Source organism: Numida meleagris, chromosome 2 (genome assembly GCF_002078875.1).
Source record: "Numida meleagris isolate 19003 breed g44 Domestic line chromosome 2, NumMel1.0, whole genome shotgun sequence".
Lineage (NCBI taxonomy): Eukaryota > Metazoa > Chordata > Aves > Galliformes > Numididae > Numida > Numida meleagris.
In genome coordinates this window covers 133980980-134053068 of record NC_034410.1, presented here as the reverse complement: position 1 = coordinate 134053068, position 72089 = coordinate 133980980, and the positions used below count along the sequence as shown (strand labels likewise).

General features: G+C 41.1%; 1 protein-coding gene across 1 annotated transcript; it reads right to left on the bottom strand.

The window, feature by feature from the left end:
* SLC30A8 (solute carrier family 30 member 8) lies at positions 34065–55928 on the bottom strand. The gene is made up of 9 exons (XM_021386415.1): positions 55762–55928; positions 46499–46699; positions 42803–42806; positions 42462–42600; positions 40306–40459; positions 39623–39812; positions 39120–39225; positions 36531–36665; positions 34065–35533 (listed from the first exon to the last, which is right to left on the bottom strand). Exons 1-9 carry the CDS (start codon positions 55839–55841, stop codon positions 35391–35393), a joined length of 1152 nt encoding a protein of 383 aa, XP_021242090.1. The 5' UTR covers positions 55842–55928; the 3' UTR covers positions 34065–35390.

Here is a 72089-nt window from a genome sequence, read left to right as displayed (position 1 = left end):
ACTTAAATAAGAAGGTGAAAGCGTAAAAAAAAAAATTCTATACCATGATTGGTATAGAACTGCAATCCTGCATCTTGTTAGTGTTTTACTGTACACTGAATAGTCCTGTGAGGATGCAAATGTAAATATTTAGAGTGTGCTGGCTACAGAATACAGAAAGAGCTGATGCTCTGAGAAATGAACATCCCGGAGAGAGTTTTTCTCTAATGCCAACTACCTTGTGTATAAGTCCATTTGGTAAAAAAAAAAGACCATTTTCACCACAAACCCATTTCAGCTTTGCCAGATACAAGAGCAGATGAATGATTTGTATGATATAGTTAGAATACTCTACAATAGAAATGAGGTCTTGATTCAAGGAGATTTTAATTTAGATTAGTTCACTTAAAACAAGTCATAAATTGAAATGAACTTTACAGAGCTCATGTTAAGAATGAATTATCATGCCACTTCATTGAAATAATAGGTAAGGAATAATTCTAGTTATGGTACTAGTCCAAATCACCAGTTTTAAATAAGAACTGTGCAAATTATTTGAACAAGAGAATGACAGATAGAATATCTCTGAAAATGAACTCTGTGAAAAGGGAAGGCAAATGAAGAAATAAATGTTTTTGTAAAATAAATCAGGAGTAAAAGCATAAGTAATTTCTGTACTATGCTTTATTATTAACAAATCTCCTGTTGTCAAATGACATATGAATATTTGGCAATATCCTTCATATTGCTACTAATACTAAATCTTATTCATTTCCAAAAATTCTCCCCTTTCCCCCGTGTTTTTCTAGGTAGGATTTCCAATGAATTATTCCTATAAGAATTCTTTTACAATAGCTGGTTGTTCTGTTTTGTTTCCTAAGATGTCTTGTGCTGATTTAACCTGTCTTGATTTACATATTGTCTATCCATGCATGTTTACAATATGCACACTCGCCACTCACACTGAGACTGTTGATACATATATAGGCATACATACACACACTTCATCATATGATTTCCTCTTGATTCATTTCAAAAGCCTCCAGTTCCTTCCTTATTCCTTTTACTATATTTCAGTTTAAGATTTATTTTCTTCACTCTGTACATTTCTCTGTGTATCATTTATTTTCAAAATGTGTTAGATTGGAAATGCAAGTTCTACCATAGATAACAGAACTGAGCAAAAAGGGGGTTACATTCTTTTTTTAATTTTTCTACAATAACAGCTGGGTGTTTAATCTCCACTTTATTTCTTTCCTGGGACTTATGGATTTTTTTTGTTGGCATTTTTTAATAATAATAATTTTGTGTTAAAACTGAGGGCAGTTGTTCAAGACCTAGCTTACTACACATGCCAGGGATCCATTTAGACATCTAAACTCAGACTTTTTACACTTTTTTCCAGTGACTATGAGGTGTCTGGAAAAGATTATTCACTTACCATGAGTAGGTGCTCTTGGTTTATGACAGAATAAAATATCCTTTGAAAGGCAGTACACACAGTCAACATTTGAAAAGAAAGCTTCCAGATGTTTGTCTCTTAAGTCCTACAGAATATCTCGCATAACAAGTAGGATCTTTGATTGTCTCATAGCTAAACTATAATCTACATTAAAGCCTAGCTTTCCTATTCAGATATGTGTAGTCAGAATCAATATACATATTCCACTGTCCATACCATGGCTACTTAGAACTTTAAGAAATCTTTATTACTTTTCATTTTGTTCTTGCTCCTACTGTCTTCATTCTCAAATTGTATGAGTGAGCTAGCATAGCTTTCTAACAAAGGAGAGAGTATATCATGACTAAGAAAAATAATCTTTATGAGTCAACACCATTTTGTAGCTGGAGGAAAAGAAGTTCTATAAAGATCAAGGAGTAATACACAACCTTCACTTCAGATTTTGATAGTGATGGAGTTACCTCCATCACTAGTACTCACTAGTATCAGTCTAGTATTAGTAGAAAAGCAGATAAGTATTGAGTCCTCATTAGAATTATAATTTTAAGCTTTGATGACAGTATCTATTCATACATGCACAGTTTCCATCAGTGGAAGTTTTCTGGAATACCCAGCTGGATAAATCCCTAATTTGGCCTCTGAGCTGACCCTATTTCAAGCATGGAGCTGGACTAGAGACCTCTTGAGGTTTCTTTCAGAATTAATTTTCCCATGGTTCTTACTCTTACCTTTTCCATGATAAATATTAAGACAGAACTGAACTTTGTTATGGAAGCTGAGGCAATCTGTGATCAAATACTTTCTAAATCAATGAAGAGTGATGTTAAGCACATAAAAGAAGAGATGCATCCTGCAGTCATCTTGGTTTAATAAGATTATAAAAATAAATCTGTAGCTAAGCAGAATCTTAGTGGTCACTATGCACACACATATGTATTACATAGAGCGTCTTTATGTACTAAATGTACCATAGCAACATAGCAAGCATAAGGTGCGGAAAAATGAATCTGGATGATTTCTGGCTAACAGAATTAGACCAGGCTCTAGAACAAACTCTGAAGGAAAGAGTCATTAAATACCTAGGAGAACGTGCAACCTGATTTTACCAAATGTACATTCTATTAATATAATTTAATAAGGTTCTAGGATTTTATATATCTTGTAAGTAATTTTCAAACCAAATTAAAACCAGCAGATTTCAGCTGCCTAAACTTTACTCATACTTTTGGCATGATACCACAAAATAAATTATTAAGACAGAAAGTCTGCAGATTAGTATTGGTACAGTACAGTGACAAAGGGAAGATTTCAGTAAACTGAAAATGTCGTAAAGGTGACTAACAGTTTGCAGAAAGATGCTCTTTGTGTCCATTGAGGACTAGCAGGATACTTACAAGAAGGATATTGTCAATACAAAGAAGGATGTCATCCAAAGGTGGGGATATTGTACTTTAAAGCACAGGAGAGTATTGAATTTAGAAGTGACAGCAGTGGAATTAAACTCCAGAGAATATACAGCAATATTATATACCTGAACACTAAGAAACTTCACTATCTAGTAAGAACTCGATAGATGGTAACAGCAGAGGAGGTAGTTCTTGCTGTGCTGAGAAGCTCATGCATCAGTGTTGTATGCACTGCCCTTAAAATTAGATTTCCATACAGGTTGGTGCTTTATGCAAACCTCTTTCATTGCCTTGTGCTGTGAACAGGTGGACAGAACGGAGGCTGTTCTTTGAAAGGCTTTGTTGGGGTTGTATTTTGAAGGGCTGTTACAAAGATGAAGGAGCCAACATCTGCTGAGCTGGAACAGACAACTGCATAGGAAGCAATGATCTCCAGAGGTCCATTCCAACCAGTTTTTTCCATGTTTGAATACTATGCTCAGAAAATAGCAGTTCTGAGGCCTCCTTTCCTCTGCACTTACTGAGATCAATAAAAGAGAGAGCTGTAACACCACAGCAACAGCATAGTGAAGTTAAATGAAAGACTTTGGAGGATGACAAGAGGATCTATTATAAAACAAAGGCAGTGTCATTCCTTCATGGTCACAATTTTATACCCACATACTCACAAGCACTAGGATGTGCACTCAGATAATCTGTCCAGCATCCAAGATGCCTGAATCCATCTGATCTGTCCAGGATTCCTGGTGGAGGATAAAAACACCAGCTCTCCAGTCCTCACTTTGCCTCCTGGTTTGGGAACAGAGTGTTGATTTCTGCATGTGGGCCCTTGAGGCCTGATGGTGGTTAGTCTCTCCACCCAAATCCCACCTCTATGAGTGGTCAGTGGGGTTTACTCACTGTCCTTTCTCGCAGACCCTTCTGTCCTTAGAAGCTGCACTTAGCTGTGTGCAAGGATTGTGATGAGCTGCTAATCAATAAGTGCCTTCAGAACGTTGTCAGACATTTCCATTCATCGCCCATTTACACCAATCTTAACATTCCTTTTACTTTCCTCTACATGTTCTACAAAAGTTTTTTATGCACTCAACACTCCCAGTGGTGTTCAGATCTAAAATATATCAGCGTGCCCTTCTTCCTCCAGAGCAGAAATGGTACTAGCAAATTGTAGAAGCTTTCATTTAAGAAAAGATACATTACCAGAAGGAGAGATAAAGGAAAAAAGTAAATTTTCTCCATGTCAAAAAATAAATTCAGGTCTAGACTTAGAATTTATTGCATTTGACAAGAGAAAAATACATGTCTTTGCTGTTTCATTCAAAGGGTATTGACTGGCAGTGTAGTAAAACAGCAGCTTTGAAAAGAAAAACATTTGGAAAAAAATACAGGCACTCACATTCAACAATACTTAAATTTGGGATCTAATACAACTCAGTCCTTTCTGCCACATTCATGTGTCTGTTTGTAGCTTCTCTGATGAGTAAGAAGATTTTAAATTTCCTTATTACTATCAATCAAATTTACCCTTCAAGTTATGCTAGAGAGAACCATATTTCCCTGTAGAGTTTGTGGCCAAACAGGTAAATTAAATGTGTCCAGGACTGGCTTCCAAGGCTGAGGTCAACTACTATGCCATAGCCTGCACCCATTTGTTCCAAAACAGATTAGTGTGTTATGGTTGGCAATGGAAATGAGAGCTCACTCATGACAAATTTGAACCTTGCTGGTGAAATATTTAGGAAGAAACTAATTGACTTGGTGCAAAATAATGCCATAATTTGTTCTAAGAGTTTAACAATGTAAATGACTGAGGTATCATTCCCAGGACCATTGACGCTGCTTAATTTAGCAGTATAGACACAGCCAGTGAGGACTAGGTTGACTGAAAGAATGCAACTTCTCTCAGCATTTATGGCCAGAGAAGAATAAAGACACTGTACTGTGTCCAGATGTATTGTATCAGGATGTTTTTTCTTTATTTCCTCCATGTCTACTTCAATTATACTATTTCCAGAGTGAATATAATAGCATTAGTTGTACTTCTAACTTTCTTCCAGACAGCTATACAGATATTATTTAGAAAATAATTAGATTTTCTGTAATAATATATAATAGCCAATATTAGTAGATACAACTTTGAGTTTAATAAGAAAATACTTCCATTTCTTAGAACTAGCAGATTAGTAGAAAGGGTCATAAAGTCAATACTTTTGAGTCTCTTCCTTACATTTGATTAACGCTAATTGCAGGAAAGCCATTTGCTCCTGATAGCTAAGAGGATATTTAACCTTGCATGCTTCCTACAACATTAAGATTTTCTTATTTTGTTGCTGCTTCTTTTCTTTCTAGCATGGCTCTTAGATACAAGCAGTTAATCTCCATTCTATTACCTCCATCATTTAATGGAGAAATAGATGGGTCTGAGGTTTATCAAACATGTAGTTGACAAGTAATTCTTTCTCCCGGTGATGTCCTGAAAAGGGCTTTGAGGGTGATTTGCAGAAAAAGGCGATGGTTCACATAGGACTTGGGAAAGATAATCTTTCCTGATCTCTTCTTTCTTTTATTCTTTCTCTTATTCCTTAGCTCTTTTAAACCTCCTCTCCTTTTCATTCACAAACTGGGACAGGACTGGACTTTCTCATCCAGTACCTCAAACTGTTCATTGGTGTCCATCTTAAAGGACACCAGTTCATTTTTAAAGGAACAAATCTCTGCATTGTGGTAGTTTTCCTGCAAAATTCACATCATCAGCAACAAGGAATGTGTGAAGTCCCTGCAATTGCCATCAGTGGTGGGAGCAATCAGCTCCAAGAGTACAGCAATTAGAATAGCCCTAGGAAATGAGATTTGTTACAGAAAGGAAGATCTGTTCAGCCTCTTAACATGCAGTCAGTGTGAGCTGCCAACTACAAAATGCAGTTGCCAAGTTACCAGGGTCAGGTCGTGATTCATACAGAAGACAACCATATTAGTATATACCTCTAAAATAACTAAAATTTGGAGGACAATTTTGTCTGTACTTCAATAACAAAACGTCTGGTGTGCTTATGATTTATCCTGAATGATTACCTAAAATCTTTCAGCTTTTTGTCAGAATAAATTATAAGATTATAGATATAGTCAGTTCACAAAAGCCATCAGTGAATGGAAGACTGGCATCCCACAAATGGACACTGGTGTCCGCATAAATCTAGTGGAAGTCAGCAGCCTGCTATTGATTCTCCAACATATGGTAACGTTCTTTTTCATGCAAAGTCAAATGCCTGCTCTGCTGAATTTAGGGATTCGTGAGCTTTTGGATTGGCTTCTTACGGGGACTGCTCCAAAAATAATGCCTCCTATTTTATTATGCTGTCCCATGATGTCAGAGGTGAATATTGGTGGGATGGCAGCAGAAGTTGAACCTTCCCAACAATATTCTGGTGCATTTTGTTGCTGTGCAACACATGGCAGCAGAGGGGCACTCTGACAAAATGGCATCTGACATGGAAGTGTGTATGAAACAATTCCTCCATGTGGAAAAAATGGCACCCATTGGCATTCATCAATGCTTGCTGAATGTTTATGGAGATCAAACAGTGGATGTGAGCACAATGAGGTGGTGGGTGGTATATTTCAGTAGTGGCAACAGCAACAATGGGTCATCTTGCTGGTGCAGACTGTTATGAGTGTGGCATACAGGTTGCTGTACATCACTGGTGAAAATACATAGCTGATGGTGGTGACTAAGCTGAAAAACAGTGTTTGGCAGCTGAGAATTTGCTCTATCAAATAGTGTTACCGTGCTCTTTGTTTCTGTTGTGGTTTTCATGGAATAAATAGGAAGCATTACCTTTGGAGTGACCAATATATATTGGTCTGCTGCAGGATTGGCAATGGTTCTGGTGAGCATCAGGCAGGTAGTGCTGTGCCAGGGCTTGGAGTACCTCTGGGTTTTGAGCTGTCTTGCCTTTCTACAAGCAGCTCCTCAGGAGAGTGGAAACCGGTGAGAAGCTGCCTGGCACAGCCTAACATCATCATGGCTGATGGCACAAGTTAAAAGTTACGCATTTAGGCTTAACCTAGGGAGACTGAGATGTGTCATATCTCTGTTGTCAGAGGTGAGGAACAAAGCATTGCTTCTGGAGACACGGCATATGAATAAGTGGTCTATCTGCCTCTCCCTGTTTTCATATTTTCGTTTATTTATCAGTTATCTTTGGACTTCTACTCTTTCCATCAGTTTTATATGGCACTGAAGTGACTAGCTTTGACTATATGCCTTGATATTACACAAAATAAAAGCGTAGGAAACCTTCCTTAAATTATTAACATTTCCACCTTGGGAGAGATAAACATTTAAAAGACGTATTTTTTGTATCCCACAAGTAAATCTATAATATTACTGAGACTCAGCAAGTGTTTAAAGATTCACTGTGGCCTTAATAACTAAAATGATGCTGAACCATTTGGGCAATTATGATAACAAAACTGTGCATGAATTGAATGTTTTTCACCATACTATAACATAAGCTACAATATGCTTTCAGTGTAAACCTGCACATACTTTGAGCTTAGCCTTTCTCATCTCTCATATTTGTAATGAACTCAGTCAGGGATTTTTCTATTTGCTTGAACTGCCTTTGGTTTGAACACTAGTTAAGATAGCTTTACGCAAATTCAAGGCAGATGTACAGAATACGATTTTTCAGTTATTAATAACTTTGTCCAATCCTTTTCTTCCCAGAAAGTGCTCCTACAAAAGAGCTATTTCCTTTTTTACATACTACTTTTCCTTTCCTAACTCTCCAGGTGCATTTCAAGAGAGTGAAAGGATTTGCTTATAGCTAGGGAAATAAGTCCTTATTCCCTACCCTTCAAAGGCATCTGAAATGGTGGTCTTCCTATGTACTTTAAAGCCGGGTGCCCTGTAATGGAATGAGGGGCTCAAGATTTCATCCAGAACAGGGGAAACTGCTGCAAACTGATCGTCAGTGACCTCTGCTGCTTCTGTGGTTACAGGTGTGATACTGCACTATAAAAAGAAACGTCCTTTTCCATTTAGAGGTAGAAAAACTGTTAGAGACTCAAATCTCATTCCTGATGTATTAATCAAGGAGAGTAGGTCAGAAATTCCTTCAGATGATTGGTTTAAGGCAGACAGTCTTCAAGGATTTATATGCAGTTCATACTTACACTTCTTAGTAGAAATTTTCAATCAATGGGAATTAATTCTCAACTATTGTTATTAATTGAACACTCTCATTCTTTAGCCATTTTTTAAATCAATTCCCATATGTCTGGGTAATGAAATGTCGTTCTGCCAACCAAAGCAGTTGTTATACTGCAGTGCGGTGGAGGAAAAATACAATGTGCTGGGGTAAGGAAAAACGGTCTCCCTTCGTCTTCTTCTTCAAGCAAATTTTGAAAAAATTGCACAACAGTTCTAAGGAAACTCAGAGTTATAATGAAGATATAAATCCTCAGGGGTGTTTTCATTCAGGTTACAAACATCAGGGTTACAAAAATTAATATGGGAGCCTTTAAAGGTCCCTTCCAACTCAAATGATTCTATGATTCTGTGATATACATACGTGAAGTAATAGGGAATGTCAGAAAAAGAAGAACAATTGAACATGGATGTGAACTTACTTTTCTTCTACTGGATGTCTCCTGTAAGCAACCTTGTATGTTTTCATCAAGCTTTTCCCTTGTACGCTACAAAAATACACTTCTACTGGACAATCTTCTTCTCGCTCCATTTTTCACAAGGATCCTGAGAAGATTCTTTCTGATGTTTCTCCTTTTATAACAAAAACAGCTTTCTAGTACAACAGAAACATTCATGGAAAACATCTGCTTCCCCTCAAAGCCTGTTTTTTGTCAGGAAATGAAATCGATGCTCAGAAACCTTTAATCCAGAAATTCAAAGTTCATCTGATTTATGCTGGCATGTATTTACACAAAGCTCATATACATAGGTTTAAGAAATTGCATAAGTACTCAGTACTAATATGTTCCATGGAATTACCAGCCTTATTCCTGTTTATTCGTGATACATGGGGATGGGGCATCTCCATTTCTGCAGCTTCTGTCATTGTAAACCCAGACCGCTGCTTTCTGCCATATCTTCTTGTTATTTTCTTGCTGTCATCCGTAGTCAACAGTCTATCCATCACCATTGCTTTGATGATTGCCAGAGCCACTGCAGCAGGACCACACTGTCAGCTTGACATCCTGCATGTGGAATGATGTGTCAGGGTTCACCTTCCCTCTGCAGCAGGGATTTCAGGCAGCTCAGTGCTGCGGCATCATGCTATTGTTGGGAGCATGCAGATGAAAAATGTTCTTTCTGCAGGTTTAACTATTTTTTTTTAATTATTATTGTCCCTTTTGATTTGTAATTCTGTTTGCTCTGATTACTCCTGTGCTCATGTTGCTGCTTTGAGTGAATCTCTTACTAAGGAATGAAAGGATCGAACTGGATTTTATTTACTCCTGTTAACAGGAACACTTTGTGCCATCTTCATTAGTTCTGATTTCTCAGTAAATATCTGCAAAGCGGTGTTGTAAATTGTAACTCCCCTGAGCTTTCATTAGTTTGCATCAAAGCAGTTTCACATAGTATATTTTAAACTAGAAAACAGTGTGTTTGCTTTCATCTTCTCCCATGTGTGCAAAAACCCCGCTGCAAACTTACCTATATGTATAAAATTATCCGGATATATGTATAAAGAGAGATAAGCAGGGCAGACTCAAGGCATGAGCTGACACAGAGGTAACCATGCCATATCCCACTGGCATAGTTCAGTGTTTGAAGTGTGTCCTTGTGTGGCTCAGAGTCCCTCAGTGAAGGAACGTCTTGAACACTGCCTCTGTTATGTCTGCAACTTGTAAGGATGCTCCAAGGGCTTCCATTTTAATCAGTCATAGTCAATTAGTACACTAATGTCTTTTATTATGTTCTTTGATTTAATAAAAGAAAAAGGATAAATATTTAAAGTTATATTTTGGTACTAAATGTGCCCTTTTTCTTTTCCCCAGTGCATACTTATTCTCTCAAGAGTGTTGATTTGAGCAGCTTTCTCTTGTACTCAGAGCCTTGTACTATTAAACTGCCTAATTGGTCCCACAGCTTGGGAATAAACCATCCCAGAACACAGGATCCTGAAAAATATTTGTTTCAAGAGCATCTTCCTTTGTCATTCCCTTGTCACATGTTTTTTGCATTTCCCATTGATGTAGCCCAGGGTTGTTAAGGCAATGAAAAGTTCTTGTTTTGAAGTTTGGGGAATGATGTTGCCATGAAGGACTTGCATGCTCCCCACTGTCATGGTGTTTTTTCCGATGTAGTCAGCACAATGCATGCATGGCTAGGAGACTTTCTGATTTGCTTTCTTGAGGGGAATCAAATAACACATGACAAAAGTGACAAAGCTTAAACATAGAATCATAGAACCATAGAATGGCCTGGGTTGAAAAGGACCTCAAAGATCATCTAGTTTCAACCCCCATGCTGTGTGCAGGGTTGCCAACCACTAGACCAGGCTGCCCAGAGACACATCCAGCCTGGCCTTGAATGCCTCCAGGGATGGGGCATCCACAACCTCCTTGGGCAACCTGTTCCAGTGCCTCACCATTCTCTGTGTGAAAAACTTCCTCCTAACATCTAACCTAAACCTCCCCTGTCTTAGTTTAAAACCATTCCCCCTTGTCCTATTGCTATCCACCCATGTAAGCACTCGTTCCCCATCCTGTTCATACACTCCCTTGGGGGGCCTTGGGGCCCACTTCTCCAGCCTGTCCAGGTCCCTCTGGATGGCACCCCTTCTCCCTTCTCCCTACTTTATCGACTGCACCACTCAGCTTGGTGTCATTTGCAAACTTGCTGAGGGTGCACTCAATTCCATCCTCTATGTCATTGATAAAGATGCTGAAGAGCACCGGTCCCAAGACTGAGCCCTGGGGGACACCACTCGTGACTGGCCTCCACCCTGACATAGAACCATTAGTCACAAAATCATTAATCACATCTGCTCAGAAATTATAAAAATAGAAGTGATATTTAGCAACCTGCTGTAGGGAGCCTGTTTTGGCAGAGGTGGTGGACTTGATGACTCCCCAGAAGTCCCATCCAACCCCTACGATTCTGTAATTCTGTGATTTTGTTAAGGCTTTGCTTTCTACTTTCTGTTAACAAATAAATTTTCAGTGGAAATTTTATCAGTGGGAATCAGGAGGCAGCCACTACCCTCATTGTTGAAAATAATGGACAGCACCACCACCCGTAATCAAATATTTGATCACTTTATAGCTTTCCAGGTACAACTGCAAATAAAAAGATGAAGTCTTCCAAGTGACAGAAAATGTTAAATAAACTAATGAGCATAGGGAGGGAAATGTCTCCAGAATTGGAGATAAAGTTTTTTGGAAAGGAGCTTCAATCCAAATATCAAAAGACATTGAATTATACAAAATGCTAATGAATACAATTTGATGTAACTCTCAGAAAGGAAAATCACATTTAATGTCTCTATGGCTGAAACCGAATCTGAAAATAAAGGAAAAACTGCACTTCATTACTGGAAAAATGACCAGCTATCATTTCCTGAAGGCAATCAATTCCTGAACTGCCAGTAAGTGGTCTGCCCGTGTCCGTGGTGTCCACACATGTCAGGAATTCATCAGTTTCTCTTACAAAGTTTATGACTAACTCTGACAGCACTCGGTCAGATAAATTTCTGTTTTGGTAAATATGTGTCATTCAAACATATGAAATTGACAAAAAAAATTATAATAATTTAAGTTTAAGCATGAATACAAAAAATCATAGCTGTCATTTTTCAGCAAAGATAAAGTCAGACTCTCCCAATCCAAATAAATACTTGTGTGTCCAATATTAGCTAAATCATCTGCTGTCTTACGAGGAAAGTTGCCAGAGTATCTTAGATATATTTTTAGAGGCATACAAAATGAAATCAGAAGAAGGAAAATGGTCCTTTCTTGTGCAATTGCCAGGAAATTTCTGATTCTTTTTAGTATAATTGTTGTATTAAATGCTTCATGGGCCAAGGATAGGCTGCCAGCTTGGATGAGAAATCACCCTCTGGAGAACCAAAAGGACAGAAGGGTACAACCTTCTATCAAAGAAGAAAAGAAGACTTTATTATGGCCCATCCCCAAGCATTCAAAGGTCATGCTCCAGCTCCAAATAATATGAGACTGGTGTGGAACTCACAAGATTGAATGAAAGGTAAGATTTATTGTATTTACTACCTGATCCTTAAGCCTGGTAGGAAGGAGGCATTTGTATTACATTTCCAAATTTCCCAGTGACTGTTAGGGTTGGACCTTGTGACTGCCTTCTATTCTTTAGAAATAAAAGGAGCTGCAGGAGCTGAGATTGGCACCGCATCACTTATTTTCAGAGGTAAATTTCCAGAGGTAAACCATAAACTATTGCAAGAATGAATGAAATACTGACAGTTGCCAGCGCCACATATACTAAAAAGTGTGAGGAATCTGACTTTGGTTTTACAGAAATAAATAATACAAAGTACACTTTCAAAGCAAGTAGGACTGGGGGCATGAAAAGCTTCTGTTATATTCATTCTTATTTCCATATGAATCTTGCCCACTGCCCATATGGTTACCTTTCCAAATGTCTCTCTGAAACTTTTTACTGGTTACAGAATGTTGAGGGTAGATTGAAGAAGAATATTCTCCTTTATCAGCAAGTTTTCTTCCCTGTGTGCCTTTTGGTGAAGAATTTTAACAATCTACAAGTTTATCTGTGTCTATGAAATTACTGTGTTCAGGTTTGGGCTCCTCACTACAAGAAAGACATCAAAGCCCTGGAGCATGTCCAGAGAAGGGCAGAGAAGCTGTGAAGGGTCTGGAGCACAAGTCTTATGGGGAGTGGCTGAGGGAGCTGAGTTTGTTCAGTCTGGAGAAGAGGAGGCTCAGGGGAGACCTCATCACTCTCTACAACTGCTGGAAAGGAGGCTGTGGTGAGGTGGGGGTCGGCCTCTTCTCCCAGTTAGCAGTGATAGGACGAGATGTAATGGCCTCAAGTTGTGCCAGGGGAGGTTCAGGTTGGATACAGGAAAAATTTCTTCTCCAGAAGAGTGGTCAGATGCTGGAATGGGCTGCCCAGGGAGGTGGTTGAGTCACCATCCCTTGAGGTGTTCAGGAAATATGTAGATGTGGCTCTGAGAGACGTGGTCTGGTGGGCAGGGTGGGGATGGGTTGATTATTGGACTAGATTACCTTAGCGGTCTTTCCAACCTTAATGATTCTGTGATTCTATGATTCTATTTGTCAGAAATGGGCCAATACCTATTTTCAGTAGTGGCTTAACCTCAAATTAGTTTTGTAGAAGTGAAAGGCAGTGATGCACTGAGGTAAAAGAATACAATTCAAGACAATTCAACTTACTTGATAAATAGTTATTTTTACCTCTCTGTTTTTTGTTTTTTTTTTTTTTGTTTTTTGGTTTGGTTTGGTTTTGCTTTTTTGGAGAACTTATTCATGCTGTGCCTGTCAGGGTGACTGTGTCCTTCATGGAGCCCTCCTGATGCACTGCAGTGGGAATTTTTCTGGAAGTGCACAATTTCAGAGCCCAAAAAAACACTGAGGTCCATCTGCTTGCCAGCAGCAGAGCTGAGTCCCCTCTGCCTGACCACCACAGAAAGGGTCAGGCAGAGGACAGGGCTAAGATAAAAGGTTTATTAAAGTTTAAACAACCTAACTGCTTTGAGGAAATTTTTATTTGTGCTGACATCTTCACTGCCAGAAGAAATGACAAAGTACTCATCACTCACTTGCTTTCTCTAGGACTGAGGGAGATGGAAGTCATCAAGGACTGTGCTGGGGCATTTTGTCAAGATGAGACATGGGATTTGATGGTGTTACAGCAGTTGTTAAAGAACTGGTAGGGCAAGGGTTGGCAGGAGGAACCTTGAAGGACACCAAAACACCTTGCATCTTTATTCATTACTGATGTCCCCAAGGAGCCCTTGCAAGGGAAACTTTGCAGAACGTGATGAGGAACTCCGAGTAGGGAGAGGGTCAAGAAAGCCAAGGCCCACTTTGAACTAAACTTGGCAAGTTATGCCAAGAAGAACAAGAAAGTCTTCTACAGGTACCACAACTAGAAAAAGAAATTCCAGGAGGGCATATCCCTGAGTGACATAGACAAGCTGGTAACAACAGATAAGGAGAAGGCTGAAGTACTTTGCAACTGCCTTGGTCTTCTATAACTGCTCATTACACAGCCCTCAAATGCTTGGTTTGGTAGGAGGGGACTGGGAAAACAATGTCCCTCCTACTGTAAGCGAAGATCAGGTTTGTGACCACCTGAGGAACATGAACATCCACAAGACTGTGGGTCCTGATGAGATGCATTCTAGAGTCCTGAGGGAACTGGCTGATGTAGCTGCCAAACCACTCTCAATGATATTTGAAAAGTCGTGGCAATTGGGTGAAGTCCCTGGTGACTGGAAAAAAGGCAACATCACAATCCATTTTTAACAAGGGTAAAAAGGATGACCCCAGGAACTACCGACCTGTCAGTCTCACTTCTGTGCCAGGGAAGATCATGGAACAGATCCTCTGGGAAGCTATGCTAAGGCACATGGGAGACAGGGAGGTGATATGGTAGAACCAGCATGGCTTCACCAAGGGCAAATTCTGCTTGACCAACTGTCATGGTTTTATGATTTTTGGTTATTGGTATTCCACATCATAACATCATGTAGTGCACTGGGAGTTAAAAGAGTTAATGCTCCAGTTCCGTGGACCGTGGATAGTTCTGGGTACCTGGTTCTCAAAAGAGAAGAAGAACTACATTTCCCAGAGGACTTTGTGCTGTTCTGTTACCATTTTCCATTCAGAGGGAAAGATAAAACTGTTCACATATCATGAGACATTCCCTTTTCGCTCTTGCTCCCCTCCTGCTCGTCCCGGCAGCTTCTCTCTCCCTAGCCGTTTCACCGCCAGCATTAGAGTAAGGCCTTTTCGGTTTTCGGACACTCTCTCTCGTTTTATTTGATTTATTATCTTCAATTCTAATTGTATTGTACTATACTGTGTTATTTTGCATTCCAATGTCATATTTAGTAAATTAGTTTGTTTCTCCTCAGATAGTTGCTGCTGTTTTGTTTTTAGGCCCATCTCCCTACCCTTTTTTCCCTTTTCCCTTTCCCGGGACGTGGGTCTGTGTGTCCCCTGCCCCATTAGTCACAGAGTCGCGCTGAATCTGCCCATAAACCATTGACACCAACCTAATGGCCTCTTATGATGGTGTAACTGCATCAACAGACAAGGGAAGAGCCACTGATGTCATCTATTTGGATTTCAGTGAGACCTTTGATATGGTACCCCACAACATCCTTCTTTCCAAATTGGAAAGTTATGGATTTGATGGGTGGGCTGTTCAATGGAGGAAGAACTGCCTGCAGGATCGAGTCCAGAGCATGGTGGTTAATGGTCAATATCTGGATGGAGATCAGTGATGAATGCTGTCCCCCAGGGGGCGGTACTGGGGCTGATACTCTTTAATATCTTAATTAGGGACACTGACACCCTCAGCAAGTTTGCTGATGACACCAAGCTGTGGAGTATGGTCAACACACCAGAGGGATGGGATGCCTGTGCTGGTGAGGCCTCACCTGGAGTACTGCGTCCAGATGTGGAGTCCTTAGTACAGAAGAGACATAGACCTGTTGAGTACGTCCAGAGGAGGGCCACAAAAATGATCCAAGGGATGGAGTACCTCTCCTTCAAGGACAGGCTGAGAGAGCTGGGGCTGTTCAGCCTGGAGTAGAGAAGGCTCCGAGGTGACCTGATAGTGGCCTTCCAGTATCTAAAGGGGAGCTACAGCAAATAAGGGGACAGACTCTTTAGTATTGTCTGTGGTGAAAGAACAAGAAGAAATGTTTTCAAGTTTAAAGAGGGTGGCTTTAGGCTAGATATAAGGAAAACTTCTTTCATAGTGAGGGTGGTGAGGCACTGAAACAGGTTGCCTAGAGATGTGGTCATCCCTGTAGACTTTCAAGGCAAGGCTGGATAAGGCCCTGAGCAACCTGATCCAGCTGTTGATGTCTCTGTTCACTGAAGGAGAGTTGAACTAGATGACCTTTAAAGGTCCCTTCCAGCTCTAATGATTTTATGATTCCATGATTCTAAGTGCAGAATCCATTTTGGATCTGCTGGAAGAGAGGGAGCTCTTCAAAAGGCATCCAGGTCCCTAATTCTCACTGCACCCTGTGGCTCTGAAGATAGTTGCCCAAATTTCCAGCACTAGCTCTTGTGAAACAGTGACAGTGTAAAACAACATCAGTGTTTCATGTCCTCTTTCATCTTTCCCAAATTTGTTGTTACCTCACTCTCACCACTTCCTCATCGAGAGGTTTCCTGAGGTTCTCAAACACATTCTGAGGTAGAAATATAAAACTGAGTGTCACCAGGACACCCTCTAGGCCATGTCTCTTCTGAATTAAATTGAGCATTTGTAAAAGAGAAATTAATCTGCCTTTCTTTGAAGGCTTAGGGTCTGAAGAGCAATTATCCTGTTTTACCCTCAGGCTTTGTCTCTTCAAGACTCTGCAAGTCAGTAAGTACCACACTGCTCCTAGCTCCAAAGTTTTGATAGGTCAAGGCTAGGATATCTAAGGACTAGTGGGAGGTTCCTTATCTCTAGCAAGAGAGGCTTCTCCCTCTCAGTCACACAAAGCAGCTGGCAAAAACATGTAGCTTCAGCAGTTGGCCATGCAGATGCAGACATCACTGTGAGGCAGAGATTTTAGTTATAGGCTGCTTTTCTCTTGTTTCTCTCTCAGCCCCAGGAGTCAAACTACAGCCTTAAATCAATCAGTATTTTGCCATTACCCTGAGGAAAGTAAAGATTTCACCTGCAGATTTTTCCTCTCTGCTAATGTTGAGAGAGTGCAAGGCTTGGCTTCACAGTGAACAAAAGAGAAGAGAGACTTTCCATTTAAAAAATATAGCTTTGTTTTAAAAGCTGATTTTAACCTCCTTTTGATACCCTGTCCAGGAAAAGGACAAAGCAGTGACTCTGTCTGTTTAATATTGCTAGTTTAGAAATGAAATATCTTTTGCTAGAAGTAGGTGAATTCAGGCAAGGATTTTTATAGTGATAGCAGATAATATGTTTGTTATTTGGGATGATGCAGATTGGAAAAAAAATGATAATTTTGGAACTGGATCTTAGTCTGTAATGCTTTTTTTCTTTACTCTGCTCATACAATAGCTAATATTTTGTATTTTATTGCAGTTACTGTATGAGTATTGTAAATGACCTTTTGTTTCTCTTCATTGAAACACTGTTCATATTTGACTGTAACATACTGAGATCAATAAATGCTTGATGTGTTAACTTTACAGACAAATTTTATGTGACATTTTGCTGAGCCAGCAAAAGGAATGGAGGACAGATTGGGATGTGCAATTGTATTTGAGAGGTATTTATATACAATAAACATGGAATTGTAGCACATTTGCCAGGTTTATTAAATCATTTTCACATCAGAAAGTCCTCTACCTACCTGTTCATATAATAAAGACAGGATCATCTTGCAGTTCAAATACAGAATTTATTTTTTAAAGACCCGGATTTAGTTCCCATCTATGCCATAGATAGGATTTGATTGTGACCTTGACAAAATCATATACTCACTGCCTCTCACTCCTCTGTAAACTGAAGTAGGTAGAATAACTTCTTAGCTGTGAGAATGAGCATGTTAGCATTCATATGGCACTCACACAGAGGGTTCTTCACCTGTCCAGTTGTTCTAAGACAGAGATAATGGGAAGAAGACAGGGATGCTGTCTGGATGTGCAGAGCTGGGATCAGGAAAGCCAAGGCTCACGTGGAACTCCACTTGGTGAGGAATGTGAAAAATAACAATTAGGGATTCTACAGATACATTGATCAGAAGAGACAGGCTAAGGAGAGTGTACTCCATCTGATAAATGAAAAGGGAGAGCTAGCATGGAGAAGACTGAGGTACTCAGTGAGTTCTTTGCCTCAGTTTTCGCTGGCTGTCAGGCTTCCCATATCTCTTGCATCCTTGAATCTCTATGCGGGAGTAGGGGGAGCAAAATCCTTCCCACTGTATGAGAAGAGCAAGTCTGAAACCTCCTCATGAGACTGAACATGTACAAGTCTACGTGGCCAGATGATATGCATCTCAGTCTCTTGAAGGTACTGGCTGATCTGGTTGCCAAGTCACTCTCCATCATATTTGAAAAGTCGCGGCTGTCAGGCAAAGTCCCTGGTGAATGGAGAAAGGGAAGCATCACTCCCATTTTTGAGAAAGGGAGAAAGGAAGAACTGGGGAACTACAGGCTGGTGAGCCTCTCTTCTGTGTCTGGGAAGATCATGGAACAGACCCTGCTGGAAGACATGTTAAGGCATACGCGAGATGTGGAGGTGATCCAAGACAGTCAGCATGGTCTCAAAGAAGGGAAGGTGGTGGTGGCCAATCCAGTGGCTTTCTGTGATGGAGTGATGGACAAGGAAGGGCAACTGATGTCATCTAACTGGAATTCTTCAAGGCCATTTACATGGCCTCATATCATATCCTTATCTCTAATTTGGATAAATATGGATTTGAAGGATGGACTATTCAGTGGATAAAGAAATGGTTGAATGGTAACAGCCAGAGAGTTGCAGTCAATGATTCTGTGTCCAGGAGGAGGCCAGTCATGAGCGGTGTCCCCCAGGGGTCACCCTGAGATTGTTTCCAAAAAGATCATTCTATAGGTCTGAAGACCTTTGAAGACCTGGTGCAGAGTCCCTTCCCCTTTCCAAAATATGAGGTCAAATTTTACCTTCATTCAGCTCATTGCAGAAGCTGAAAGCTTTCTGGGTACCCAGCATTGTCATATAGGCAGTAGTAGGATTTCATTTCATGAGAGTATCAAGGCACAGTTGGAAAGGAAGAAAACTCTGCATAATTAATTTGTTGGTTTTTATTCAATATAAATTGAAAATGATTTGCATAATTTAGCATGCTAGGGGACATGAGTATCTGCCTAGCTGCACAGCAGTTATTTAAAATAGCCAGCAAACACATAAATTGGTTATATTTTGATCACAATAAAGATTTAATAGTTTTCCAGAATATTCTAGGAGCCCAAAAGTTTGCCACTGAAAAGATTATCAAGGAGATTTTGTATAATTATGGTGTGTTACACGTAATCACTGGGTGCATTCAATGCTGTTTTGTGGTTCTTTGCAATTTACAGCTGTTGTGCACTCATCTCTTTCCCTTTACACAAAGTGGACTTCATGACCTTGTGCATCTGCCACAAGACTTGTTCAGAGTCAGTATGTCAGAGGGTACGGAAGGGACACTAGAAAGGTGATATGCCTTTCTCTCCCTTTCCTTATAGCTGACAAATGGCACAAAAATATTTTTTCCTTCCTCAATGAACATGTTCCAGGAGTTCTTTGGGCAGAAGAAGCAAAACTAGTCCATGGTGCTAGGGTCCCAAACTTCCTCCACATGATAGCTCCATGGTATGAGCCACAGCAAAGCCCTGCTTTTGTCGTGAGCCATTGCCTATCAGTGATGGTTAGATGCAGTGATAAAGCAAATGAGATTATGTTACTTGTTATGCATTTAGAATCCCAGCAGTAGGAAACAAGCTACTCTGATCCTGTGAACAAAGTAATTGCCATCTCCTCTCCATCACTAATACCAAACCACTCTGATTACCCACTGGGTAAGCAGTCATGCTACCTGAGGTTCTAGCAATTCACATCACCACCCTCTGAAGTGAAGTTGTCTTCCTCTTAGAGCCAGGAGAGAAAACAAAAAGAAAAGAAAAGAAAACAGAAAAGCAGGAGTCATGGTGAATCCTTGAACTAGTCTCTGAATAAAAGTATACAGAAAATTCCCAAGAGGTAGGGGTCAGAGCACAGAGCAGCACTGGGAATACTGCATATAGCTGACAAACTACAAAAAAAAAACCTGAAAATAGTAGCCAATTTTCTCTGTTATTACGGATGAAACTGTCTTTTCTATTGGATAAATGATCTATCTTAACACAAAGAAACCAAGATTAAAAAAAATAAAAAAGATATACTGGGCAACTTATGGGCAGCATTCTTTTAATTTTGTCAATTCATCCAGAAATGAGAACCGTGTTAGATAATTATTTGTTACTGTTAGCTTGAATTTTTACATTAGAATCAAAACCCAAATTTGTTGGATTCATGGAAGAAAGCCGAGTGCATAGAGCTGTCCTGGGGCTCAGCTGCAGACTAGAGTGCCTCAGGGGAACTCTTTAAATATGTCCTTAAAATTAAAAAGAAAAGCATTTCCACAGAGAGGTTTTTTATGAAGAAGGAGACAAGGGGCTTGTGGAAACCATTCACATTTACAGAATGCAGTGTAAAAGAAAAGGTTATGAAAACCAAATATTAACCAACAGACACAGTTTACCAAAGCTGACCTAGATGTTTGGTTAGCTCTAACTTGTGACAGGATTCTCAGAGAGATAATCCTTACCTATGTCCTTTTGTGTTTCTGGGGCTGTAACGTAACAGTGACCTTGCTACATGTAGGATGTGCACTGATGAAAGTGGTAGTAGTATTAGTGAGAAAAGCCAAAATCCTCAGAGCAGGTACTCTTCAAAATCAGCTTCTGCCTTATAAAGGCAAACACAGCATGCATGCTGCATCAAGTGCCTTCCAGTCCCTTCAACAAACTTGGGACTGGAAAGGCTCTTCCCTCATCTGTGGATAGGTTCCCTATTTAAGCTTGGAAGAACGGCGATAATGAAGCTCTGCACGCATGTTGTGTCCCCTGAGGAGGGAGTGCTGATTCACATAAGAGGATTAGAGTAACAACTTCAGTGAACTGATGTAGGTTGCATTCATTGCATTATTGTATTAAACTTTATACTAAAGCCCTAATTTCAGCTCCCATTGAGAATTCATCACAAAGTTTGTTGTTTCTTGGAAGTCTGTACTGCAAAGTGCCAAGCATTCATCTTAACCTGTTAAGATCTTAGTGATAAGATGAATATCTCCATATATAAGACCAAAGAAAATTGTAATAAAGGACACCAAAGTTGCTGCTGAGAAGTTTAATTACTCTTCAATGGGTGATTCCTTTGCCCATAGACTTGTTTGTGATTATCATTTCAGGCTTCGCAATGCAAAAAAGGTTTGATAGGCTGGAGCATGGCAATGGGCAGGACAGCAGCTGGAGCATATTATGTAGGAAAAGAGGCTGAGGACTGGGTTTGTTCAGTATGGTGAATAGTTAGCTCAAAGAGGTGTTACTGTTGTCTAGAACTGCCTAATAGAAAGGTACAGAGAAGACAGAGACAGGTTCTCCCCAGAGATATGCAGGAACAGGATGAGAGGCAACAGATCAGTATGAAATTCAGGAAATTCCTGTTTGATATAAGGTTAATTTATTTTACTGTGACAGTGATCAAATATTAGAAGTTATTACTGAAATATGTTGTGGAACATTCATCCTTGGAGACATCTAAAACTCAACAAGTTTTAATTGCTCTAATTGGGTCTCTACTGAGCAGAGGTTGGAGTAGTGACCTCCACAAGTGTCTTCCAACCTAAATTATTCTGTGAGTCTATGAATCCATGCTGATAAGATGTTTTGACTAGTTGATTCACTGGCTTTTGGTTTCCACACTGAGATATTGTCTTTCTGAAGTGTCAGCAGAGAGGAAAACAGGAGGAAGAAACTTCTTGCTTCCAGCTTCTGCTCCAGTGGGTACCACCATGACCTGCTACTGGAATGGGCTGCCCAGGGAAGTGGTGGAGTCACCATCCCTAGAGGTGTTCAAGAAAGGTGGAGATGTGGCACAGAGGGACATGGTTTAGTGGGCATAGAGGGCATGGGTTGATAGTTGGATTAGATGATCTTAGAGCTCTTCTCCAGCCTTAGTGATTCTATGATTCTATGATCTGTTTGGGAATTCACAGTCCTGAGCATTACTTGGGAGACCACACTCAGGCAGAAGGAAGGGACTGAAGGCTGGCCAGATGACAGCTAAATCCAGCATTTGGAACATAAAAGCTCTTTATGTGTCACACTCCTGAAAGGATTTGTTTTGAGTGAAAGAATAAGGCCTTGGAAAAGTCTTGTGACACACTGGATGTTTCAGCTGCAGCTGCTGGTTCAGGACCTCGGGAGGAGCAGAGAACCTTCTTTTTATGGCCATTTGGTTGAACCATAATAAAATAAAAAGTTATAAAAACTATCCTGTGACCAAGCCTACTTCTGAAGTCTGAGGAAAATATATCAGTGAAATAAATGGGAACAGATAAAGACTGAGAGCATTTTGTCTAGATTTTTCTTTAAAAACTCAGCACAACTCTGTTTTTCAGGTTAATCTCAGTGTTTCATCTCATTCTACACTGGCATGCTTGCAGCTGAAGGAAATATTTGTACAGCAGAATAAATCACAATACATCTTCCCCTCACATATGAGCTACTTCTTATTTTATTTTTTTCTCCACACTCCCCAGACACATTCACCAGCCCAAATTGTGTTTGTTATGTAAGCTGTTAAGTTATCAGTGTAATGTTGTGTTAGGGATTTAGGTAGAGAAACAAATTCCCTTGGTGTGCGAGGAAGATTAGAACAGCATGTGTATGTGATGGATTTGTGGGCTGAAAACTCATTCATTTTTGCTTTGATTATGAAGACAAGGTTGGAGGTGAATTATATTTGCAGAAGTATGGACCTATGTCTTCCAAAACCCATGAACTTTAAAACCTCTGCAAAACTGTATTTGGTGCAGCAACATCCCATTAAAAATGCAATGTTCCTTCTCTCCAGTTTCTTTTTCTTTCCTTAAGCTGCCAAAATTGCTAAATATTTCAGTAATCAGCTTTTCTAACCCCACTTATTTTTCTCAAAGCCAAATCTTCTGAATGCCTTTCCAAGAACAGTGCTCTCAGGCTCATGTGAATTTTTTAAAGCCTGGAGGATGTAAGGCAGAACTCCTTTTGATGCCACAACTTGGTCTGGATAATTCCATTGCCACAGAGGCACAGAGAAACATTCCCAGCAGAAAGATGCTCCATATTTTGGTAAGGTACTGGAAAAGGCTGCCCAGGGAGGTGATGGAGTCACCATCCCTGGAGGTGTTTAAGAAACTCTTAGATGTGACACTGAGGGACATGGTTAGCGGGCATGGTGGGGATGGGCTGATGGTTGGACTAGATTATCTTAGTTATATTCTCCAACATTAATTATTCAATGATTCTATGATACTCTGTTGTTTGGACATAGCAAAAACATGGGCTGATGCAAGAGACTGTAACAGTAGAAGTGTGGCAGGTTAGTCGTAAGCATGGCAAAGAAACTTCAAAAATAAATGGGCATTTACTTAAGTAGGACAAATCTGTATAGGAGAGTTAGATTGATTCTGAGAGTTTTCTGAGGAGTACTATTAGCCTCCATGGAAACTATGGATTAGGTAACTCACTGCAAACTTGTAAAAAACTTCTTTAACAGCCTATATCTGTGGGTGGTAGAAGCTATCAGAATAGTAGAGATCCTAGAATAGCTCCCCAGTTTGCAAATGCTCCACAGACAACGTCTGCTGGCTTTGCTGACAGACACATCAGCATTTATGGTGAACTAACACCCTTATGCAGTGAGACGCAATCCTCTACTCCCCTCATAGTGAAATCACAATGTAGGCAATGTAAAAACACCGTATCTTCTGAGTCTGAAGCTCTCTAAAAATGCCCTCGAGCCCCAGTCTCTTTCCTCTGCCTTTGAAACAATCATGAAACACCAGACAGAGAAAACAAGCTAAATGTCACTATTGAACCATGAGATTTATCACCCAATGACATCCAAGGACCAAAGGCATCTTGAGCATTGAGAGGCCACTAGGGTGAGCTGTGAATGAAGGACGTAAGATGGGATGTACTTCTGATACAGTTTTTATAAAGAGATCCATATAATGGTTGAGGCTGCCATACTGTATTTCATGGTGTTTTCAGAATCAGAAACAAATCAACTAAGGTGATCTTTGCCATAAATCTGCTGAAGAACTAGCTACAATTAGCAGAAAGTCTGGATTTATTTCACCATAAAAAGAGCTAGGTATGGATTTTAAAGTGACTGTTACCACTTTGGTTACTATCTGCTAATCGTTCACTTCTAAATAGCAGTATGCATGTCTCTGTTAGAGAGCAACACCACCACTTCAAATTATTTCACCATCTTTCACATATTCCTCCACAAGAAATGCAGATGAACTAATGCTTATGTCTCATTGTCTTTACTGTTTGTATTCTTATTAATGATCAGCAGAATGATGAAAAAAATCAGCAAGCAAACTGAGTCTTACTGACTTGTGCATTCAAACTCTCTCTCCTAGGTTTCTGTGTGAAGTAACACAAACTGCCTTTGAGTTCTCTGGCTGTTGGAGTAAAAGTCAATACCATTCACAGCTGAGCTTCCAACCACCTAAGCCAGAGGAATCAGTGAAGATGGCAAGACTACAGTGAAATATCAAAACTATTATAACTGTTTTTTCTCCTGGTCTTGCAGTACAAGGATATGTTTGTAAGCTGGAAATGAACATGGATAGCCCCATAATTTCCACCCAGCATGCTAACCATTTTGCCTCATTTTCTATATCTTGTGATGGCAGAGATTTCTATCACCTGTATTTGTCAGAAAGTTTGATTTTCTGCAGAAAGGGAAGACATGAGCTATACTTCAGTGGGGATTTATTTTATTCCACATCATAAAATCCTGTGTTTGTCTGGCTATGGAGGCTGAGGGCAGAATCACAGAATCATAGAATCACCAAGGTTTGAAAGGACCTGCAAGATCATCCAGTCCTGCCATCTACCTACCACCAACATTTCCCTCCTAAACCATGTTCCTTAGTACAACAGCTAAGCATTTCTTGAACACCTCCAGTGACGGTGACTCAACCACCTCCCTGGGCAGTCCATTCCAGCACCTGACCACTCTTCTGGAGAAGAAATTCTTCCTAACATCCAACCTGAACCTCCCCTGGCACAACTTGAGGCCATTACATCTCATCCTATCGCTGTTACCTAGGAGAAGAGTCCAACCCCCAGCTCACTACAACCTCCTTTTAGGTAGTTGTAGAGAGTGATGAGGTCTCCCCTGAGCCTCCTCTTCTCCAGACTGAACAGTCCCAGCTCCAGACCCTTCACAGCTTCGCTGCCCTTCTCTGGACACACTCCAGGGCCTCAATGTCTTTCTTGCAGTGAGAGACCCAAAACTGAACACAGCACTCAAGGTGCAGCCTCACCAGGGCTGAGTACAGAGGGACAATTACTTCCCTACTCCTACTGGCAACACTATTTCTGATACAAGCCAGGATGACATTGGCCTTCTTGGCCACCTGGGCACACTGCTGGCTCATGCTCAGCTGAGCATCAACCAACACCCCCAGGTCCATTTCTTCCACACAGTCTTCCAGCCACTCTGCCCCAAGCCTATAGTGTTGCCTGGGGTTGTTGTGGCCAAAGTGTAGGACCCGGCAATTGGTCTTGTTGAACCTCATCCCATTGGCTTCAGCCCAGAGATCCAGCCTGTCCAGATCCCTCCGTAGGGCCTTCCTACCTCCAGGCAGATCGACACTTCCTTCCAACTTGGTGTCATTTGCTTTCATCACACGCTTTCATGTTACAGATTGTGCTTAGGAAAAGGAGCTTTGTTAAGCACACTATTTTAGCAGATTACACACATTCTATGACTGTTACAGCTGTTCTACCTAGTGTGGAAAAGGCATCAAAGGAGCAAAACCCAACCTGAGCTGCACTGACAAAAACATCCTGTCACCCAGCATCAGTCGGTGTAAGAGATGCAAGTTCCTTCAAGTCCTGTTACACACCTGGGAGATGCTAAAAGCAAGAGAAAGCTCTGCCTGCTTTCTCAGGCAGAGTACTAGAAATCAAGGACAGAGACTGTAGACAGACTTCTGGGGCTATTGAAGCTCTCAGTTTTCAGTATTAGAAAAAAATTCAGAGACAAAAGTCACTTCTTTAAAAAGAGAAGAGAATAAGAGAAATATTAGGTTGTATCTTCTTGATTTACTGGAAGGTTTCTAAACCCCCAGAGGTTTACAGGATTAGGTGCTGCTGGAATGCAGAGGACTTTTCTCCTTATCATTTGCTTTAATATAGAAAAGCAAAGCTACAATTCAAGCTAAAACTGTGAGTAAAAAATAAGTCTCCCTTAAGAAAAATATCTTCTTCTGGTGCTAGTAATGTCATAAGCCTGTTTGTTCTGAGTGAGTTTATTAGTTTCTTTTGTAGATTCTTTCAGGAAAAAAAAAATCGGGACCTAAATTTCTAATGTAAAAATAAAGCCTAGATGGAAATACACCTGTTTATTCTTTAAGGAAAAAGATACAAAAGCAGACATCTCCCCTTTTGCAAATCCTCTTTGAAATAACCCAATGAATTCAAGTGATTTAATGGTTCAAACTGAGAACAAATATGTACTCAGTTACGTCTTTGAAGAAACATGTAAAACATAGAGTTAGTCATAAGGGGCGGTTACGAAGGCACTTTGTGCTTATGGAGCTGTAGCCTTTGTTACTTCATGGACTCCTAACCAGCTTTGACTTTTCATTGACTTTCCCACCTTTAATTTAAGACTGCATTGACTTTTCCTGTCACCTTAATCCATTTCTAGCATCAGATTGCTGCACAGCTAGCTATAATGCTACTTGGTATTGACTATATTTTTTCCTCTCAGTAATGTTTTGTTATATAAATTGAAAAAAAAAAAAACAACAAAGAAAATTCCTAGTGCTTTTCTGTTTTCTAATGGCTAATATTTCCACTGTTTTTTAAGTGTTTTCTTCAGTGTTTAAGTATTCACTTAAATCAGTGTTTTAGAGGAAGCTGTAAATGAGATGCTGTGCAGTGGTTGTGCAGATTATTTTATCCCCAGGGTTCTCTATAAATGACAGCTGCATAATGGGGAATCCTTATCAAATCTCAGAGGTTGTTTTCCAAGGAGTTGAAATCTCATTCTCTGACTGAATCTCAAGTGGTTTCCAAGTAGGATCACCATGAAAGGAAGAGGGTAACAAGAAGCAATGAAAGAGATAGCTGTCTCAGTTCTGGGACTTCCCAACTGGATAAACCTCTAACAGGGAAAAGCAACATCTCATAGGATTTTGGGTTCAAACTTAAGACCTTATAGTCCAGAACAAGGCGACTTCCCAAATCCCCTCCACTAATGGACAGCTACAGGTGAGCTCCTGAGGGATGCAGTGACTCTGGGGAAGTGAGAAATGTGCCATAGATAAGGTTTGCACAGACAATATCTGGAAACCAGGACTGATGTTCTCTGTTTCCTTGCCCTAAAGTGGGGGCAATACGGCCTCTTTCTGTAGCTCTCCCTTGCAGGGAACATGGGTTTTCACACCAAGAAGCATAGCTGGGGATCACCTCAATTAAATAACTCAGGTCTGATTACAAGATGTTTCAATGTCACAGAAGAATTTAAATTACGTAGGTGAAAAGAAACAAAAGAATATGTATACAGTACTCTTCAGGCAAAGACTGCATAGAATAGCACAGTGTTAGCTGAGGCTTATAATACACTGGGGAAATTTAAAAGTTTCTTGAAAAACTATACAAGGAAAGATAAAATCTTTTTTTTTCCCCCACCCTCAGGATTTAAGTTTAAATACATTGTTCCATGGCAGGGTATCTCCTCTATCCATTTAGCGAATCATAAAATAAAAAATTCATTGTTCTTGTTTCTAGTCAAAAAAGTGACTCATACTTGCAGACGGGGCTCAGAATGTTTGCATGGTTGGGTAGGTCTGCAGCTTTTTTTTTTTTTTGGAAAAGGGAAGGGACATGATAAAAACAAGAAGTTTTATATTTTGTTTGGTAGAAGGCAAATGCTGTGTTCACTCCTCTCTGTCCTCTCTGTCTCCTTGACTAACCATGTTGCCATCATCCAGGATGTCTCCTTTGCTTGGACACTATAGGAGAGATGTACTGCAGGGCTCAGGGAAAGCAAGTCCCTTCTCCCACACTACTGCCTTCTCTCCCAGGGAAACTCATAGAATCATAGAATTGTTTGAGTTGGATGAGACCCTAAAAGGCCATCTAGTCCAACTCTTCTGCAATAAACAGGGACACCCACAGCTCCATAAGGTTCCTCAGAGCCCCATCCAGCCTCACCTTGAAGGTCTTCAGTGATGGGGTATCCACTTCTCTGGGCAACCTGATCCAGCACCTCATCACCCTTATTGTAAAAAACTTTTTCCTTCTGTCCAATCTAAATGTCCCCCCTTTTAGTTTGAAACCATTTCCCATTGTCCTATCACAATAGACCCTGCTAAGGAGTCTGTCCTCTCCTTCCTTATTGTGCCTTGTTAGATAGAAAGGCCGCTCTCAGGTCTCCCCGGAGCCTTCTCCTGTCCAGGCTGAACAGCCCCAGCTCTCTCAGCCTGTCCTCATAGGGGAGGTGTTCTGATGTCCTCTGTTCAATACAGAGTGGAACTTTTGGGGGGCCAAGACCATCCCTTCTCATATTAACCTGGGCTGTGCCTGGTACAAACCCTACGTGCTTCAAGAATACAAATTAATAGCATTAAACCACCGTTGAAGGGCCTTATTGACTCATGCCTTTTATACAGTATTGAATCCTGAGTGGCTCTTAAACCTCTCTGTCACAGCTAATACCAGATTTCAGTTATATCTTTGCAATTGAAACTCAGCAGGAGACTAATGGATGACCAGCTATTTTCTGTTAATACACAGCAGAAATGAATGTGCCTGATCAATTCTAAAAAACACTTACAGTGAAGAAAGTACTCAGAGAAAGTCGAAACTCCATTCTTTAGAAGACGACGTTCTTTTTTATGATCCTAGATTCCGCATTTAATTCTGTAAGTGTAGTTGAAAGGGCAGAGGGAGTTGTTAAATTTCCCCTCACATTCACACTCCCCTCCCGCAGGCACCCCGTGGAGTTGTTCCTGCTGCTCATGCATTTTGAGGGGAGCTGCACCCCTTTGTAGGCTGACTGCAGCTCTGCGGCTTGTTCCCAAGCATTTCCCAGATGACTGACACAGTGACAGCACTGAAATCCACAGGAATTCCCATTTATGCCCTTATCATTTTCTCTTGCTTCCTACAAAGGAACTGCTTTTGCAAAAAATGTCTCTATGGCAGAGGAGGGCTGGATGCGACATCCCTGTAAGCTCATCAGTAGTTTCTCCTGCTTCTTCAAAGCGCACCACATCCTCCAAAGCACAGTGCATCCTTCAAAGCATTTCTTACAGTTCCCTGACAGCAAATGAAGAAGTAGGGCAGGAGCCATAAGCTAAAGATCTGGGTCGCATGCTGCTGCTGGGAAGCGCACCAGTTCCACGCATTCTGACATCGGAATTACTGCCTGGTCCAGCAGCTAGCCCAGAGTGCTCGTGTCTCTTTGTGGTTGAGCAAGTTGTGCTATGATTAATGAATTCCTGCTCTTTCTCCTTTAGACAGAAGCTACACGAACAGTCCCAGTCAGCTTCAGTCTCCAAGAAGAAAAGTAGTACAGAATATAACTGCACAGCAGGAAATAACAAAATAAAAAAAAATCAGTTTTTCACATAGCCTAAATGGTTGTTCCCCATACCTGAGAAGCTCATAGGTATAGTGTGCAAGGAGTCCTATGGCATCTGTCACAGCAGGACACCTTTCATAGTTTGTCATGGCACTAGTACCTTGGATGCTTTGTGTCCCCAGTCCCTAGGATAAATGGATTCTCTTTTTCTGTAGTGTTTGGTAAGGAGAGACAGCAGACCACGTCAGAGCAGACCACAGTGCAGTTTGGGACATAAAGCTAGCGAGCCCTGCTGCTACAGAAGGATGCAACCCATGAGGTAAAGTGTCTCCAATGCCACCAGGAGTTTTCCAAAACAGCCCTTATAACTTCTGCTCCTTTCCTTCTTTTCATCCTTATTTTTTTTTTAATTTTATTTTAAATCAAAAGTGAAAATCCAAGATTTCAGTGAAAAGCAGCCACTTTTCTCATCAGTGAAACAACTGGGACAAAAAACTTTGAATGTGCATCTGAATGTAACCACCTTAAAACTCCTCTGTTGCATCAAATCATAGAGAATTATAGAATCATTAAGGTTGGAAAGATCATTAAGATCACCTAGTCCAACCATCAACCCATGCCTGTGACCGCTCTAGAACATGCCACTCAGTGCCATGTCTACTCTTTTCTTGAAGACACCCAGGGACGGTGACTCCACCACCTCCCTGGGCAGCCTGTCCCAATACCTCATCACTCTTTCTGAGAGAAAATGTTTCCTAATATCCAACCTGTACTTCCATTGCAGCCACTTCTCTGACTGGGCTGCTCTCCAAAGCATCCTTCAGCACAGGGCATTCTTGCTAGGTACTGTCTGTCACAAAGTCCTGCCAGTGAGAAGTCCTGATGAATAACCTCGGGAAGGCGATGATTCAGGAAGCAGTTAAACAACTGAATGTCTCTAATTCCTTTCTTGATTAAATTGTGTTTACTCAGGTGAGAAAGGATTTTATTTTCTTAGCTGAACGTTATCAGCAGGCTTGAGAATATGAAAGAGTACCTTAAGCTGTAGCTAGCTCAGATGACTTTTTGGATATGAAACTTATAAATAACTTCAATATAAACTAAATATATCGCTGTGCTTGACATGGACTAATGTGCAATGCCTGAAAGATTTTTATTAGGACCCCATTTTAACTGTGCTTAAAATAAAGTCAGATGAAAAGAAGATTATTAATTATACCATGTTTTCAGCAGACATGGAGCAAAAGGCAGCTTCTTTCTAAGGAGCTTTTAATCTAACCACACAGGGTGAAGAAGAATGGGAGAGGCTGTAAGCAGAAAAGATAAGTGAAAAAATATCATGTTTGTGTTGGAATTAGAACAGTCAAAGCCCTGCAGAAAAAAAAAAAAAAAAAGACAAATGGGAAAAATAGAGGAGACAGGGCTAGAAGGGGACAGTAGTCCAAAGGGACAGTCCAAGTGCTGAATGAGGATAGTCCAGTTTTGTGTTGGTTGGATACATAGTTTCTACACAAAAAGTCTTGATCTCCTACAAACTCCTTATCCTCCAAGCTCTACGTCAGATTTTGTTTGTAGAAAAGGAAAGATAGGGAGGGCTGCTTGGAGATTAGAGAACTATATTATTTACAAGCTGCAAAACAGCTACATCAGCATTTAGAGAGAAATGAACATAGAATCATAGAATCATAGAATTAGCTAGATTGGAAAAGACCTACAAGATCATCCAGTCCAACCATCCACCTACCACCAATAACCCCACTAAACCATGTCTCTCAACACAACATCCAAACGTTTCTTGAACACCTCCAGGGACGGTGACTCAACCACCTCCCTGGGCAGCCAATTCCAGCGCCTAACCACTCCTTCAGAAAAGTAGTATTTCCTAATGTCCAGCCTAAATCTCCCCTGGCGCAACTTGAGGCCATTCCCCCTCTCTCCTGTCACTAGTTATAAGAGAGAAGAGGCTCACTACAACCCCCATTCAGGTAGTTACAGAGAGCGATAAGGTCTCCCCTGAGCCTCCTCTTCTCCAGACTGAACAATCCCAGCTCCCTCGGCCGCTCCTCATAAGGCCTGTGCTCCAGACCCCTCACCAGCTTTGTCGCCCTCCTCTGAACACGCTCCAGGGCCTCAATGTCTTTTTTGCAGTGAGGGGCCCAAAACTGGATACAGTACTCGAGGTGTGGCCTCACCAGTGCTGAGTACAGAGGGACAATTACTTCCCTGCTCCTACTGGCAACACTATTTCTGATACAAGCCAGGATGACATTGGCCTTCTTGGCCACCTGGGCACACTGCTGGCTCATGCTCAGCTGAGCATCGACCAATACCCCCAGGTCCGTTTCCTCCACCCAACCTTTCAGCCACTCTGCCCCAAGCCTGTAGCGTTGCCTAGGGTTGTTGTGGCCAAAGTGTAGGACCCGGCAATTGGTCTTGTTGAACCTCATCCCATTGGCTTCATCCCAGAGATCCAGCCTGTCCAGATCTCTCTGTAGGGCCTTGCCACCCCCAGGCAGATCGACACTTCCTGCCAGCTTGGTGTTGTCTGCAAACTTACTGAGAGTGCTCTCAATGCCCTCATCCAGGTCATCAATAGAGATATTGAAAAGGACAGGCCCCAGCACCGACCCCTGCGGAACACCACTCGTGACTGGTTGCCAGCTGGATTTAACTCCATTCACCACCACTCTCTGGGCCTGGCCCTCCAGCTAACTCCTTACCCAGCAAAGAGTGTACCTGTCCAAGCCACAGGCTGCCAGTTTCTCCAGGAGAATACTGTGGGAGACAGTGTCAAAGGCTTTGCTGAAGTCTAGGTAGACCACATCAACAGCCTTTCCCTGATCCACCAGGTGGGTCACTTGATCATAGAAGGAGATCAGGTTGGTCAAGCAAGACCTGCCCTTCACAAACCCATGCTGGCTGGGCCTGATCCGCCAGTTGTCCCGCAAATGCCGCGTGATCTCCCTCAGGACAATCTGCTTCATAACCTTCACTGGCACAGAGGTTTCATGGCCCTGGCCTTTCTGTACCACTGCAGCATTTCTGCAGAAATTTCAGCTAGTCAGACATTATTCTGAAAACAATCTTACACCAAGAAAATATCCCTGATGATCATACTAGAAGGGGATGATGAACTAGTATCTATTGTGTAGTTCAAAATGGGAGCATTAGCAAGCTAGCGCCTTATAGCAATATTCTTAACTTCATGGAAGTATTTGATCAATTCATCCTGCCTGTCATATTTAGGTAAAATTTCCTTTGGATTACATAAGGCATTGTGTTACTTCTGTGACACTGGGCTGCTGGAGTAAATTCCCCAACAGAAACTAGAGGCAATTGCACTTTCTCTAGCTTTTGCATGGTTAAATCCTACCAAAATACAAGGTGTACTGCTGCTAACAAACCCGCTTTAGTCCTCTTTCTCCCCATTCTTGCCCTGACCTTTACAACACACCTCTCCAGGCTACTATGTGGAGGGACTATTGGATTGTCAGCACTACCATGGATGGCATCTGCCTTCTCATTTCTTTCTTACACCTTCTTTTTTACAGCTCTCCCCTATTCCCTTTCATTAAGGATCAATATTCTGGAGTAACATTTTCTTTCCTTGTGTCTTTATGTTTCATCACTTTTTTCCTAAGTTTTAATGTAAGTCTTCCCTGTCCTTTCAATTCATTTGGGCAATATCCTGTCCTTGTTCTGGCTCCTGAATCTTTTTTTTTTTTGCTTCCATTCAGCTTTTCCACAGATCTGCTACCCAGCTTTACCTTCTTGATGGACTTTGTCACTTTTTTGGTTAAAGCTTCCTAAGATAAACACTTGCTTTTAAACTTTTGTTTTCATCTTTACCTCAACATAAATCTCAGAACTGAATCTGTATCTCATGGGTATGTTTCTTTCACCAACTCATTATCTTTTATGTTGTCCTTGACAACGCAACTGTGCCCTTGAATTTCTCATTATGTCCAGGTCTGTATCCTCATCGCATTCAAAACACTCTTCTGCGAAGGCCATATCACTAGTTTGTCCTCCCATTCTAATGAAAAGGATGTTCATGTTACCTAACGATCACAGCTGTGCTGCTTTTGGTAGGAGGCAAACATGCTAAATCATAGCAGCAGAAAAACTGGCCAAAATTGAAATTCATTTCTTCCTTCAAGGTTTTTTACTGTGATCTGATTTATCTATGTCTTATCTTCAGAAGTTTCAGCTGTTAAGGGCAAGAATTGTCTTTAGCATTGTATTGAATACCACTGCTGCGTTTTCTGTTCTTACAAGCCACTAAATAATGAGATACTCATGAAATTCTTAATGGATGTTGCATTTTAATACCTTATCTGCTTTCATTGAGAGGTTTACCTAACAAGGTCTTCCAGGAAGCTTCCACAAAGCAGAGTAATTTATTTTTCCCCTTAACAGGTAATAATTGCCAGCATAATGCATTGGTTTCTCATCACATAGTCATGAGTTATCCATAGCCAAAAGCCACTAATAATAAGTTCTAATCTTTTTAGGATGATAAAGTAGAAAATTAATGCAAACCTATTGCAAATAAAACTTGAATTTCCTAAAAAGGAAGATGTTTTTATAGCTTAATGCTTAATACCTTAGTGCTCTTTCCAGTTGCCCGCTTAGAAACTCAGTACCACCTGGTTTCACATACTTTATGTTTTAAGTAACTTGTTAATAAAATGAGCCCTACAGCTGTGGGAGAAAGAAGTGTGGAGTTGGAAAACATTAAGTCTAGCTCTGCATGGAAATTGAAGCTGCTCTATTATGGTCAAGAGCAGAATTAAAGTTGTTTTCTGAAGAAACACTTGAGTAAGCATTTTCAAGTGCAAGCGTTGTTTTTACTAACAAGACAGAGTTTAACTTGTGTAGTTGGACAAAAGTAGAGGGACTGCAGCAAGACTAACTCTGGTCTCCATTTCTATAGTGACCATAGCCTGAAATGTTGAAGAGGAAGTTTTAACATACACCTTTGTCAGGAAATCTGGGAATTTGCTGCCCAAAGGGTGGGTATGTCCCTTCCCTGATCAGTGAATGACGGTGTGAAATACCAAAGGATTTTTAATTATCTGATATCAATTCAGGGATTATCAGTGAGTTATACTCCGCAGGCATTACTATGAAGGATGTTATATTTAATGTTCACAAAGTCCCCTAAGTCTTTTCTTGTTCTAATTTTTCATTTTCTAGGAGCACTTGGTCTTTTTTATTGTCACAACCCAGCAGCACCTTGTGACAAGGACTTCCAAAAATCTGCTACAGATGTTCCATCGCAGTTTGTCATTGTGTTGGGCAATATGAGTTATGAGTTGTCTCGGTATTGCCTGTGTCTGGTAGGAAAGAGTTTGGCTGAGGGCTAGCTGAAAAATAAATAGGACTAGCCATGAAATGAAGAACTATTTACCAAATTTGAATGGAATGAACCCTTCTGTGAAACATGCTGAAGAATATGGTACACATCTGAGGAGGTAGAGTATCCACCAGAAGGCAAGGAAAGCACTTATCATCATGCCTTTGTTTCCCAGATATTCTCATCCCTCACGCTAGCTTAAATTTTCCCCTTTATCCTGAGTAACAGTGTTGAACTTTGCTAATACCAAATTTACATTTCATTACCTTTTTTGATAATTAGTCTGTGAGTAATTTGAAGGCTTATTAGCTTTTTGTTACCTGTGATTACAAACAGGGACTCTTTAATGTTGCTTTAGTGCCAGCCTGTCACACCATTGAGGAATAATTTAGAATCTCTTGTAATTGAAGGTAGCCAGTGATGGACAGGTAATCTAGCTGATGGATGGACCTAATACCAACAAATAATGGTCCTTGCACAGCTCTCAGTGGCAGGGCTTTTTAGTTCAGTTAATTACCATTTGTTGTTAATCAATTACAAATAACTATCACATACAGTCTCCATTGACCTGTAAGAGTGGTCATTATTTTGCATAACATAATGCTTCCTTTAATCCCTTGGCTCCTGACAGAAGACACAGTTTTGTTTCTGATCCTCTCCTGATTCAATTTGAATGGTGATGGAGTGGAAGCTGTAGTGCTCAAAAAGGGCTTGGGTGATGTCTTTCAAAATCTTCTGACTGTCCACTGTGTCTGCTATAGACAGCAAGCAGAAAACAATCAAATTGAATACAGCGTAATAGTTTAAAGAAGAGTGACAGAAACCATTCACAAACAGCCTGGCACTTCTATGAAGTAGTTGATTTTGAGCAGTGTCACTTGTCCTTGTCCTTTCAATCCTTCTACATGGCAGCAAAGGTTTTTTCATTTGAATGTCGTTAGAATAAGCAACTTTGGCAAGAGCCAAGTTTAACCATCAAAGAAATTTGACTTGGCAGAAGATAAGTTCTGGAAAAAGGAATAATACTTAATAAAGATTTGTTCATCCAGTCAGGGAGCAATAACAGTGTCAGGTGATTGGGAATAGACCTACTCTTTCTGGGAAGGTGAGACTTCATGGGGGACTTTGCCTGTGAAACACTATATGAGTGGAGTTTTCTCACATGAACTATTGCATGTACAGGCCGCAAAAAGCAAACAGATAAACAAGAAAATTGATGTGGGTAATGGGCAATTTGACAACAGGGATAAGGACATTATTAAAAAGATATTTTTAAAGATGAAATGTTTGCCCTGGAGTTACCTCTACGCTCCAAACTATGTTTTAAAGGTTGTATTACAGCTGGAGAGGCAGCAGGAATGCAGATTTGCCCTGTAATTTTTTGTTATAGCAAACAAGATTTTTCACATTTGACAAAACAACTCCAAAATCAATTTGATATTGTGAGAATAGCGTGGTCTGGGACTAATTCTTCTAATTTATATAAAGTATGCTGCGGTTTACTTCCTTGTTCCACAGCCTCTGCAGTTCCAAGTTTTTTGCTAACTACATGTCCCTGATGTTTTGGCAGGATATCTGAGAGGAAGATTTGAAAGCTTTTCATTCTACTTTTCTTATTTTTCCAGTAAAATGATGACATTTATTTTAACAAGCAACAGATATACAGCCAGTTGTATACCAATCAGAAGCACCTGACCTTTCCCAGGCAGCTGCTGAATACTTGCTCCCTGTTTACAGAAATTTACTGACCTGTGGCCACATGAGCAGATAGAATCGTTTGATTCATTGTCAGAGACCAAAGATGAAGGTTGTGAACAGACTCCACTTTCTCAACTGCTAAAATTCTTGCTTTCACTGCATCATAAGTAAGTCCTTTCTCTGTTCCTTAGGAAGAAAAATTGTGAAAAACAAACAAAAATATATTTTAAGAGGGAAGAAATATGATCACCAGAGGAAAACACAGCATGAACTTTTATTCAGTTAGATGTACAATTTTTATTAAAATATTCTGTCTCGGAAAGCCTGTTTATTTCAGAGTTCACTGTAAACTTCAGTCCTATCCTTTGTTTTATACTTCTCTATGGAAACTCACACACGTGTTAGGAGACATTCTGCTGGTCCCATTTGCACAGGGAGGTAAACTGTTTAATCAGACCATGTCTTGATTCAGCACTGATATCTTCTGTGAGTGCCGATTTTATGGCCTCACCTGAGCATCTGTGGGGCATTTTGTCCTCCATACATGATTGAGAAGCATCAGTGTAATGGAGAGGGAAAGACAAGCAAAGATTAAAATGGTTTGCCCCAGGAATTTAAATGAGATAAAACAAGATTACAGGCCTAGTTAATTGGTAGATAAGTGGTTGGTTTTTTAGATGGGCCTTCCTACAAAAGATGATAATGATGATGACAAATCTTATTCAGAATGAGGAATCTTGTGACAGGGCTAGTTGCAATATGAAATTCAGAGTTCAGTCCAAATTTGCCCAAAGAATTTAATTATGGGTCTTCCCTGTCATGAGACACGGGAGTTTAGAAGTGCACCTCTGTTGTAGTAGGCGTATCACGGATCTCGGTCTGTAACGCGGGAAGGTCCTTCCCCATACGCTTGTTACTGGTTCACCTACATACTTGAACCTGTGTCGTGGACACAGGGGGCTGTGCTTCTTTGTTTTCATAACAAAGGGCACAACAACTCCATGTATGGCCTTTTGGAAGTGACAGGTCAGAAGCGGGATATTCAATATGATTGGCCAGGAGCCCCGAGTGAGCTTCTGGAACAGTCTAGTAAAAAGATAAGAAATACTATATAGTTCTGTAGCTTTTACCAATAAACGCCATTTTGCTGCATATCATATTGATACTGTGCGTGGTATTTGGCCAGGACCGGGTTTAGGTTCTCTATGTGCAAGAATAATACTAAAAGGGTTGCCGGAGTTCGGTAACACACCTCTATGCCTACTTGAACAGCCATGTTCATCATGCTTTTCTTGGATCAGTAAATTGAGGCAGTATTTTCAATGACACCAATTATGAAGTATAATAAGGATAAGAATTGTATTCATTAATCAGGTCTTTCATACCATAACTGATGCTAATAAGCCACCAACTCCAATATCCAATTTCTCTTTGAGAAATTCTGGGCAGAAATATGCTACTTAGAAGGTAGAGGAATGGCTTGCAAGAATTCCCTAGAGTTCAACCTTGAAGAGGCTTGTGGCACAGGGAAGCAGAGCATTTGCATGTGAGCACTGCTTACAGCAGCTGGCAATCATTGCTCTGAGAAAGAGATCCCTGTACCTCAGGGCCTCCAGGCCTCCTTGGTAGTCTGGATTTTCAGTAATCAAGAGATCTTCTGATTTGTCAGCAGCCAAGATACAGCCAGCTGCTGCCTTTTATCCAGGTACACTTCTACACAAACATATTACTATCTCACAATCACTGAAAGGAGATCAATGCCAGAATTAAGCTTTACTGTAGAACAATGTTGAAAATTTCCTTTCTTGAAGCAGCAGTAGGGGAAAAATGAAAGAGAATTAAATAGCCATGTAGATAGTCACATTGAGTAACTTGAATGCATTCAAAACCTGCATTGTTACAGCTACTTTTCCCTTTCAGCCTAAATTTTCATAGCAGAGAAAGAGGTTGCATTGCATTATTCAGTGTGTAAGGAAGGCAAAAACATGCATCTGTGTCTTGCTCCAGACGTTTGGCCTTGCACATCAAATGTTCAGACCCATAGCTGGCAGGATTAAATATTACTGAGTATAGTTCTTGTTGCCTTCATGTTGATGTGCTGGGAATTGTCTATTTCCTTGTGCCCGAACGTGACTGGAAAGCTCCATCAGCTTGTTTTTCTGGATGGGCATAACTGAAAATCTTTGAAACTTCTGCATCTTGCACTCTGTCTGTTTTACAGACACAGTTCAAAGCACAGCCTTTCTCTTTTCTTTGGTCTTTTTGGCAAAGACTTGCATTTCACATGGGTAAAGGAATAACACAATGAGCAAAGCAAGTAGACATCTCTTCTGCAGAACGGATGGTATAAGGTAATGTTATGACAAACTAAAGCTTTAGGAATACACTGGGGGTTTGTCAATAAAACACCAATACACAGATTTTTACAAAAAATTGGAATGCGTATACATTTTCTGGTGTAATGGTAGAAAAGAGCCTTGATTAAAATTTTAATTAGTATTGAAGCATGATCACAGTTACATGAGTGTTGGAAATTGATAGAGAGGTGTCCTATTATACTTTTGTCAACAAGTGCAAGCAATATGGAGTGACAGAGAGAAAGAACAAAATATAACCATTGATTCTGGAATCAGGTCCTACCTTCCATTAACACAATCAAAATATCCCTTAAAATGGTGATGGTGGTTGCCAAAACAAAGATGGAAAACACAAATGTGCAGATTGGATCAGCTATTTTGTATTCTGGCTAAAAAAATATGAACACAACACTATGTTAATTTCATTATTGTTGGTTATTGCCATTTTTAATTAGTTAATCTGAAAGAATAATACATTCCATTCTTCTAGTACACAATCAATGTCAACCTCATTTGCCAGTTAGCACAGGGGAGGAAGGTGCTATGAATGAATAAAGGGATAGACATGAAAATATCTTTCTTTCAGTTTAAATGCCAAGAAGAAAGTGTGGCACTTCCAACAGCCTTTTCAATTCCCAAGAATGAGTATAATCGTCCTTGACTAAACCACAATGCGTATCATTAAAACACAGAAAATATTTACACAGGACCTAGTTTTACAATGCTGTGAAAAAAAAAATCGTTATCCTTAATTGCAAGGAGAGCAAGTGAACTAATGAAACTAACCTTAAAGAAGATGATAAGTGCACTAATTAGCACACTAATACTCTGGAATAAATCCCCAACGGCATGCACAAAGGCTGCCCGCAGGCTGGCATTGCTCACTGCTGGCTTTTCCTGAGAGGCCAGCATGGTTTCCCTGGCTTGTGCCCCGTGGCTATGCCCATGTCCAGTCTGGTGCAGAATCAGGCTTAGTCTGCAAGAGATGTAAAACTCTGAGGTTGTTGTGTCTTTGAAAGCAGTGACATCACACACGTCATTACCTCTCTCATTTCTGAATGCTGAACAGTACAATCAGACACACTGGGTAATAATACAGAGTGGCTAAGCAGATAATTGCTAAGTGTTTCAGTGTTTTGCATACAAACAGGAAAGTCTGTGAGCAGGAGAATTAATGAGAACTCATTTTCTACAGAGTTCTTGAATCTTCTAATATCTAATAAAATGTGAGGTATAAATAATTTTTTTTCATAGAGTTTGCATGTTCGTAATTTCCCTTCACAGTCTGACAGGAAAGAGAAAGAAGGAGAGTAATGGGATCTTTCTTCTCTACCCCAATCCATATTCTCATGAAACTCATTAAGCACTTGTTATTTTTGTGGTCAACATCTTTCCATAATCTTTTACTAAAATATACCAGCAGATTTACTGTTCAAAAGTTATCTGGAATGGAAAACAAGGTAACTTACAGGATATTGGCAAGCACAGCACAAGCAGAGGTGATGAGCATCACTGTTGCATCAATATCATAATTGGGGTGTAGCAGCCTCATGCTAGCCAAATATGTCAGCACACCAGTCACCATCCAAACGATTATCATAGACATCAAAGCTCCCAGAACTTCTGTGTATTATAAAAATCAAATTTTAACAGGAATCATAACAGAAGCACAAGAATTGTTAAGGGTTTGATGCTAGTTGTTCCAAGTTTGTGAATCATACAGCAAAGAGAGTTACTTGTGTGTAAGCGGATAGGTACACACAAAGAATGGACTAAGACATTTTTTTGGTCATAGGCAAATCAAGTGGCTGTTCTGGACAATTCCATGCAGATAGTGGCCTAACTTTCTTCTACCTGCTCCTTCTTTAGTCTGCTTCCCAATGTGGAGTTCATGGAGCATTTGGAGAAATTGGAGAAAAGAAAAAGACTGCTTCAGGAGTTTTGGCAGGAGTAAAAGGAACAGGAATGGGAAGGAGGAATAAAAGAGCGATTCTTTTACATCCTGTGTACTTGCCTGGCCTAGCCAATGTTGTGTGAGGGCTCCAGGAACTAGCCCTCCTCCCACAGTGAGATTATCTCAGTCAGAGGAATAGAGATGGGAGGGAAAGAGAGACGTAGCTCACCCAGACCTGCTGGAAGACATAACTTCCTCCAAGATCCTCCCTTATTTCTGCCCACCTCTCTTCATTTCCCAATTCAGAAAGTCAGTGAGAGTCCCCAGCAAGGCCAGCAAAACCCCTCCTTCCTCTCTCCTGGTACTTGTTCCTGCCAATGCCACCAGTGGTGATAAGGACAAAAGAAGTTGTTTTGTCCCTGGGGCAGCAAAATTCAATTTTGTCTCCATTGGCTCTGAGTTGTGCTCAAGTAAATCCGATGTCCCCAAGGCCAACTTTTATTAAACTGCTGTAGGCAAGGTCTGGGGATGTTTGTAGGAACGTGCAGAATGTTTTTAACAGGATGTGGAACTAGTAATTGCCACGTGACTTGAATGGGTAAATGCAGCGCCTCATGAGCACAACTGACACAATTCCAAGGAAAAGGAAAATTCACTGTAGAGTTAAAGAAGTAGACAGCCAGAAAGAACAAACCACTTGCACAGGCCTCCGCTGTTTATTTGTAAAAGCAGCTAAAACTCAGCGTAGAGTTTTGAATATATTTTCATGACAGTCATGAATTTTGCATCAGTCTGGGCCTCAGATACTTATCAAAATAACTATTTTGTCTAAAATTGACAATTAATGAATGAAACTGCTATGTCCAGGAAGTCTAGTTTTGCTTAAAAGGACATAGAGAAAAGCTAAGAGTGGTGCTTAACATTTGTGGAGTTTATATTTTCCAAATTACAGAATGAAACCTTGCAAACTTGGCCCAGAGGAAGGTGCTGATAGCTATGAAGGAGCCAACAGCCTTTTGAGCTACTGCAAGAATGTCTCTGTACATGTGTATGTACTCCACCACTGTAAGTCCTAGAGTTCATCTTTACATTATTTTTCAGTGTAGAAACTTAGAAAAATCTCAGCAAATTTTGCAGACCAGTTCAGTAGTACTAAAGACTTTAAATATTCTCAGTTAAATTTCTTCAGGACTGCTAGCACCACCAGAGAACAGCATGTGATACTAAGGGATTGCTTGGGAAAGTTTTGATTGTAAGGGAAAGAAATTGCAGCTGAAGAAAACTTTCCTATGTGGAGGTAAGTCTGACTCATACATCAGTCTCATTCAATACTGTGCTTCTAACCATGCCATTGAAAGTAGCTGCATACCCAAAGGATTGTGTAGGACTGCTGTTCTGACTTATTCTGCTGCCTGGCTCAGGAGACCGGAGGCATTCAGGTGGGCCCTGCTAAATCTGAGCCCTGTCATACAGTTTTGCATGACAAAGCCAATGTATCAGTCTGAGAGAAGCAGTAAATTGCCAGCTTCTTCCAGTGCCACAGGGAGCGGTAAGACTGGCCATCAGCACGCAGTGACTGCCACCCACCTGACTGCTCAGGTACTCTGTTAAGGCACCCACCTGCATATTAAACTGGAAGTACACTAGGGAAATTGAGCAAGAAACACGATGACTATCACAGAATGAAATTAAATAGCCACTGGCATTGGATGCAATTCTCTCATTTGATACCTGCTCGGTGCCACCCAAAAGTTAACTGCTTGGTGGGAGGCTTGGAGGCCAACCACAGCGAGAAGAGACTGATGAGGAAGCTCGTCAGGTCCACCAGGATGTGCGCTGCATCGGTGACCACCGCCAGGCTGCCAGCGATCTGCCCACCTGTGGGAAGCACGTGTCTGTGTCATGGCCCTGGTCAGATGTTGGAGCCAACTGGTCAAACGTGGGATCTAGGGAACATTTCGTTTTCAGGGATCACACCCATGACTCAAAACTCTTCATAAGATTGCTTCATTTTGTACCTCATTCATGCAGTGAAAGGTACAAATTAATAAAAATATATTTGTCCCAGATACATAACTGAGTGTCCTAAGGATAATAAGAGCTGTGATTCATAACTGCTGTGTTTATATTACTGTTGGACTATTTTTACTATAACTACTTTAATATCTTTCTTGGTGAAAACCAGTCTTTGGCATCACATTTCCAGTGTCCTTCCACTATAGTATTACAGATTGCTGAAATTGTATGCATGCACAAAAAGTCAAAAATTTTTTTATGGAATTAATTCCCTAATTATACCAGGAAAAGGTGCATGCTCTTCCTGATGACTGGATGCCAGACGTTTTGTTTGTCACAGGCAACATTAAAATAGGAATAAAAGGGAAGTTTCCAGCACAAGAGCTGTGATAAACAACCAGCCATCTTAGTAAGGGCATAGAGAAAAATGTCCTGTTTGCAGAACTAATCTACCATTTCGCAGCTGTAATGCATGATTTAATTTTGCTGTTGGAGCTCAAAAAATGTGGCTGAATGTCATTATACTTTGGGGGTGAGGAGGGTGATTTTCATGTGAATTCTGAAATAAAAAAATAGGCTGTCTAAAATCGCATTTATTTTACCCAGCAAGCCAAGCGCTATTTTGCCAAGTCCTTGTAACCATGTCTCAGGGCTAAAGGCAAATCCAGAGAAACTGAAGATTGTTCTAAACGAACCCCAGCTGCTGGTGGCTGCAAGAGAAAACACGGACCACAGGCAGAAAGCTCCTGCCAACTCGGTGTAGCAGGGGAATGTTTTCATCACAGAAGAAATGTAAAAAAATGGGAATGCGAAATGGTAGAGAGAAAGCATCTCGTTCCTGTATGTGACAATGTATTTCTATCCTTCTTCAGTTGTTTAATTAATTTCAGCTCACCTATTTCTCTTGACCATAGCCCACAGGAAAATAAATGAATCCTGAAAAACACTGTAAAATCCAAAATGCCTCATTCAAACCCTTGGCAAGATACCACTGCCAAATGGACATGCAGACAAGCCTTGTTTCCATACAGATGTAAAGTCTTATGCCAGCAGGATGCGCTACCTGTTTGATTTCCTCATATTCATATTTTACATTAGAATGCTTTATACTGTACAGTTTTCCACCCCTGGGAAATGCATATCACACATATAAGGAACATATTTTTTTGTTTCCTCTGTTGCCTCCCTATATATCCCACTTACAGCTGCCTGTCATTCACTCCCCAAAGGGGGAGAGGAAGGATTGTAGAATATTGCCGCAGCCCATTCCCAGTAGTAAAATGTAAATTCAACAGCACAAAGATTTCCCAGAACATAAGCAGATGTAAAGGCACATTAATTTTTTGGTCATGATATAGATTCTTGACTTTCACTGTTTGCAGAACAGCTCTTTCACAGGTAGAAAACAATTCTACACAGCAGAGGGAAGCAGGCTTGTCTGACAGTGCACAGATGTTAACAGCTAGGGCATCAGCTACCTTTCAGCAAACAAATATGTAGAGCATAAGCTGCCTGCAAAGCCCAATTGCATTTTAGAGAATGTACTCCACGTTCTTTGGGACAACCTTACAAAAGCTTGCTTCTAGCCTGATGTCTTTGAAAAATGTTGGCACATGATTATTTTATGTCTTGCTGCCATAACTGATGCCTTGGGTGAGCTTCTGAGAATTCAGTCCATTTATCTTAGCAACTTGGTCAAGTCTTTATGTTCCTTTTTGACATGATAACACACGCTAGGTTTGTTTCTCTATCCAAGTGGAAAAAAAGTACTTTGAAATTCATATTTGGTCCTTAGCCACTAAGAATCCTTAGAAAGCACTTTTATATCGGGGCTGTATACAGGGTGTCACTGGCTTGACTGATATCTCCAGATCTCTGGAGACTGCAATGGAATTGCATTGGAAGAAGAGAAGAAGGTAGTTGTCTTTCCAAGATGGTAGTTTGTGCAGTCAATTTGGCCCGCAGTGCCCCTTTTGGGAAAGCAATGTGGGACAGCACTGATGGTTTGAGCAAAAAAAAAAAAAAAAAGAAATCACAGGAAATACCTGGGGGTTCAGTGAAACACAATTTGTCAGCATCTTAGAGAGTGATGTAGCTTTGTTTCTTCTGTTTAACATAACAACGCCTAAGAAGTTGTTTGTCCCTAAGACTAGAAGGAAGGGGAACATTTTGTTTACTCTCAAGAGGAAAGCCTGTGTAATACTTGCAGGCTTTTACTGCTCTATATCAGTACTCCCAACAAGTGGCCTTTATGAGTTACTATTACTCACCATGGCTGTTTATAGCTTTGCATACCACAAAGCAGTAGAAAATGTCAGTCACTCTCTGGTCAATCATCAGGCACATGCTGTCTAGCCCGATGATTAAAAAAATTAAATGTGTGGTTCATAATTACAAAAATCTCCATAGACTGCTGTCTGTAACTGCTGTTAATAACTGGTTTGTCAAAGTTTAATGGTCTGAAGCAAAATGGTCTTCAAGCCTGTTACTTAAGCTGTCACTACAAAAAAGCTGTATGATTCATTAAGCAAAATGAAGCATTTAGTTAACGTATCATCTGTCCTTCCAATTATCCTCTAGCATTGCTGCATTCACCAAACTCAGGCCTGCTGATTACATGGTTTTGCTAATAATGCATTTCTTCTGGCACTGGAAATTACTGCATGGAGATTAGTGGCGTGCACCAATTTTCATGGGCAAAATGCACATGACCTACAAACAAGCGGGCTTCATGTAGATGAAACCTGTGGGAAGGAAGAGCTGGAGAAATCTCTGCTGGGTTTGGCAGCCAAGAGCGAAGGCAGAAATGCAGTGACACCATCAGTGCTACCACTTCTCACCTGTGGGGAAGGCGAAGCCTTTCTATTTCATTTTCATGGGGCTCCACAGGCAGGCTCTGGGCAAAGATGGGTTTCAGAGACCTTCCTGACTGATTTTTTCACACCCCTGCGATACATGTGGTAAAGGTCTGTGGGATTCCTCATTTCTTACCTTAGCTCACCACAGAGAAGGGGAAATTAAAGAGCCAGCAACTGTCAGGTGAGTATCAGTATCACAGAAGCCATGCAGAGAGCAGATCAGGGGGACAAAATGAAAGCAAATGCTTTAGGAGAGAGCCAAAAACTAATCTTGGATGTTGTAGGATAGGTCCAGAAGTGAAAGCTAATTAGACAGGGGAATAATCTTCCATTGATCCAGAGGCATACCAGCAGGCCAGTTTAAGAGATAAGTGTGCTCCGGTATAAATACATTGACTTAACTGAGGAAAAGCAGATGGTGAATCTGGCCATGGATTTCCCTGGATTTTGTAAAGACTGTTGCATTTAACATCAGATCGGGCTGCTAGCAGCCCTCACCAGTGCTGAAGGCTCATCGTCCTGAATAAATATGTAAAATCCTTTTGTCTTTTCCAAGAAAACTAACTTAAATTATTAAAAATCCTTTTGCGACATGATGCTGAGACATGGTAGCCACTTTTATCTGAGCTGAAACATCTGAGAGAACAGCTAAGGCCATTAACTGATCCTCCTAGTCCTACCCAGATGCAATCATTCAATGAATATATGAAAATATTTTGTAAATTTAAATATAGAAAAAATATATCCTTTTAAAGACTGGGGGGAAGGGGTGTTTCTTGATCCCAGGTGGGATCACCTCTGTGCAGTGGGGGTCACTGCAGGCAGAGTGAGTGCAAAAGGGCAGGAGTACAGATGTGCTGGACACACAGCTGAGCTCTCTCTGAGCAAAGATACTCCCCTGTAATCTCGGCAACCATGAAGATGATGCAAATTACTGATGCTGTGTAGAGCTTCCTCCGTGCTTGGTGCTGCTCTGTTTTCCTGTCTTCATAGGCCTGTGAGTCACCATGACAGTGATAAGCTTGATTAGGTTCGGCATTTTCTTCTTCCTGCTGCTGCCTCTCTTCATTGAAATTCTTCTGGTGCCAGCTCATCCTTTGGGATTGAAAGGAACAGAAGGTTAAAAAAGAAAAACCCCAGTTATTTTGGCATCTAACCCTGCAGCCCCAGAAAGTATGTAATTAATGCTTCTGTAGGATAAAAGCAGCATTGGGAACAGTGGTTCATCGAGGAGGCTTGCTCATGCAAGCAGGACTCTGTGGGAGGGAGCTGCACATGAAATGAAGCTCTGGCAGTGTTTCTAAGCTCTCCGGGCTCTCCTACATCATTTACCAGTTTATGAAGCAGAGGGTGACTTTCTCAGGCTTGTGTACATTGTGCACATAATGAAAAAGGTGACAGAAAGGAAAGGACTCCAACTGCTCAGCACAAGAATTTCAAAAAGTCATACCTCAGGCAGACACCGACCAAGTTCAGCGTAGTGTGGAGGTAATTCTGGGGGGAATTTTCAATTTTCTATTTCCAACAGCTTTATTATGAAGGCAATTTAAAAATAATTTTTTAAAATCTCATATTTTGTTAATATAATTGACTAAAGATATTTCTCTCCTCTCTCTGCATGCAGAACTGTTTTATCTCAAATTTCCACTCAAGCACAAAAACTATCCCTCTTCCAGCAGGGCCTGTGCATGGAAGATATTAGCTCAAAAGTTTCAAAGCCATTTAGAAAATCAAAGAAATCAATTCTTCAAAGCATGCTGAACCCTTTGTGCCATAAAAAGGAGAAAAGTTCAGCAGAAGCAGCTCTCATAGCATCGTCTTATCCCAAGGTAATTTCCCATCCAAATCTGATCTGTCACAAAACCTCAGTGCTGTCCTTCTCAGGCTTTCCTGGGAAATAAGGGATGGGAGAAGGGAGACCCAGAGGTATGACGCACTGTGGCTGCAGGAGCTCCTGAACAACCACCCCATGTGATGCTTGCACTAGGGCAGCCCAGAGTTTATTCTTGGAAGCCTCAAGGTGCTTTTCTAGGCAAGGATGGTCCCTACTTCCTATCCCCCAAATGAGAAGAGCCCAAATGGAAAAAAAACCCAAACTGAAAACCATTATGTCACTCCAGCTAAAGCATTTGTGGCTGCTGCTGCTCCTAAGGTAATACCTCTGTGGGCAAAACATGCCCTCATGTGCATTGTGCTCACGAGAGTGCACCGTGGTATCCAAAGTTGAATTCTGCCCAGATGGATATTTGTAATATTCATATAATTATGTTACAGCTATTTGTTTCACTGCCCCTTATAATGACAGCCTCTTTACCCCATTCAAAAGAGTAGAGGCTTTCCCTTCAGACCAAGAAGAGCTGTTTCATCAGTTGTGTGAAGAAGTCACATGCTCTGGGGAAGTGCAAGCATCGTAGTGACTTTCTGAGGTGTTTCTGTACTGTTGATGGAAGTGGAAAGTTGCCTGAAATCTCAATGGAAAGAAATCACATCAGTGGCTGCCAATCTGCAGTGGTCAATGTCAAGAAAAAAAAGGCACTGTAGTCACAAACTTTTCCAGCTGCCTTTTGGGCAGCCAGAGTGGCCTGCAGCTGCTCCCCTGGCCCCACCAGGGCACCACACAGCCCTCATCCACTGATGAATAAGAATCAGCCCATTGGGTTCCTCAGCTCCTCGGAGGTCCTTGCCCTATCTGATCACCATCACTTTCTCAGCTTCCACAGCAGCCGAGCCCTGCAACTGTACATAATCAGCGTGGATTTGGGTTTGTAAATATTTTTGAGATGTTCCAAGGGTTCAGCATGTTCCCCTGAGTCAGCTCGTTTCCCAGCCAGGTTAGCATGTGGTCTCTGTTTGCTCAGCAGAGACGACTGATTCCCTGTGCTTGCCTCCAGGAGCCTGCATGAAAGAGCAATGCCTGATGCCTGGGAGACACTTAGTTTTCTCAGTCCTTTTTTTTCCATGTTTGTCTTTATTTTCCCCACAACAGCAAATAAACGGGAGCTGAGCCATCTGGGGAATGGGCTGCCCATATGGCAGCCAGGGTGCCTGCAGCCAGTCCTCCTCCAGTGCCTGAGTTTTGCATTCATCAGACTCCTCGTGTGCACTGTGTCACTTGCACACAATGTTTTGCTGATGAATTAGACTCAGAAGGTACCACAAACTGATTCCTTCCAGATGGCCAAATAAAATACTGTAGTTTTCTCACTCTCCCCAGGAGATTGGGGCATGCAAGGTTTTCTTTCTTGTGATCCCTCTCTGGATTTAACTTCCAGTGCTCTTCTGCAGTTTGCATGTAAAATTAATTTCCATTTAACTCAATTTTCATCAGCTGGCACTGAATGTTAAAATCATCTTAACAACATGAGTCATGATTCTCTCAACAGCCTGTCAGGGCAGGGATGCCAAAATTACCCCTGCCAACTTCTGAGCCACCAAATCCTCTCCTTGCTGCTAACAAAATGGGTCGCTTTCTGACCTCCCTCCCTTTTTAACCTTCAAGTCTCTCCATCAGCAAACAAAACCTCAGAGTTCTGCTGAGGGGTAGGAAAACACTGTCCACAGACCACATTGAGCAGATGCAAAAGCAACTGGAGGCAGCATAAACCCACAAGTGTGACACTTTTCTATCTAAAAGCGCCTAAATAAAAGCGGCCTCATTGTCAGCGGTGGTGAACATTGCTGCTCCCTTTGAACTCACAGAGCAGCAGCCAGCCCCACGAGTTAGGATGGTTCCTGCCAGCTCCAGTGCGTAACCGTTCATTTTATTTTATTTTTTGCTTCCGAGACCAGCCTGCCACTAATTAAAAGAATCTAAGAGACAGTTTTGTAAAAGTGTGAATCAAAAGCTTAAGGTGCAGAGATCAGCTGTGTCAAACTGTAAACCCCTCCTGAGAGCTTTAGAGCAAGATGTAGCCTTTGAGCATCACATCTTCGCATCAGCACACTGCAACAAGAGTTCCAGATTAAAAGATTTTTTTTTCTCCATTTCAAATTCTCTTTCCTTTAAAAAAGACAGTCAGGGAAAACATCAGAGAAAGGCACCTACTGAGTCATGCATATACGGAGGGAGGAAAATATTAATACATATTGTAAATTCCACACAAATCATTAGCAAGAGCTTTTGATTGCAACTTCCCTTTGTTTGCTTTCACTTGATCTGCTGGGTACTTTGATCTGACAAGAATAATTGCCATCCTAGACTGCTATGAGAACCCCAGAGAAAAGAGCAAAATGTGGAATTACTGCACTTCCTGCAGGAGAGCATCTCTGTCCCAAGGGAAAAGAGTAATTTTTGGTGTCTGAAAGGGTATGAAAATGTGTTCAGAGATAAAGATTACCTAAGCCATAGTCACATTCCTTATGCTGACACAACTCTGATTTCAACTGAACATTTCATTCATCTTGAACATTTCCAAGTCATGTAATACCTTGTTTATAGCTTGTCCATCCAGACTCTTCTTTTCCTCACACAATATTTTGGGCACAAAACAAAGGCAATACTTACGTATTTGCATACATTTAGATACCTATTAGATTTCAATTGTATCTATGATGATTTTATTTAGTCTCATTTTGAGAGTCTGGGCACGTGTGCATAAATCTATTGTGAACAAATTTCCTTCTCCATAAGAGCATCACAACAGCTGTACAGAGAGCAAAAGTGTACAGAGCCACATACCTAAACTCTGTTGTGAGAACAAGGGGACACATGAAGACGAAACAAGGAAGAAAGATGTCCAGAGTGATGCTTCTCTGATGTCTGCTCCTAAGCTGCACAAATCTGGAGGCTGGGAGCTGGCTGAACCACAGCTTGTTTCAAACAGCCCTTCACAGATCTTTCCTCCATGTACCGCAACAACTCCAGGCACCAGTACATGCTGGGGGTCACTCAGCTGGAAAGCAGCTCTGCAGAAAAGGACCTGTAAATCCTGGTGGACAACAAATTGAACATGAGGCAGCAATGTGACCTTGCTGCTATGAAGGCTAATGGTATTCTTGGCAAACTGTGGCTAGCAGGTCAAAGGAGGTGACCTGCCCCCTCTACTTAGCATTGGTGAGGCCACACCTGGAGTGTGTTCAGTTTTCTGGGGCCCCCAATAAGCAAGAGAGACATGGACACATTGGAGGGAGCCATCAGAGGGCCACCAAGATGATGAACAGACTGGAGCACCTCTCCTGTGAGGAGTGGCTGAAAGAGCTGGGAGTGATCAGCCTGGAGATGAAGAGGCTCAGGGGAATCTATCACTGTCTATCAGTACCTGAAGGGAAGGTGCAGAGGATGGAGCCAGGCTCTTTTCAGTGGTGCCCAGTGCCAGGACAAGAGGCAATGGACACAAAATGGAAAACAGGATGTTTCCCCTGAACACCGGAGGAAGCACTTCTGAGCTGTGTAGGTGACAGAGCACTGGCACAAGTTGCCCAGAGGCTTTGGGGTCTCTACCTTGGAGATGTCCAAATGTCACCTGGATGTGGCCCTGGGCCTCCTGCTCTGGGTGACCCTGCTTGAGCAGGGGTTGGGCCAGACGGACCCAGAGGTCACTGCCAACCTCAGCCATGCTTTAACTCTGCAGTTCTGTGAACCTAGCTTATTTAAAAGCAGTTAGTTCCACAGTTTAATTATGATTTGTATAAAAATAATGCAATCTTTGTTAGTCTTAAGCTGTCTGCCTAATGTTTTAATTAGTTCTACTGTTATAAATTTTAAATGACCTTTCCCTGTTTACCTTTATCACATCAATCATGCTTTTAAGTATCACTGGTATAAAACCTCCACCATCAATTTCCTGAGACTGAGTTATTTAATTTGTTTCATAGCACTTATCATCTTGGTTCTAATTTTCTTTCTGGGATGAAATGGGAATAACTACACTATGGAGATGGTGTACGGCAGACACAGTTCTTCCTACAGTGTCCTCATATCATCTTACACAAGGCCAAAAGCAAGTGCATGGGTTTTGCTGAGATCGCCATGACACTGCTTTGTCCAGATGGCAAGCCAGTATGAAGGAGATAACCACAGGGCCCACAATCAACCTCTTTCAGAAGTTACAAGAGACGTCTATAGTTTTCTTAATCACTGGCTTCCACAAGGCACTAAGAGTGGTGGAAAGCTTTTATTCGACGTGATAAGAGTTTTCATATCACTTGCAGGAAGACAGAAAAAGAAGAAAATATTCCCTACACAACCATCATAGAAAATCAATCTCCACCTAAAGACATTCTCTTCCAAGCTCTCTTCAAATTTTTCCTCTAGTGGTACGAGTCTGGATGATAGGAATCATGTGCAAGCCTAAGGCTTCACTGATAGATAAGAAAAACTACGGGTCAAGTTTAAACCATGTTAAAAGCATCTACATGAAGACAAGCTCTAAAGTTTTTACACATCTTTCCTGCTTCTAGCATTACCCTTTTTGTCACTCTTTTCTCAGGGAGCTACTGTTATGCAGCCGAGTTGAAGATGGTAAGACTCAGATCTTCTGTAAGTTATAGACCCTCAGCGGTAATGTGGCATAGATGTCAGGGTGAATTAGCAGAGAGCAATAAAACATTATTTCCATCATGCAGGTTGTAGTAAAGTAGGGGTAAGTAGAAGTAAATGTAAGGGTAGGTTTGCCACTGTAACTCTACATGTTTAGACAATTAAAGCTTTGAGTCTATCTCTGTATATTGCTGATCTTTGCATTTCTGTTATAGTAAAATAAAAATGAAAACCTTGAGACAAGGAGCTTTGACTTTCACTTGTATGATGGTGTTCAAATCCCACAGTAATGACAAATAAAGAACATAATCAGAAATGCAGATCAGGCCAAAATCTAACTCATGGTGTAGTTGGTACAATCTGATACAAATCCATTGGTTTATGAAGTGGGATATCGAATATTTCTGGTCAACATTACACTGATCTACTGCCAGCAAGAAATAAAATAATCTGACTTGTCTTTATTCATAGAAACTTCAAGAATTTGGTCAAGACATTTTCTAGGCTTTTGAAAGTCATTATCTAGATCACTTGATAGGTAACCAACATATCAGATGATTAACTATCTGAAGAATTTATCTTCCCACACCACCATCTTGACTGTTAAAGGAAAGTAGAAAACTATCATAGGCCTAATCTAAAGATAAGTGAATCTCCTCTGATTCAACTTACAGACATTTTTTGAACAAAGCAGGAAGTTCTCAGTGCTCAGATTCAGACCCTGTTAAACTTTGGTTAGTATTCTTCTTGGAGAACGGTGAGAAATTCATATTGAGTTGGATATTAGGAAAAAATTTCTTCTCAGGAAGAGTGGTGAGGTATTGGAACAGGCTGCCCAGGGAGGTGGCATAGTCACCACTCCTGGGGGTTTTCAAGAGAAGAGTAGATGTCGCACTGAATGACATGGTCTAGAATGATCGCAGGCATGGGTTGATGATTGGATTAGATGATATTACTGGTCTTTCCAACCTTAATGATTCTGTGATTCTATGATTCTGCCACCTATCTTGGGACCAGTCCTGTTTAATATCTTTAACCATAACCTGGAGGAGGACATAGAGTACACCTTGATCAAACTGACAGATGATTTCAACCCAGAGATGCAACTGAGCTGACAGAAAACCTATGAAATTCAGCAAGGATCAGTGCAAAATCCTACACTTGGAACAGAATTTTGAGACTACATATAGAATACTTTGCACAGTTTTAAAGCCACCAGCACAGGAAAAACCAATAAAATGGCAAGGAATAATCTGAGGGCCACCAGGATGGATGGGGGCTGGAGCACTTGCCCTGAGGAAATTGAAGTTCCAGCCTAGAGAAGAGGTGGTTACAAGGGAACCTAGTAGCAGCCTGCCAATGTTTATTAAGAGGTTACTGAGAAGATAGTGCTTAGTTGATTTGTGTGAAGGAAGGACGAGGACAATGGTCATAAATTGAAACAAGAGGGGTTGAGACTGAATATAAGGAGAAAAAAATTACTGTGAGAATAATTCAATAATGGAGCAGATTGTTCAGAGAGGTTGTGCAGTCTATATCCTGTGAGATGTTTTCAAGACAAGAGTGGAGCTCTGAGCAACCCTGTTTGATATCTGAGCTGACTCTACTTCGAGCATGAGATCAGACCAGAGATCTCCTGAGGTCTCTTCCAGCCTGAATTATCCTGTGAGCCTACAGCTGACCTGATTTTCAGAGAGCTCAGTTAAAGACAGGCCCCTTTTAAGCATTTGAAGTTTGGCAGGGGAAACCTAAATGCATCCAAACCCACTAGTGACTACTGACAGTCTTGGCATGTGTAAAACAGTCTCCCCCACAGGCTGTGCACAGGGAATGGGGCCTGTATTCAGATTTGCTACTCACATGATTGAGATAAAAACAGTTTTGTTTCCTGTGTATTGTAATAATGGCATTTATTAAAAAGAAAGAGACTAGGGGCTGGCAAAGAAAGAGGCAATCTGTGTGCAGAATAGATTCTGCTGAAAGCACTGGAGCTGTTCATTAAGCCTACACACAGGGAATGGAAAAATATGGTAATTTATACCAAAGGCTAAAATGAGCTTATTGCTACTGATCAGCTTAAGACACCTGAGGCTGTGCCCACTGCTGGTCTGTGCAAGCTCGAGCACAGCAGGCTGCATCCCCATTGACGGATGAGGAGGCAGCTGAGAGCTTATAAGTTAGGATTAAAGGGAAGATAGGGCTAGGTGACTTAATAGTGACAATCTGCTATTGGCTACCTTACCAGGAAGACCAAGCAGATAGGTCCTCTGTAGAAAGATAGGTACAATCCTAGGTTCACAAGCCCCGGTACTGATAGAGGACTTCAATCACGCTGCTATCTGTTGGAGGGACAACACAGCAGGACATAACAAATCCAAGTAGTTCTTGAAATGTGTTGATGATAATTTATGCAAATGAGTAATCAGATCTTGCAGTTAATAAAACTGCACCTGGTAAAAAAGGCCATGAGAGATACAAGAAAAAATGTCACACTTTGGTGACCTCCCTTTCCTAACAATCATCCCTGCCTCAGGGCACTCTTCCTTGTGCCTTGTAAAGGTTTTGTCCAGAGATGTCCTCCTGTGTCCAGAGGGGCCAAAAACTTCAGCCACTGAAGATGTGCCCACACAATTGAAAGCTTGAAAGCTACTGAAAAGGCTCTGAGATACTTCAGTAACAAAAATGAATTGTAGAATCATGTGGGATTTTTTAAGAACAGAAATATTACCACAAAAGTCATTTTGGACAATGTCACTTATATTTATGGAACCATGTAATAATATTTAAATAATAACCCAGACATTCAAACGACTAAAACACAATGGCAATGACTCCAGTATAAGAACATGGAGAGATGGATTTCCATTGGAGCCGACTGCGTTTATGCCAAGTTTCTGTCCCATGCATTTTAAGAGAGCCAAGCAATAAATAACCTGAAAACCAATGAGATAATGGAAGTGTCAAGAGGTGCTAAGCTGTAGCTGAACAGATATTAAAAAAAAAAAATACTTGCTGCTCTGAGTCAAGAAGAAGAATGAAAATAACTTTAACTGGAAAGCTATTTTGTGATTGACATTAATACTCATTTTGAACCCATATTGTATGTTTTCAGAGGGTATTTCTTCACTCAGGCAAGCATTTACTCATAGGACCTCTGGCACATGAGAGGCACATCAGCTTCAAACCTAATAGACTATCCACATGAATAAGGTTTTGCAGGATCAAGTCCCTAGTAGCATCACATTTCTTTCACAGCAAATAGAGTATTTAGACATTCAAGCATGAAGAAACCTTGAATCAAACATGATGTCAATAGCGCTATTATAATTCAGCCTAAAACTGTAACATAATCCATGAGGTTTTGCATCTTTCAATAAATCTACTAAGCTTATAAAATACATAGCAGGAGACACTTGCTTCAGCAGCAGATTGGTTCAATCCATCACAGATGCAGATACACCAGGCTGCTGTATGGTAAATGCATCAAACATTTACTAAGAAAGTTCGGAAATGAAAAAAAAAATCATACAAAAGATTTGGAAAGTAGTAAAAGCTGTGCCCTGTACGTGCAGTGAAATTCCCCATACTTCAGCTTTGACAGCCCATCTGCAGGTGAGTGATGTCATGTTGCTGGCAAAGACAAAGCAACGGCAGAGAAGGAAGCACAGAGCTGCGTTACCTGTCTAGGGCTAAGGAGTATTTCTTGGTGTCCCTCTCGCTCACAAGGCACATTCTCTCAAGGCCCTTTTTGGCAGCCATGAGGACTGTCGGTGGGGTTTTGCTTGCTTTTTTTCTCCCCCAAATGCTACTTGCTCCGTTGGAAGTGGATGCAGGCAACAGTGTCCTCAGAACTTGTTCAGAAGTCTCTGCCAAGTGTTTTTCAATGAAAAAGTTTTAATAATCTTCTCAGTAAACCCACAGCAAGAGAAAGCAGCTTTCCTGTTGCTAGTGGCGTCACTAACATGCCAAACAGTAATTCACTGAGGATGAAAGGTTGGAGGGCTTGAGCCTCTCTCCCTTTTTTTTCTTTTTTTTTTTCCCTTCTACGTATGATGCTGTGACATGATTTCTGTCACGTGGTGAGTGAGTGCTCTCACGCTGCTGACTCAGGGTTAGGCCCAGCTCTGTGCACACCGACTTACATGCACTGAAAGGTAGAGTGAAGGGGAAAAAAGCCTGATTTGCCTGGAAACAGTTAAAACACTGCTTGTCTATCTGCTTCCTCAACTTGGAAGGAAAGCACACCTCCCTTACCCTGTTCAGCACAATCTTCCTTCTGCAGCTCCACATGAACACGGTCCCATGAGGAGGAGAAGGCCTTACTGTAGCCTGGCCTGTGGCATGTGCTATGGAGCTGATGGTGAATTTTGTACTGGTGCTCCCAGCATCTTGCCTTAATAGAAAGTAATGGAACACAGCCTAGAAATAGTCAGTGAGCGAATGCTGGGTGCTGTAGTTCAATGCTGCAACTTTTTTTTTTTTTTTGTCATGAGTAGCCCAGTTGGTACATAATGAGCTGGGATCTCCCCTCCTTTTGTCCATCTTGCAGGACGTATTGACACATACCCTGCCTGAGGTTCATTTGTGGAGAAGGTGTTTGCACATCACATCTATGCAAAAGCTTATTTTTATGGCATCCACATGTTGCCTTCCATGCGTCAGCTGTGCCAAAACTTCCCCAGAGTCTGGGAGCTCAAGCATCTCGAATGTTTCTCAACAGTCACCAGAAAATGGCAGAAATATGCAATTTTTTTTCACAGTGTCTATAATCACTGCATCTCTAACTGTCCTTTTCTCAAGAGCATTCTCTCAGATGCTTATACACACTTTACATACCTTTAAAGCCAATTTGGTGGAAGAGATTGATTTTCTAACTCATTTCTGGGACTTCCTAGCTTCTTCTGGACATTACAAAGTTGTTCTTTAATGTTTTATTAAACATGCTACCACTTACTGGGACCTGACAGTTAAAGTAGATGGCTGGCAAGACTAGCATTGAGAAGAGCCTCAGCTCACAGGATGAATGCTATCATAGAATCATAGAATCATTAAGGTTGGAAAGATCATCCAGTCCAACCATCAATCCATGCCTGTGACCACTCTTGACCATGTCCCTCAGTGCCACATCCACCTTTTTCTTGAAGGTTTTGGTGACTCCACCACCTCCTTGGGCAGCCTGTTCCAATACCTCACCGCTCTTTCTGAGAAGAAATTTTTCCTAATATCCAAGCTATCGACCCAGGGCATCTACAAAAATATTACAAAACAGAAGTACCACATTACATTCCACCACACAAATGCCATTAAATAGCAATTTTCATTCTATAGCCAAGAGAGAAGGAAGGACAAGGAACGCAGCTTTTCAGCTGTGCAGCCTGGAACATGAGACAGGCTCATAACCCATACCCAGTAAGGGCTTCTGCTGGCTCCCACAAATGCCACCATTACTGCTGTGTCCCTTTGTGCTTCTCAACTCACCTTTCCTTTAGAAATTATCAAACACCAACATCCTGTCTCCGATTAGAAACTTCTGAAAAATAAACCTGGACTTGGACCTGGTTTACACCAAATGCCACCATTACTGCTGTGTCCCTTTGTGCTTCTCAACTCACCTTTCCTTTAGAAATTATCAAACACCAACATCCTGTCTCCGATTAGAAACTTCTGAAAAATAAACCTGGACTTGGACCTGGTTTACACCAAATCCCAGTCTTTTTAATATGCTACACCAAAGTATCAAATATAAACAGCCTCAATTTAAGGAAAACTTAAAATCCACCTCAGAAGACTGCAGATAAGGACTATTTCTGTTTCAATCACTGGAAGCAGCTTAACTTTTGGTAGTGAGATAAATGAGCTTCCATCATTTTGCAAAGGGGTCTTGGGCCTTCGCATACCAGAGAAACAAAGCCATAGATCACTCCCAGCACCTCTGTTTTGTGTTTATTGTTGATGAAGGTTGTGCTTTTCAGTAGACAGGCTGTGAGGCAGGACAGAAAGAAATCTCTTCAGAGCTTTCCACAAAGACTTGGGTTTCCTCCTTTTGCAGACTCTAAAACTCATTAAGAGAGAGACAGCAGCTGTCTGTAGAATTATTCAGACCATCTCAATAAATTCATCTTCTGCTTTCAGTAATAATACAGTTTGCTTCTGAGTCTCCATTAAAATGTCACATATCCAATCATGCCAGTTCTACCAACACCAGTCAAGGACATTTCTCCAAATTTGCATCCAATACAGACATGTGAGACATCACACTGGCTTTTGCAAATGAAAGTCTCTTACCATTATTATCCAAAATATCCATCAGTAAAAAAAAAGAATATCCTCGATCCCATTTCAACTCTAATCAGCCACACTTTAAAAATGAAAAAATAAAAGCTCTCATCCTGTCATTATGACAGTAGGTACTGAAAGCTTAAATGTACAGAGGGAAATTCTGAACATCTATTAATTGAAAATGTCAGTGCACGTAGTCAATTTTACCAGGCATGAGATATCTTACAGATCATCAGCAAAATTCTTCTTCACTTTCCTCTGACTTCAACTTCAGTAGCTCTGTACTTCATTGCCTGTGACTTGGGATACCAGGTACTTGTGATTTCAGGACTTGATTATTAGAATGTTTGCATTCATAGTAAGAACATGCTTTTTCACCCACATGGAGTTCCAAGCACCCTTGGCCGGAACCTTTCAGGCACAAGACATCAACAGCGGGGTTGAGCACACCCTCAGCAAGTTTGCTGATGACATCAAGCTGTGAGGTGCGGTCAACACACCAGAGGGATGGGATACTACCCAGAGGGACCTAGATAGGCTTGAGCAGTGGGCCCAGGTGAACCTCATGAAGTGCAACAAATCTAAGTGCAAGGTTTGCACCTGGGTTGAGGCAACCCCCATTATCAATACAAACTGGAGGATGAAAATGACTGCTGAAAAAGACCTTGGGCTGCTGGTGAGTGGAAAGCTAGATGGGAGCCAGCAATATGCCCTCACAGATCAGAAAGCCAACTCTATCCTGGACTGCATCAAAAGAAGTCTGACCAGCAAGGTGAGGGAGGTGATCCTGCCCCTCTGCTCTACGCTGGTGAGGCCTCATCTGGAGTACTGTGTCCAGATGTGCAGTCCTCAGTACAGGAGAGATATAGATCTGTTGGAATGCGTCTAGAGGAGGGCCACAGAAACGATCCATGGAATAGAACACCTCTCCTATGAGGACAGGCTGAGAGAGCTGGGGCTGTTCAGCCTGGAGAAGAGAAGGCTCCGGGGAGACCTGATAGCGGCCTTTCAGTATGTAAAGGGAAGCTGTAAGAAAGAAGAGGACAGACTCTTAAGCAGGGTCTGTGGTGATAGAACAAGGGGAAATGGTTTCAAGCTCAGGGAGGGTAGATTTAGGTTAGATAGAAGGAAAAAATCTTTTACAGTGAGGGTGGTGAGGCACTGAAACAGGTTGCCTGGAGATGTGGTCATCCCTGTAGACTTTCAAGGCAAGGCTGAATCAGGCCCTGAGCAACCTGGTCTAGCTGTGGTGTCCCTGTTCATTGATGGCCTTCAGAGGTCCCTTCCAACTCTAAGGATTCTATGATTCCATGACAAGCCATTTTGGGATCCAAGGCTGAAGGCCTTCTCTTAAGAGAAAGTGAGAGAAAAAGCACTTTTATCTTCTTGTGCAACTAGTAATACAGTAACCTTTTATAAATGACTGTCGAAAGGAAAATATCTGTCCTGATTTAGAGCCAATTTAAAAATCATTAAAAGGATGTTAACGTTCAATATTTTAAAATACTGAATTTTTAAACATCAATGTTTTTATCTTGGGTTTGATCACAATATTTCAAAAGAATGGAGACTTATGATAGGCACTGACTATGTCACTACTGAGCGGCAGATGTCCTCTACAATGTTTTAGGTTATTTCCAATTACACAAAGTTTTTGGAGAAAAAAAATACTTTTTACTTTTCAATTCCTTGTCAAAGAGAGACTTTGCATTGGGAATGAAGCTCTAAAAGAGCATAGCATGGTACCATTTTGTGGTGTACACCATTACCTCCAACAGTAAAAGTGAATGCTCCTATCAAACCAAATATGAATTCTTCTACAGAAGGTGAAGAGTATCAGAAGCCTACTTCCAGTGCTGTGAAGTATCTAAGCTCACATTCTCTTAGGATCCTTGTGAAGCAAATGGTATGAGACATCCATTCCAGAGCTCAGGCAGGCATCTCCGAAGAAGCTCAAGACTTTGCTATCGATAGTGAAGGGACCGTGGGATGAGTCTGGACCTCAGGGTGGGTGTCTTGAAGGATACTGCAGGTACAAACCTTGCAAATGTTGTACGGCCAGTGTTAGATCTCTTGAAGGACATTTTTTCTCCCAGGTATGATATGAATGTGTGTTTAATCTGTACAATCACACACAAAAAATCAGGTTTAGCACTTTTTGTCTTTTTTATTTTAATTATTGAAGCTTTTTATTTTATCATATTTTCCTAGGGCCAGCATTTCAAAAATGCTCCGGATAAGCTTCCCAGTGTATCATCTGTCGTGGTTGAATCCACATTGCCCAAATAACCCAGCTCTGATTAAGTTCCTCACGCAGACCAGACCTTGAGAAATAAGCAATGCCAAGAAATGTTATTTTGATACAGCTGCTTTGCTTTCCTGAGACTCTGGCAAGCTACTTTGGTGCTGGAGTGTCCCAAAACTCCTGTTCTGCAGTAGCAAGTAATCTGCCCTTAGAAAAGGATTTTCATTCTAGGCTGTAGCTTAAAAGGAAAGGACAGTACGGTGGAAAAACAAATGCTAATAACTCCTCAAATGTTATTGTCAAAGAGTGTGTCAGCTTTTGTTATAAAAATATATTATTATCTTTCTCTGAACACTTAGTGTTTTTTCCTCTCTCTTTTCCATTGCTATTGCAAAGGGCTTCTGCTTGTTTTTGTTTTTATGATGTCTGAAGTTGGTTGGGGAATTAAGCCTGTAATTGCATTGCTAACAAGTATTTCTTAGATACATTTATTTTTCCTTAGGGAAAGAGACTGTTAGGAAAAGAGTACACATATTTTGGCAGCAAAAGAGAGAGCTATGACATTTGGTTCCTAAGTTACTACCTGGATATCATTTTAATTGTTTTCTCCTTCTATAAAAATATAGGAACTTTACTGTGCTAGTTCCCTTATTACACTTGCAAGCATAGATTTTGTTGTCATACTCTTCCTAAGTATATTTGGGTCATGAGCATACATTACAGTATATATTGAAAACCAGTTTGTTAAAGACACAATAAGGTCTGCATTATTTCTCAGCAGTGCAAAACTAATTGGTTTTTTTCCCATGTATCGCCTACATATTTTTATTTTCCATTTTATCATCCCTATAATTGCAGTTTGAATTAGGGAAAGGACAGAGCAACCTGGTAAAAGCATTTGTAGGGACATCTTACATAAAGGCTTACCAAGCAACCAGGAATTCTTGAGCTTGCCACTGTTCAAACGGTGCCCACATCCTGCCTTCCTGTGCCACACAGACCATCGCTCCGGCACTTTTCTTTCCTGGAGAATTTCTAAACTTTTCTTTTCAAAAAATATGTGAAATGAGATCCAGAGGCTGCTCTTGACCACACCCAATATGAATTGAAGGCTATTACCACTGCAGCCAATGGGTTTTACAGGGATTTAGCTACAGAGCTGGCATGCAGTCTGGCAGGGAGTGACAGCCAGGCTGGCAATAGGCCAGGTCACAGAGAGGTTGCCACGCTTGCTTCAAGGAGCATTAGGCAGCTGTGTCCACAGACAAAAGGACAAGGTCTAGGGCAGTCACGCAAGCTTTGAACTTGATTCCGACACTTTGGAGAGGAAATAGAGGATCTAAATGTGGTGCACCTTCTGTCTCTGGTGGAGGATGAAAGGCCAAGAGCAGTGTGAGTCCAGAGCTGGGACACCAAAGACTGCCAATCTTGCTCTGTGTTCTGGCATACAGTGACGCACCCCTGCAAGGGCTCCCAGTGGACCACACCAGCTGAGTTTTGTGGCAGACAGCACCACAGGGTCCTGGATTCAGCACCTCACACTGCAGCACATACGTGATCCCCAAGGGCAGTGTCGTCCTGGACTCCCAGCTGACTTGGCAGGATGCAGGGATGCCAGCCCTAGAGCCTGAAGCCCTCAACCCATGGAAACCGTTGAAATATTCCTAGTTCAGGGAAGCAAAACACACTAGATAAGCTGTAATTTTAATGGTACTTTCCACACACACTTACCTCTGAGCTGCCTACCATAAGCCTGTTTCCTGCTTGGGTTCTCTGCATACCTTTCATATGGTGCACGTACAGCATCTGGAAATTAAATGAAGAGTTAAATAATGGCTCTCTTGTGAATGGAGCACAGTAAAAATTACATAGAGAGTTTTTATAACTTTTTTAGTATAATAAAGTTAAAGAGACTGAATGCTAATTTTATGACATGAGATTTCCAGATTGCTCCCAAGTCAGCAACAAACTATTCATAATCTTTTATTATAGCATTGTCATGATGACTGTAATCAAGTCCCTGAGCTTCCTGATGATACCAGGGATGGTAAATACTGATAAGTTTGCATTTAATATGACATGTAAAGAGTCTGGTGCTGGCTTTTTCTAATATTAGAATCTGTTGATAAATTTGGATCTAGTTGCCTCTTTTCAAAGGATCTGGGTTCTGCAGGTATCTTTAGGATAACAACATATGAGCTGATTTGGTAAAGCACATATTGGTGTTCCTACTATAAAAACATACCTTCTCCAGCCTCACTCCTCCCTTCCCCATTGCCCAGAGTGTTCCTACTATAAAAATATTCCTTCTCCAGCTTCCCTCCTCCCTTGTCTGTTGCCCAGAGTGTTCCTACTATAAAAATATTCCTTCTCTAGCTCCCTCCTCCCTTCCCCATTGCCCAGAGTTTTCAAATATGAATGAGAAATTTAGTTTAAGCAAAACCTGGCAGGAAGGCACCTGAGTACACTGGTTATTACAAAGCTTGGTTGCATTCGCTCACTAGATCAGAGTTTCCTCCTGTATGTTCACACCAGCACACTGGGGCTTCAGCTGGGCCCGGAATCCTGCATTGCCTCTGGGCTAAACTCATATCATGGGGAGAATCAGGTTTATTGTAACGCCCTGTCCCCCATGTTCTTAGTGTTTTTATGTGTTATCTGTCAAAATAGGTCTTCTTATTGGGGTTTGCAAACATCAATAAATGGAGTGCTTGCTCCAGGCCATCTGTGTGCTAGCACTACACCGATCACAGTTTATCTCAGCCATGGTGTTTACATGTAGAAAAACCCAGTCCTCTCTGTTCACTAGCACTGAAACCTGAGCTGCTCAATCCTATGGTTGGGATGTCGATTCCTATACAGCTCTCACACCTACTTTTCTAGCCTCTTCTTAAAAGCCTCCAGTGCTGGATATTCCTCATGCAGTCTATTTCCATGCTTAATTACTCCTGCTATTAGAAAACTTTTCCTAGTGCCTAACTTCAAGCTCACTGTAATTTAAGCCATGATTTCGTAACAGAGAATTAATTCCTTCACCCTCTACAGCTACTTTCTATGTGCTGGAGGTGCTGATCATGTCTCTGTGTTCTCTGCCTTTCAGCAGGCAGCTCAGGTTCCTCCAGGCTGTGGTTTTGGCCCATTGTGTCCCCTGGACACTCACCAGCAGCTGCACCATGCTGGGCTGGGTGCATGCTCCAGCTGAGACCATGCCAGCACTGAAAGGAGAAAGGCTCCCACCATGTGTCTCACAGACAAAATGCTGCTCATACATCTCATGGCAGTAGATACCTGTCTGGAAACAGTACAATCTTATTGACTTTGGTTCACCTTGTGATTTACTAAGTGTTCCCTTTCCAAGTCAAATCTTCTCCTATTAGACTGGTGCTTACCTGATGTTGGTAGTCGCATATTTGAGTAGATTATTATCTCTGCCTGCATATAAAAACCTTTCAGTTGGCTTGATTGAATTGCATATTCTTTTTCTGTTCAAATATTTTATCCAATTTGTCAAAAGCATTCTGAATTCTAATCTCATTTCACAGTCATCCAGGTAACATTTTCCAGATGGAGGTCATCTAAAAAAGTTAATAAACATATTCTGTATGCCGCTGTCTATAGCAGTAATGCAAATACTGAATAATGCTGGTACAGGACAGACCACAGTGGAACACTGACCTAATGAATTAAACTGATTTAAAATATACAGCTTGCAATGGATATTAAACAATTAACACTGAACTCACAGATGTGGTTACCTACCTACAGCTATGGCAATGCAGTGAGATGATAATATGTAGCCCTGTAAGGCAGCGTCTAAAACACTGAGGTGCTGCAAGTCTGGCAGAAACAATGCTAACAGTGAAAGTCTTTGGAAGTTCTCATGACAAATTAGTCTTTATTTTCCATCAGGTGTGTAACTGCTTTCTCGAACCACACTTTGACTAGGATGATCATGGAATTATAGAATGGTTTGGGCTGGAAGAGACCTTTAAGATCATCTAGTTCCAACCCCCCTGCTATAGGCAGGGATACCTCCCTCTATACCCCTGGACAACCTGTTCCAGTGAGGCTGTGAATGCTCACTCCCTGGAAGCATTCAAGGCCAGGCTGGATGGGGCTTTGAGCAACCTGGTAGATGATATCCTGGAAACTGTGCTCAGTTGACACCTGTACCCAAGAACATAGGGAAACTTCTAGTCTGAATCTGATGCTTTTCTGCAGATTTGCCCTTCATATTTGCCATGTGAAGATGACTTACAGAGAGGGTTCACTGTGGGTTTTGGTGGCTGCAGTTCCCCACCAGTAACCTACATGTATTCCTGTTCATGTGGCTCTGCAGATGCCCTACTGCATCAGGTGTCCTGCACTGAAACACAGTGTACTTCACCCCTTCTGCAAGGTCTGCAGTAAGGCTTATTTGCTCTAAAAGCATTATACCTTAAACAGACATTAAAAATCCACTTTTTATTTTTACTTATTGTGAATTAGGCAAGATGAGGGGAAAAAAATCTCCCCTACATGCTTAAAATTCTCTGTTGAAAAAAAGTGAAAGAAAAAAAAATGAAAAACTGCCCCAAAAACTACATCTGTTTTGCTTGCAGTATTATTTTTCTTAGGAGAAAAAAAAAAGAAAAAAAAAAGATGTTTCAGAAAAAAAAAATTGGAGTGGTTTTATTCAATGTCATGTCATCTGCTTCTGAAATTCCTGTAATGACCTTAACTGTGGCAGTTCTTGATCAGCCAACAGCGTATAATGGCTTAATACATGAACTAAAGCAGGATGAAAATCAAAGAGCAATCATCTTTGGAAGGCAAAATGTCACCAGAAAGGCATCAGTCTTCTGGAGTGAGTTCAGCTGAGGGCCACGGAGATGCTCAGGCCAGCCCTGTGAGGAGGGGCTGGGGAAGCTGGGCTGGCTCAACTGGAGTAGGGACAGCACTGGCGGACCGGACAGTAGCCCCATAGTCAGGAGGAGATCATCATGCAGGTGGAGTCAGGCTCTTCACAGCTGTGCCTGGGGCATAACAAGAAAAAAGAGAAACTGAGGCTAGGTATAAGGAGAAGATCTTTCCCCCATGAAGACAGTCAGGCATTGGAGCAGGTTGCAAGGGTTGTACCATCTTCATCTTGGAAGGGTTTAAAGCCCCATCTAGACACATCCGTGATCAATCTGGTCTGATCTCAGTGCAGATCCTGTTTTGAGTAGGAGGGTGGAATAGAGACCTCTGAAATTTCTGACCACCATGAATTTTCCCATGATCCTGGGATTGTTGCACTGACCAGCCCACAGCAATGACCTCAACTTCCATTCTGGAGGTACTCAGCCCTTTAGCTCTGGATCTCATGTGTTCTGGGAGAAGAACTCCTTGAAAGCAGCCCTACAGAGAAGGACCTGAGAGTCCTGGTGGATGAAAAACTGAACATGAGCCAGCAGTGTGCTGTTGCAGCTCAGAAGGCCAATGGTATCCTGGGTTCCATCAGAAGAGGGGTGGCCAGCAGGGACAGGGAGTTGACTGTCCCACTCTACTCTACCCTTGTGAGGCCCCATCTGGAGTACTGCGTCCAGGTCTGGGGCCCCCAATACAGGGGTAGGGCTGTTGGAGAGGGTTCCGAGGAAAGCCTCTGATCACAGAGGGCTGGAGCACCTCCCCTATGAGGACAGACTGATGGAGCTGGGCTTGTTCAGCCTGGAGAAGAGAAGGCTGCGATGAGACCTTATTGCAGCTTTCCAGTATATAAAAGGGATTATAAAAAGGAGATGAATAAACTTTTTACTTGGGTAGACAGTGATAGGACAAGGGGAAATGGCTTTAAGCTCAAGAAGGGAAGGTTTAGATTAGATGTCAGGGGGAAGTTCTTTACAGAGAGAGTGGTGAGGTGCTGGAACAGGCTGCCCAGAGAGGCTCTGGATGCTCCGTCCCTGGAGGTGTTCAAGATCAGGTTGGATGGGGCCCTGGGCAACCTGGTCTAGTACCAGATTTGGATGATGGTGGCCCTGCCTGTAGCAGGGGAGATGGAACTTGATGATGCTTGGAGCCCCTTCCAACCCAAGCCATTCTGTGATTCTATGATTCACATGCATTATTCAGTGTTTCAAACAGTGTAAATAAGCTGAGCAGCACCTGTGTTACCCAATGAGGAGATGCTGGTTGTAATGTAGTAGTAAACAGTCTGCTTTAAGAGAGAGAAATGTGTAATGCAGTCTGAGGAAACATCTACAATTAAAATAATTGCTGTGCTTGAACATGACACTTAATCAGAAATATCTGCAAGTAGATAGAAATAGTCATAACTTATCATTTTCCTAGCACCAAATCTACAGTAGTTTCATATTGCAGATCTGCAGTTTTATAACTTTCTAGTGCAGTGAAAGATGATTTATCTGGTCTATATGATACAGTTCAAATGCTTTGTGATAAAAATGAGCTATTGATCTCAGGAGATTCTAATTTAGATCAGTTCACTTAAAAGGAGTAATAAACTGAAACAGTCTGAGAAGCTTATGTTTCGAATGACTTATCAAGGAGTTAAAAAATTTAGTAACTTGAGCCAGCAGTAGCTTTAACAGTAGTCAGAGCCCCAGATTTCACTGAGCCCAACTTTTCTGAACTATTCCCACAAGTATGAGCCTAACATCCTATTCTATTACACTGATGCTCAGATTGATGCTCATTTGTAGTAAATCTTATGAAAATAAACAAAGAGTAAAAGACATTCTGGAGAGCTCAAAATAAACATCAGCAATGATTCTAAGTAATGGATGTTTGGGCACAAAGACCAGTAAGTAAAGTCTGAGGAGGTCAGTACTATTTTGCCATAGATTTTCCAACACTGCAACTTGATGTTCTGCCAAAGATTTTAGGAGATTTCTAGAAAAAGCTCGATTACTGTTTTATTGCTGAAAATCTGACTAAATGGGTACTTTGGCAGCCCAGATCCTCACAACCACATTTTGGTTTTAACTGCCTGGCCACTGTGTCTTAATGAAGTTTATGAAATAAGCATTAATTGAATGGATTAAATGATGAATGCACAAATTGTCTTAAGATTGCTCTCCATTACCAATAACAGGTTATGTCCTACAGAATTACATGTGCTGTTCAGTATCTCTGCTAATGACCTGAATAACGGAACAGGATGGAGGTCCTCAAATGTGAAAATAATGAGCAAAGGGAGACTGAAAGCATTGGGGAGCATTAAAATTTAAAACAATAAATTGGAGAAAATATTGGAAATCCAGAAGATGAAACATATCACAGGTGAGCAGACAAAGTGCTACACTTGAAAAGAGGAACGTATCAAAAAAATGAAAAAGAGCTGCACAGGAGCAGGGTATGGGATAATTACAGGGAATTGTAATCTAAATATGATGTAACTGATGTCATGCTGTTGCCAGAAAGGTGGCTTTTATTCTGGAAAATGCTCAGTAGTTCTCATCTCATCATTACTTCTGAAGTTTGACAAAGAGTCCTCATTTAGATGTTTCATATTCATAGAGAAGAAGATGTTTTCCTTGGTGTTAAGAAAAGTGACATTTTCTGTAGAGGATGACTAAATCAAATGGGTTTGACTCAGCTAAGCAAACTGACAGGAAGGCAGAAGGAAGGCGGTATCAGAGGTTTTACAGAGGGGTCGAAGACAAGGACAAGAACTGGATAAGGGCAATATGTGACAGAGGAGAAAGCTGGAAAAGAAAACCGTCTAGTTTGAAGAACAGTTAATCAATTTGTTAGGAACATGTAACCTCAGTCACCAAAGGTCTCCGAAACTGCTTAAAATAGACATGTATTTGTCCTTCAAAATGCTCTCTGAAGAGGGAGCCTTGAGTTATCATCTCTTAGGCAGACCCCTAGAAGTATGAGAGTCCCAAGCAAGATGGCAGAGGAAGTCATGGGAGGTCTTGCTCAAAACAGAGTACTTACAATAGACCCCTAGGATGTGAAGAATCCAAGTTTAACTATTCATGAAGAGAATTCATTCAATTCTTCCTGTCAGGACACTGTCAATCACCAGATTATATCTAGAAGGTGGCAGAAGAGCTCTGTGAAAGACACCTCACTTTCAGTAATATAATAAAAAGTTCATTAGCTTAAGAGCTGAAGTCCATACTAGAAGTTTTGAAAGTAAGTGAGAGGATCTGTTTGCTCTCTACAGGGAAGAAGGGCTTCTCCAGTGGAGGTAAAATTGTTTCTTTGGTGGCTGCTACACACATACTGTCTGTGCCCCAGAAGCATTGCTCCAATAGCACAGACACTCACAGACAGAGCATTTAATAAAAACAAATTAATTGAGGGTCTTTGCATAAGGTAATGCTCAGATCCCTTAGAAAACAAGCTTGGTTCTTGCCCACACGGTGGTGGGTGTCTGTTATGAGGGTCCTCACGTGATTTGTGATGAGATTCCCCCAAACCACTGCTCTGGCATCCTTTGGAATTGAGGGCTAAGTGTGGTGGGTGTGCACCCAGACACAGCCCCCATTGCCAGCTACACAACAGCTACAGCTGGAGAGCTACCTGAGTTTCTACTGCTGATCTCACAATTGAAAACATACAGCTTTTGCTAAGCTCCAGAGTGGAGCCCCCATTAGCTGAGCAGTCTCTGTATTAGTTATTGCCCTATTAGTTTCCGTGGTAGTAATTTTACTCCTTCTCAAAAGATTCCATGCTCTAGACTTTCACTGCTTTTCATTGTAGAACTGAAACTCTATTTTGAAAGCTTTACATGCTGGACTAATTTAGAAGCACATAAACCTGTTGAGATAGCAAATTAATTATGGCCTGACTGCATCAGGCACTAATAGAGATGTAGTTTAAATGACTGTTTCAGGTTTGGTAGATAAGACTTTTCATCTCTGAAATGTAAACTAAACTTCCTGACCCAACAGGTCAATTGGCTGTCTCCAATACGTACACAGATCTGCACGTATTTAATCCTCATATGTATTTCCCAGAATGGGGAACTGTACATTTTTCTGCATTCCTGCAGGCTTTTTCCTCATGATTTTTCCTACATATTTAGTGTAGAGAACACAATATAGAACAAAATTTGGTTCAAAAATCAAAGCTCCTGCTTTTGCAACTCCAACAGCCCTCACAGGACCTTTGATACTTCTCTTAGCATTGAGTTAAATGCATTTATTCACATATGCATGAAATGGTTGCATATTGTGACTGGGAGTTTTGAAATAAATGGTCCCAAACGGTTTTAGAGGTTTTGATGGGGAAAAAAATAAGATGGCAGATATTCCAGGTGGAGGAGAGAAGAAATGTGCACACTGTATGATCAAATGTAAAAACTGTCTATTCCAAGGACTCTCGCTCTGGAGGTACTGATAGATTTTTGGGTCTGTGATCACCTGCTCTTCCAGTTCTTGGCTAGACATAAAGTGGAAGCTCTGAAGAGATGAAAGAGATTCACATTGAGGAAAATTCACATTGAGAATATTGATCTTTGATCAAGTAAAGCTCTTTGGACATGAAATAACTAATCTTCTAACTAACTTCTGCAACATTTTCTCCTATTTAGACAGTAAGCTGAATAGCAATTATGACTTTCCTGAAATTCATTTCTCACCTACCAACAAAGATACTACTCCCCTCTACTATGCAGTGAACAGATTAAGAGCTTGGGGTGGAATATCATGTCACCTGGGACATCTGCTGCAGCTCATCTGAAGAGATAAAGCACCTAAAGGAATTTATTTAATATACATCCACTGGGAAGCGCTGTGAGACAAAGCTGTAAACTAAGACGTATTCAAACTGAAATATAGACAGGCCAGGGATAGCCCATGGAGATGAAGTTCTGAGGATTTCAGGTTCTCTAGCTGTTAAAACAGAATAATGACACTGGCCTTCTCTGGAAAACATTTTGAGATAAAAGGAACTTGATATCATTGTAGGAGAAAAAACAATTGGGAATCATGAAGTTGCAATACTCAGTGGATTATCTGTCAATATAAACATCTATTAACTACTGAAAATCTGCTTTAAAACAAAGCATTTTTTGCAGTATTTCAGGAAGGAAAAAAACCACAAGCCCTTTTTACAGAACAGCCTCACTCTTTATAGGAGCCGAGGGGATTTATACTGCTTTCAGCATCACAGCATCTGAAAGAAGGATTAGGTTTATAACCATAAACACAAAGAGCCCCACAAGCACTACTTGCTGCCCACTCAGGGCTTCACAGACACAGCCAGAAGAGAGCTCCAGAGCCCTCTGGAAATGACTGTACCCATTCCAGCTACTTCTGTGGCCTCTCAATCAGACTAGAGGGACAAAGACTGAGCTGAAGCAGCTCCCTCTTTTGCTATACTGTTATTTCGGCACACAATAAGTTTAGGCTGTTTTACATAGTGCTATGAATAAAAAAAATCTGCATATAGGACTTGTTTGATGCTGTAGCCACAGTGCATGACTGATTCACAATTATGATTCCAGTAAGTGTGAGCAGAGTAACTTGCTAATGAGCTGCATGAAAGTGCTTGAAGGTAATAATGTTTCTCCAGCCACACAGGCATTTGCCTTACAGCACACTATGGGTGGTCTCAGCAGAGGGACAGAGAGTCTCAAATGTCAGACTTTTTGAGCTATCTTCATCAGCTGTCACTTTTGCTGACTTTCAGAGTATTTTGAACTCCATGTTTAGAAGTCCAGTTTTTCTGCACAGAGAAAACTGATAGATTTTTGTAAGAAAAAGTGCAAAGTGTTGATATTTTCATAGCAGAAGTTATGTTGTTTTCCCCAGCTATCGGATTTTCAGAGGGGAGCTAACCTCCCCCCCATGGACAGCAACTAAATTTCCAAAAGAGGATTCTGGCCACTTCATGCATGAAAGTTACATGCAAGAGGATCCACGTCCTTACGGCTGATTGTCTAAATTAGCTTGAATCATTGCAAATGATTCCAAGTAAGAAGGGACCCAAATTCAGTATAGAGATTATCTGAATTATGTTATGCTGGAGAAGAGCCTGCCCCACTCCCCTGCAATTCCCTCCTGCCTGCATTTGTGAGCTGTAGTAAAATCACTCTGTGTTATTTCTCTGCCATATTTTGTTAAATGTCATTTCCTCTGTGCCTCGCTTTCTCGTTATAGACCACATTTTATTCTTCCTACTAAAATTCCACTTGCTTGACATCAGAGCAGTAACACAGGTGCAGTAGGAAACTGCTGTATTTACACTCACTGCTGCTGACTGTTTAGACCTAGTAAAGGAACTTGGAAAAGATTAGGCAGTATATCAGCTATTAACTTATGGGCTATTTCACACTTCATACACATTTTTCTACTTTCAGAACTGTGTTGCTCCACAAAGCTTGCCGAAGTTTAGTGACTTTTAGAGCTTGTGCTCGTACTGCTTGCATTAGTTCACCGAGCATGGATTTCCAGTATCTTTCACATTCCTCCAATTTTTACACTTATTCTTGCCTGCTATCACAATCTGAAGCAGCAAGATGTCCCTTTTTATTGTGTTCCAATTGC

Bases quoted from the DNA above. Each gene is read 5' to 3' on its own strand.
- SLC30A8 (XM_021386415.1), bottom strand. From the start codon at position 55,841: ATGGCTGCCAAAAAGGGCCTTGAGAGAATGTGCCTTGTGAGCGAGAGG. The intron at 39,226-39,622 runs GTTAGTTTCATT...ATATTTTTTTAG, and splicing joins CACTTATCATCTTCTTTAAG to CCAGAATACAAAATAGCTGA. The intron at 35,534-36,530 runs GTCAGTAAATTT...TGTCTATAGCAG, and splicing joins ATCTGCTCATGTGGCCACAG to ACACAGTGGACAGTCAGAAG.